The 72,089-nt window shown below is 44.3% G+C and overlaps 3 protein-coding genes across 3 annotated transcripts in view; all 3 read left to right on the top strand.

Moving 5' to 3' along the window:
- Nucleotides 1–14,741: 14,741 nt before the first annotated feature.
- On the top strand, nt 14,742–38,319 carry LMAN1 (lectin, mannose binding 1; the record flags this gene model as incomplete). The annotated part of the gene is made up of 13 exons (XM_084252066.1): nt 14,742–14,979; nt 18,101–18,255; nt 18,335–18,442; nt 19,661–19,722; nt 20,701–20,800; nt 25,193–25,316; nt 26,656–26,714; nt 27,120–27,252; nt 29,186–29,379; nt 29,506–29,576; nt 33,749–33,902; nt 37,888–38,009; nt 38,283–38,319. 13 exons carry the CDS (start codon nt 14,742–14,744, stop codon nt 38,317–38,319), a joined length of 1,557 nt encoding a protein of 518 aa, XP_084108192.1.
- A 5,563-nt stretch (nt 38,320–43,882) lies between these two features.
- Nucleotides 43,883–60,173, top strand: CPLX4 (complexin 4; the record flags this gene model as incomplete). Its single annotated transcript, XM_084252902.1, has 3 exons — nt 43,883–44,046; nt 51,083–51,170; nt 59,946–60,173. 3 exons carry the CDS (start codon nt 43,883–43,885, stop codon nt 60,171–60,173), a joined length of 480 nt encoding a protein of 159 aa, XP_084109028.1.
- Nucleotides 60,174–69,634: 9,461 nt separating this feature from the next.
- Nucleotides 69,635–72,089, top strand: part of RAX (retina and anterior neural fold homeobox) — a gene marked incomplete at both ends in the record, with an annotated part of 4,389 nt that continues 1,934 nt past the window's right edge. Inside the window, 2 exons of the mRNA XM_084251775.1 lie at nt 69,635–69,923; nt 70,211–70,476. Coding sequence (XP_084107901.1) covers nt 69,635–69,923; nt 70,211–70,476 — 555 coding nt within the window. The remainder of the gene's footprint in view (nt 69,924–70,210; nt 70,477–72,089) is intronic.

Raw genomic sequence — 72,089 nt, 5'->3', positions numbered from 1 at the left:
TGATCCTACAGTTTTGTCTTCTACTCCACCTTAAGTCTTCAAGGGCTGAGTTACCTTTTATATAGTGCCTTAATGTAAAATACAGCCACATCCAGCTGGCTTTAGCCCGTCAGTCAGAGAAATACAAAATTGAAATGACACGGGTTGATCTGTAAGTGTGAGCACAGGATGTGTGCAAAAACCTAGAGGTACTGCATTTTATCCTTGTTGAGAAATCGTTGACACATGTCAAGTGCTTGGAACAGAGCCTGGCACACAGTTACAGGACCAGTCATTTAAAGCAGACCCCAGGAGACTGAGAGTAAGAGGCAAATCAGGGAGAGCAGAGACCTAAAAGGCAAAAATTGAGTGTGCAAGCACAGAGATGCAGTGTTTGGTTTTGAAAACTATGAATCCCAGGAAGAGGTGGGGGGGCATATTTAGAATTTATGACTTTTGTGCCTGAGAAGGTAGCCTGCCAGTATCTTGGCCCAAAGTGGGTTAGATAGTACTCCCCACATGGACAACCTTAGCATCATCGTGCTAGAAAGACTCCTATAGGTGCCACTGAAACAGGGGCAATGAACACAGTCACCCAGGTCCCCAGGAGTGACCGACTAGATCTCTAGATCTCACCTTCCTGGTCCCTCTCTCCACAAATAACATGCAGTCTCACAGGATCAGGAACTGGTCCTCTTCCTCTGAAGGTCCCGATCTGAGATGAGAGCAGGAGACCTGTGCTGTACACATACATACCATTTACACACGTGCACAGACACCTAACCTGCATGTCGGCCCCAACTGGGGGAACTTTCTTTAATCTCCCTGTAGGATCAGGAATGACCACTGAGCAGGTTTTCTGATCCCATGCAGACCGGCTAAAGGAGGAATCGGAGTCCTCAGTGGTTTTGCAGGTTTTCATTGGGATTACCAGGTATATGGCAGGCAAGGGTGCTGGGGGGCCGGTTGGCTAGCAGGCCTCCCAGCCCCCAGCAGGTCTTCACTCTGGGCTCTCCGGCCTTCTCTCAGCTTCTGCTGTTCTTGCTTCTCTCTTGGCTTCTGCTACTTCTTTCTCAGCTTCTCTTTCGGCTTCTGCTGGCGTCCTCGTGACGCCGCCCTTAAAAGCCCAGTCTCAGCCCAGGTGAATCCCATCTACCTATGCCCACACCCTACTCCAGGTGCCCGCCATCAGGCATGCATTCAGGACCACAGGGATCCATCATCTATCCTGATGGCAGGAGGGCAGAAAAGCCTGACATTTTTCCTTACCCTACACTCCCTCAGACAATTTGTGTCTCTAAACTAAAATCACCAATTAAAGGAGAACCCCTCTCCCTGGGGGATAACTAGGGGGTGCAAGCCAAACACCCAAAGCCTTGCAAAGAAGCTGCATCAACAAGAAAATAGCTGTCTCCATGCAAATCAGTAACTACAAAGAAAACCCAGACTTAAAGGTTGAGGGCAGTTCCCAGGAGATAAGGCTCTCCAGAGGGTCGATTTCAACAAGCCTCGTTTTCCTCAATGCACACATAACATTATATAAATACATTAACTGGACACCTGCCCAGACTTTCTCTGTGAAAATCCTTGAAAATGTAAACTGTTTTCTTTGCAGACTGTATAAAATTCTCTTAGGGAGACAGAATTCGAACAGCTTTCCTGAGCACCTGGAAGCTCTTCCCAGGCTCAAGCCCTCACTCTTGATTGTTTCATAAACTTGCATGTTTTTGTTTGCCACAGTCTATTTAAGCCACATACCTCAAGGGGGCATCTCCGTGGGTTCAGGTGGCTCTCCACCAAATGGATTTGTTTGCTCACTCCTGCTCTCATGCATTTAGCATCCAGCAAATACTGAGGTGGCTGCACAGCACCCTACCCAGTGCTGCCAGGGCTGGGGGGTAAGCAAACCCCAACAGCCTTCCCCCCTGGAGTTTTCATGCAGTGCGGAGGCATTACACGGTCACAGAATGTGCTGAGCCTGGTGCTGTGAGGAAAACAGTTTGTGAAACCAGTGGACATGAAAGGACACAGTTTGCCAATGTCCAGGTGATACTGAGGCAGGTGCTTAGCAACCCTGAGTGCAGTCTGCAGCCAGTGGAATCTCCAGCTGCTACTGAGTCACCCTCTAATGAATTAATGAGCAGCCCGAAGATGGAAGGGGCCTGGGTTGGGCAGCAGGGAAAGCAGCAATCTGCAGAGGCTTAGCAGATGCTTGGGTGGCGGGGAGGCTATTTGCTAGTTGGCTGAAGCTTCTGAAAGCAAGCAGGAGGGTCCATTGGTGCAGCCTCTATCATCAGTTCAGTGAGCATATTTTTAATACAATTTGAAAACACAGAACGTATAATCTAACACATTTTTTGTTTTACAAATTAATTTGATAAAGTAATTTGCACAGACACAAATTAAATTGAAATTAGTTATGTAATTATTCAATTGACAGCATTAAAAAAATACCTTTATGTGAGGTCTAGGGCATATAGGAGCCAGAAATTAAGATCCCAGCATTATTAGCTGGAGAGGAGAATTTGAAGATTGTAGAGGCACACCCCCTAATTTAATAAAGTATCAATGAAGATCCAGAAAGATCAGTGACTTCTTTATAGGTCATGACAATGGCAAGATTAGAGAACAGGGTCTTGGTTTACAATTCAATGTTCTCTTGAATATTCCCTGCCACATGCAAGTATGCATTGATCTGCTGCAAATTTAAAGATATCTAGTGAAATATGTGAAAAATTTTTGCACATTATTACTAGTAAAAGAAATGCAGATTAAGACTCCATGACATACCACTTTCACCTATCTGATTGGAAAATTCAAAAATTTCATCTGAAAGCAAGAAAACAAAGATTACTGGGATGGCTTGAACAGGACTCAGAAGTTCCCAGTGGAAAATAATTACAATGGATTAAAATCCATCAAATATGTCAAAAGTGGGCCATCTCTGGTGGTGCAGTGGTTGAGCGCTGGGCTGCGAAGCTGCCCGCAGCCTCTGCAGCGACAGTTCGATCCCCTGCCACTGGCAAAGGTCCCACATGGCACACAGACCTCTCCTGCCACGCCTGCTGCTCCCCTCAGCAGTGTATTTCATCAGTCTGCCTGTTCCGTTCTCCCCTCTGGCTCTGGTGAATCCTCTCACCCTCCCGTGCTTCTGACTGTGCCCAGTGCTTGTATAAATAAATAAATAAATAAATAAATAAATAAATAAATAAATCTTTTAAAAAAAAGTCAAAAGTCATGAATTCACAATGTTACCAAACCAATAACATAGCTCTAGATAACAATAACAAAAATGCAAAGGTCATTTTTGAAGGATGCCTGGAAAATGACTCTTTAATTTGAAAGAAAGTGGTTTAAAAAGAACCAAGCATTCTTTTCTTGCCCTGTAAGAACAGTTGATCAAAGTAAACAAGTAGTTGATTGGAGCAAGTTTCTTTTTATAGAAAAGAATCCATTTATATGGATTTGAATACCATATTTTATTGAATGTAATGAGATAATGAATCTAGGAAATGATCATCAGTGGCTGCTAACAGCCAGATTCTACATGTCTTCTAATGGAGTTACACACTCCACATCCTGCCAAAAATTCCAACTGGGTTGACCAGTGCTTGTGATTGCTCAGCATTCTCAGACACGGCCTCCATCCAGGCCTGAGCAGTTCTCACTGTTTTGCAATGAACTCCAAACAGAACCCTCCAGTGCCTCATGGTTCTCCAGTGTCCCCACCTCAAACCTCCAGTGATCCAAGTAAAATCTTTAGTGCCTGTCCAGTTCTCTTGTGTGACCTTTCTTTTTTCCTTTCTTTTTAAAGATTTATTTTTATTTATGTATGCATACAAGATGAGGGGTGTAGGCCAGAGGTGGGAGAGGGTGAGAGGGTTCACAGAGACAGAGCGAAGAGCAGAACAGGCAGACTGACTGAAATACACAGCCGAAGGGAGCAGCGGGTGAGACAGGAGAGGTCTGCTGCACCATGTGGGTCACCTCCCTGCCCAGGGATCGAACTCAAGCCATAGTGGTGATAGCACTGAGCTTAACCCCTAGGCCACCAGGGAGGTCCTCTTGTATGACCTTTCTAGACTGCATTCCATTTGATTCTGACCTAATTTAGACAAGCCCATTTTAGTTTTAGCTTTTAACATGGTACTTGGAGTTTTCTTAAAGCAATGCATGTATATTTTAAGGTTTTAGTATTAATGGTTATTAATGAAATGTTACCAATAGCAACCACCCACTAAGCCCACAAAAAACCCTTGGAGAAATACTATTGGATATGTTTTCCACTCTGGTTATTTAGAGTGTTTATCAAAAACAATCATGGTACAATACACGAGGCAGACGATTGATTGATGGTGACACGCAGCACATTCACAGTGTTCAACCACCACCGGTGACATCCCTGGCCGTTCTCATCACCCCTAAAGGAAACCTTGCACCCACTAAAGAGCCTCTCTCCATTCTCCCTGAGCCCTCTCCCCAAAACACCAACCTGCTCTGTGTTTCTATGGATTTCCTACTGGGGGTACTTCTCTGAATGGAATCATACATTATTGGTATTTTGTGCCTGACTTCCTTCACTTAGCAAGATGTGCTCAGGGTTCTCTGTTGGAGAGCACATCGGTACTTCATCCCTTTGATGGCCGAATAAAATCCCTTTATATGGCTGGACCACGCTTTGTGGTGGGGAGAAAAGAGAAGGGAAGACAGTGTAGGGTAAGGTAAAGGTATCAGGCTTTTCTGCCCTCCCGCCATCAGGATAGATGAGGGAACCCTGTGGTACTGAATGCATGCCTGATGGGGGCACCTGAAGTGGGTCACCTGGGCTGAGATAATGCATTCTTAAGGGCGGCGTCACGGGGACACCAGCAGAAGCCAAGAACGAACAGAAGCCGAGAGAAGAAGAAGAGAAGCAGAGAGAACACCAGAGAGCCCAAACAGAGTGAGGATTTGCTGGGGGCTGGGAGGCCTGCCAGCCTGTTGGCCCCCCAGCACCCCTGCCTGCCCTATGCCTGGTAAATCTAAATAAAAGACCTGCACAAGCCACCGAGGGCTCCAGGACTCTCTCCTCCTTGACCCCGGTCTGCATGGGATCATAGAAAACTTGCACTGAGCCCATTCCTGCCCCTACAGACAGGAAGGGGAGGGGAGGGAAGAAGAGAGGAGGGAAGCATGAGAGAGAGAAGAGAGAGACCGGGAAGAGGGCAGAAGCTGAGGAACCAGCAGGAACACTGGACTCTCCTCGCCCACCCTGCCTCAGGTTTCCCTAGGGGCTGCCTTTGTTTCCCGGCTCATCTTTTGCAACCCCCCCCTTCTCTGGTTGTCCTTCTTCCCTTCACCTTTACTCACCTGGCCTACAATCCGCTCACAGTGCTGAGCTCTGCAAGCTCATCTTACTTTTCTTAGCCCAGCGTGAGATAGCAACGGCCCTGAATGGACAATCCCACTTTTGTCTGCTTCTCCAGAGGTCCTCTGGGCCACTCTCCCAGCCTGATGTGGCCACTCTGGCGGCCCCTCTGGAGAAGCTGCGGGGTAATTAGGTCATAGGAAGCACTGAGACCAGGATTCAGCTGGAGACAAGAGTAAAATTCATCGATAAAGAGGGGCATGGCTTGAATTCAAGATAAGCTAATTTTAGAACTGCAGGCCTCGTCTAGCAGAGCAGAGACAATTATATCCTGTTCTAAATGCTTTACCTCTGCTGGCTTTGGAAGTATTTTCTATCATCAAATCATTCAATAGTAATATAATTGTTATTTCCATTTCCCTGGCTTGATGGGTCTGGGAGCCAGTTACCACTCCCAGTTCATTAGCAGACTGGCCACCGTATTAACAGCCCTCCATTGGGGGTTGCCTTGGAGACAAAGCTTCCTGTGGGTAATCCAAGATTATCTAGCTCTTTATCCTGCATGTGACCCTTAATTACTTGCTAAATTAGAATGGTTTTCTGAAAATCACAAGCAGAGGTTAATATGTTCTTCCAGAGCTGGTCGAGCTAAGATGACACTGAATTCATGGGGAATTCAAGTTACATGATCCCTGAAGGCGTCTCTTTGAGTAAGAAGATGAACTCTCCCCTGGGAGGCATTGCCCCCCCATAGAGCCCCTGTCACTCACTGTTCCTCCGATTGCTTTTCCAGTTGTGGTTTAATCTTCTCAGGACAACTCACTATGTCAATATTGAGCAGATTCATTCTAGTGCAAGACCTATATCCTTTTGTCTGATGACTGTTTTAAATTTAAGGACATATTTTTACCATAATTGCAGGGTTTTTACTCTATGAATTTACACAATTACAGGGGCGTGTGTGCCAATTTGGGACTCACCGAGCCACTGAAGAAAGTATTTAAAAAAACAGAAAGTAACCACTTTTGGGGGGGGGGAAATGTTGGAACACTGGAGTATCCCCTCTAACACAGGCCTCAAAGGGAGATTAGTGGAATGGAGGGACTTTTAGAATGCATTTAATGAGATGCCTCTTCAAATGGTTCTTTAAAATACATAAAATATGAATAAATGCTCAAGTGAGCATTGCTACTAGAGCTTACATTTAGCATTATTAGGTGATCATTCATCTAGACTATAATGAAACTATGGTATAGAATTTCAGAAGTGAAAAATAAAGCCTGTCTTAAAATGTAAAATATGAATACTTCTCAACATCAAGGTATCTGGTGAAAAATAGTAAAGAGCTTGTGATCTCACAGGGATCTACCAGCGTGTTTAGGAAACTCAGCTGAATTGAATCATCTTAGAAATAAGCATCACTGGTGATTTGACACTGCAAGTCATTCATTCTGATTTCTGAAAGTTGTTAGTGGATTGCTAAAATCCTACTCAATCAGAATGCTTGACTAATGGCATGTGAAGCTGTGCATGTTTGTGATTGTATTCCTCAGCTGTGCGCCTCCTTTAAATATATTTAAGCATCTGTTCTGTGTAAGGCATCCTGCAGCCTTCCCTTTGTTCCACTGTATCATCAAAGTGGGAATTAGCAGATAAGCCATATGAAAACAGATGGATTACATTTGTTCAGAGCTCAACCATGGTATGGTTTAAACACAGGAAACTGACCATACTTGGGTGCACTCAGATGCCCCACCAGAGTAAATTGCTTTTAGAGAGAAGTTTGGTACATCTTGGAGAGATCACCAAAGGAAACTGAGATGTCTTTGACATGTTTTAAAGTAATTTTGTTCAACATTTCCTGAAGTGTGCCCCACAAGATGGAAATCCTGATGAGTATTAATAAGGATTGTGCAAAAAGGATCAAATCACCTTGGGATATGTCACGTTAAAACAAAATTAATTGGGCTTCACCACTATAGAACTTCTACGGGCTCTGGAAATTTCAATGTTCATGTGAAAATTCATCTCCCAAACTTATTTGCTTACAGAATTCTTGTTTTCATACAACCTTGCAGCATCTCTTGGAACCAGTGTCTTAAAGACCATCTTTGGGAAACACCTTTTTATTTTTCTTACCCTGTTTTGGCTGATAGGTACAGATACCGATTAAACAATGAGTGGACCAAACATTTCATCATCACACCCTGTTATAAAAGGCACTCTAGTTAAAAACATATCGAGAATAACCACTGTTGTTAACCAAACCTGGAAATTCTGTTTCTTTTTACCAGTAATTAAAAGCAACCCTACCATCATCCATGAGATCCTCTGCACCCTTGCTCTCACCCCCTACCCATTCTGTTGTCAAAGTCCACTTGCATATTTTCATTTTGTTTATTCATCTGCTCTGTTTCCTTATATTATACATATAGGTAAAATCATCCAATATACATCTGTCCTTGAATTCTGGGATAATATGCATGACTTAAAAAATGATTCCCCTGACTTAATTCACTTCCTCTAATCCCCACTGAGTTCATTGCATTTTATTGCAAATGGCAAAATCTCATTTTTTTAATAGTTGACTATTATTCTATTGTCTCTCTATAGTGCATCTTCTTTATTCAATCATCTACCAATGGGCACTTGAGGTATGGTTGTTCCATCAATGCACACGCGGCCTGCCTTTAGCTCCAGCTTTCATTCCCAGTTGAAATGTTTTGCTTAACCTCCCTTGGTCTGTCCTTTGGCATTTGGCATTGGGAAATCAATAGCTACAAATATTTATTCTGTGGTCAAAATGCTGCAGGATATCATAGTTCAGATGGTCTTCCCTTCTCCAAACATTTCTTTCTCTCTCTTGCTTTCTGTTCTCCTGTCTATTTTTTTCTGTTCACTCCACTGCGCTTTCAATGTGTGAAAGGAACAAAAGACAATGCTTATCCCAAAGGAGGTAGAAAGGATAATATCATTGCTGAGTTTTTCATATGTATATGAAAAAAAGAGTTTTTTAAAATATCATACCTAACACAAACATTTTGGTAAAATTCCAAATTAAAAAAAAAAAAGTAAAGGTTGAAATGGACTCATTCTATCTAAACATAACAGGACCCAGAAAAGCGTCTTCACGTATACTGTATAAATATACAAATACTATTCAAAAGCTAATGGATCCCTAACCCCTATGTGACATGTTACTAAATAGATAACTGATCTCAATGCATATTGTATCAATTATGACACCTTTTCCTTTTCTTTCCTAACCTAAACTGCATCCAAAGCAAGTCTTTTTTTTTTTTTTAAGACTTATTTATTTAAGCATACAAGTACTGAGGTGTAGGCCAGAGGTGTGTGTGGGGGCTGGGGAGGGGTGAGAGGATTCACCAGAGACAGAGTGGCAGCAGAACAAGCAGACTGACTGAAACACATTGCTGAGTGGAGCAGCAGGTGAGACAGGAGAGGTCTGCTGTGCCATGTGGGTCAGCTCCTTGGCTGGGGATCGAACTCATGCTGCAATGGCTGCCAATAGCTTCATAGTTCTGAGACTTAACCCCTTGTGCCACCGGAGAGATCCCAAAGCAATTCTTATATTTTATTCATTGACCAAAAGGTAAATGGGAAGAAATCAAACTGCAAATTTTATTATAATTAACAATTTGTTTTGCATTATCATTACATATCACACAATAAAACAGAGCAAATTAATCATATTAGCTCTGTTCTTTCCAAATCTGTGGAAAGAGTGAAAGGTCTGCCACTCATCTAAAATGTCTGCTATTACCTAAAAGAAGTTAGGTAACTTACGTTAATGTAAACCCCACAAATGCTTCAGTGTTCACTGTCCAAATCTGACTGTACTGGGTATGTTTTCTTAAGGAGAAAATAAGAGCTGGGGAGAACAAATGGAGCGTGTGTTCTGATGAAGGCAAGCGTGATGAGATTGATTTAATGGGTCTGAGTTAGACTTCGTGGCTGGCAGTGAAAAAGGGGAGAATTGTCATTAGCATAATTAACGTTTACTGGGAACTTATTAGGTGGTAGGCACTGAGTGCTTTCTGAAGTGGAATGATGTGGGTACAGTCATTAATGTCCCTTTCCTAGGTGAGGAAACCAATCTTTAACAGAGTTCTTACCCAAAACTACACATTGGTAAAACTAGGATTAACTTCTACTAACTGCAATTGACTCCAAAAATCATACTTATTTACTGATTTATAATTGGCAAAAACTTGGAGAAAAGCTTTAAAGATGGAGAGGTTATTTTAAGAAAGGTGGACATGTGGTTTGAGAAAGAGGCTTTTTTAAAAAAAAGATTTATTAAACCATATGATAATATCAATAGATGCTGAGAAAGCTTTCGACAAAGTGCAACACCCATTCATGATAAAAGCCCTTGAAATTCTTGGGATACAAGGAACATACCTCAACATCATAAAGGCCATCTATGACAAGCCAACAGCCAGTATCATTCTCAATGGTGAAAAGCTGAAAGCAATTCCATTAAGATCTGGAACAAGACAAGGATGTCCACTCTCACCATTGCTTTTCAATATAATACTGGAAGTCCTAGCCAGGGCAATAAGACAAGAGAAAGACATCCAAGGAATCCAAATAGGAAAAGAAGAAGTCAAACTATCACTATTTGCAGACGATATGATATTATACATAGAGAACCCCAAAAACTCCACAGAAAAGCTAATTCAACTCATCAATCAGTTCAGTAAAGTGGCAGGATACAAAATCAACACGCAAAAGTCAGTAGCCTTCCTATACACAAACAATAAATCTGAAGAAGAAGAAATCAAAAAGACCATCCCTTTTGTTATTGAAACAAAAAAAATCAAATATTTGGGAATAAATCTAACAAAAGAGGTAAAGGACCTATACAAAGAAAACTATAAAACACTGTTAAAAGAAATAGAAGAAGACACAAAGAAATGGAGAGACATCCCCTGCTCATGGATTGGAAGAATAAACATTATTAAAATGGCCATCCTTCCAAAAGCAATATACAGATTCAATGCTATTCCAATCAAAATTTCCATGTCATTCTTCAAAGAAATAGAACAATTATTGATGAAATTCATATGGAATCACAAAAAACCCCGAATAGCCAAAGCTCTCCTGAAAAAAAAAGAAGGGAATGGAGGCATCACACTCCCGGACTTCAAACTATACTACAAAGCCATAATCATCAAAACCGCATGGTATTGGAACAAGAACAGACATACAGACCAATGGAATCGAATAGAAAATCCAGAAAAAAACCCACAGGTTTATGGTCAACTAATCTTTGACAAAGGAGCAAAGACTATGCATTGGAGCAAAGAAAGTTTGTTCAATAAATGGTGCTGGGAAAACTGGGTCGCTACATGCAAAAGAATGAAGCTTGACCACCACCTCACACCATACACAAAAATCAACTCAAAATGGATTAAAGAACTAGACATAAGACCTGAAACCATAAAATATATAGAAGGAAATATAGGCGAAACACTACGTGATTTGCACATCAAAGACATCTTTACAGACACATCACCCAAAGCAGTGATAGTGAAGGCAAAGATAAACAGCTGGGACTATATCAAATTAAAGAGCTTTTGCACAGCAAAAGAGACAATAACAAAAACAAAGAGAAACCCCACCAACTGGGAGAACATTTTTGCACCCAACACTAATGATAAAGGACTGATCACAAAAATCTGCAAAGAGCTGATGAGTCTCAACAACAACAAAGAAAATAATCCAGTCAAAAAATGGGCAGAAGAGCTTAAAAGAAACTTCTCTGAAGAGGAAATGCAAATGGCCAACAGGCATATGAAAAAATGTTCAACATCACTTGTCATCAGGGAAATGCAAATCAAAACTACCATGAGATACCATCTTACACCAGTGAGAATGGCACATATTAAAAAAACTAGCAACAACAAATGTTGGCGAGGGTGTGGAGAAAAAGGAACTCTTCTGCACTGTTGGTGGGAGTGCAAACTGGTCCAACCACTGTGGAAAGCTGTGTGGAGATTTCTGGACCTACTAAACATAGAGCTTCCATATGACCCAGCAATTCCACTCCTAGGTATTTACCCAAAGGACACAGAAACATCAATTCCAAAGAACACCTGCACCCCTATGTTTATAGCAGCACTGTTTACAATAGCTAAGCTTTGGAAACAACCCAAATGCCCAAAAATAGATGACTGGATCAAGAAGATGTGGTACATATATACCATGGAATATTACTCAGCATTCAAAAAAGATAAACACATGCAATTTGCTGCAACATGGATGGCGCTGGAAGGGATCATGCTCAGCGAAATAAGCCAAAAAGAAAAAGAAAAATACCGGATGGTCTCACTCATAGCAGGAATCTAGAAAACTTAAATAAGGGACCAGGAAAATGAATAACTATAAGAAAGTGAAAATCAAAATCAACAAAAAACTATGAACCAGAGACACTTTTAGGGGGACGGGGGCGGGAGGGGAGGGATTGGGGTCAGAATGGGGGGCTGCAATTGTATGGGGAATATAACAATAAAATTTATAAAAAAAAATAAAATAAAATAAAATTAAATTAAAAAATAAATAAATAAATAAATAATTTAGGACATTAAAAGTGCTATGCACCAGAAATATTTAGTCTGTAAGAAATGCAAGCATATACTATCAAGAGAAAATCAGTCTTTAAATTTGTATATGGAATATGATTGCTTTATAAATTATAATACATCTGTATATAAAATTATTGAGGAGAAATGTAAGAACGCAAAAAAATAAAAGTATCCATTGCTTTAAGACATAAAAAAAAAAAATGACAAAAAAATAAAAAAAAATAAAAAAAATAAAAAATAAATAAATAAAAAAAAGATTTATTTATTTATGCATACAAGAACTGGGGTACAGGCCAGAGGTGTGGGGGGTGAGAAGATTCACCAGAGACAGAGTGGGGAACAGAACAGGCAGAATGACTGAAAAGCACTGCTGAGGGGAGCAGCAGGCGAGTCAGGAGAGGTCTGCTGCCCCATGTGGGTAGCTCCCTGGCCAGGAATCGATCTCATGCTGCAGTGGCTGCAGATAGTTTCATAGGTTGCCTCTTAACCCCTTGCACCACCAGGGAGGGCCGAGAAGAGGACTTTTTAAAAATGAATGAAATAGCTAGAGCAGGGCCTTGATGCTACATGGAAACACTGAGTAAATTTCCTCTTCAATGGGTGAATGTAGGTTTATCACCCAGAATAGTCCCAGATACACTCAACACACGTGCACTTTGGTATCAGAATGCTGGTAGCAAAACCTGAAAACAATGAAGCGGGATCTCACCTCAGAAAATAAAGGTCTGGAGATAGGAAGACCTGACCCGTCAGAGGGGCTCAAGGAACTCCTGAAAGACGGGGCTCCTCTGTCTTCCTTTGACATCATTGTGGCCACAAGGTGGCTGCTGCTCTCTAGGCACTGCGTGCACATTTCAGACAATAAGAAGGACAAGCAGGGAGAAGCAGAGCCTTCATTGAATGAGATTTTTGTTTTGATTTGGTAAAAGACTCCCTGATGAGATATTTCACTTACCTCTCATTAGATACCCAGTAAGCCAGAGAAACATATTTCAGTAGGACACATTGCCACCCTGAACAAAATGGGGTTCTGTTCATTAGGACAGAAGGAGGAATGGATATTGGAGATGGGAAGGTGGAAAGTCCATGAAAAAATAAGTTTAAAATAATAAGAGTAGGGCCTCCCTGGTTGCGCAGGGGTTTAAGACATAGCACTATCGAGCTGTCATCAGCCACCATAGCACGAGTTCGATCCCTGGCTGGCCAGGGAGCAACCCACATGGCGCAGCAGACCCCTCCTGTCTCGCCTGCTGCTTCCCTCGGCAGTGTATTTCAGTCAGTCTGCCTGCTCTGCTCCCCGCTCTGTCTCTGGTGATTTCTCTCACCCCCTGCATCTCTGGCCTGCACCCAGCTCTTACATGCATAAATACATAAATCTTTGAAAAAAAAATAATGAGTATGAACAGGGCTAATGAAATAAGCAATTTAAATCATACTGATTGTTCTCAGATTTTACAAAAAATCATCAAGACATCTATGAAAGACAAAACTCAGGCTGATCATTAATATTTTAACAATGTATTTTCTAAGTAAGGGAAATAAGATTCCTCCTTAAATTACAGCGCTTTCATGTGGAGTCAAAACCAATACTATTTCAAATGGTCAGGTACTTTGACGCTCCCTCCAGGGCGCATAGCCCTCCCACCAAAAGTAAACGCAGATTCCTTTGAATGCACTATTGCTATGATTTCAAAAAGTGGAAAACTCTTGGGATTAAATTTTGGAGGTAAAATCTGAAGTGACAAAGTCATAGTAATTCCTGATTCAACACCAAGAAATACATCCCAGTGCTCTGCAGTCTTGTAGACTGGTTCCCAGTTTCAAATGCCTTAACACAGGTCAGGTGGGTGGAGATCAGCAGGCTTGAGACTGTTAGTATTGTACTTTGTTTCAGGAAAGACTTGTTCCTGCAAAGCACACCTAATGAAAACCCGATACTGGCTTTAGGACACATCCAAGAGCACCTTTCTTCCAACGAACAGGTGTAGAGTAAGGTAAAAGTATCAGGCTTTTCTGCCCTCCCGCCATTAGCATAGATGACTGAACCCTGCGGTCCTGAATGCATGCCTGGTGGCAGGCACCTGGAGTGGGGTGTGGGCATAGGTAGATGGGATTCACCTGGGCTGAGACTGGGCTTTTCAGGGCGGCGTCATGGGGATGCCAGCAGAAGCTGAGAGAGAAGCAGAGAGAAGGCCGGAGAGCCCAGATAGAGTGAAGACTTGCTCGGGGCTGGGAGGCCTGCCAGCCTCCCAACACCCCCCCAGCACCTCTGCCTGCCGTGTGCCTGGTAAATCCCAACAAAAGCCTGCAAAAAGCCACCGAGGGCTCCAGGACTCTCTTCTCCTTTACCAGGTCTGCTGGATCAGAAAACCTGCACTGCGTCCTTGCTGCGGCTACACAGTGTAAAAATTCCTGCTAGCCAGGAAAGACTGATGTGCCGGGGGTCACCAACTCCACCTTGAAGGTAGTTAAAATGCAGGAGAAAAAGTGTCCTGCAGCAGGTATGGATGGGGTCAACAGCGTCAACACACCCTGCCACGTGGGAAGAGAAAACCGGAGTCTCTTTCCCGCGCTGGTAGAAGATGGGCGGGGCGTACAGGCCACACCCCTCGCCCCGCCCCTCGCGAGTGGCCCCGCCCACAGAGGCTCCGGAGACCGCGGCCTCCGGGGGAGCGCGGGCCGGGGGCGGGGCTCAACCTTGCCCCCGGGTCCCGCGGGCTCCGCCAATCAGCGAGCGCCCTGTTGGCTGTCCGCGGCTCCGCGCCCCTCCCCCTCCCGCCGGCCTCCGCGTCCCAGAATCCAAGATGGCGGGGTCCAGGCGGTGGGGTTCCCGGGCCGGAGCGCGGCCTCTCCTCTGCGCCCTGCTGCTGTCGCTCAGTCGGTTCGTCGGCGGCGACGGCACGGGAGGCGACCCCGCGGCCGCCGGCGGCGCCAGCACCCCGGCCGCGGCGCCCCATCGCCGCTTCGAGTATAAATACAGCTTCAAGGGGCCGCACCTGGTGCAGAGCGACGGGACCGTGCCCTTCTGGGCCCACGCCGGGAGTGAGCGGGGCCGGGGGCGGGGGGCCGGGGTCCCCTCCCGCCGTGCGCCCACCCCTCTCCACGCCCCCCCCCCCCGCACACCCCTGCGCTGTGGAGGGGGCCCTGCTCAGCAGCCCTTCTGCAGGCCGGCTCTGGTCCTCCAAATCCCCACCGCTTGCCAGCCCCTCTGACCCCCCTATCCTGGCCGCCCCCCTTCCTCGTGCCCCCCGTTCTTTGATCTCTTGGGTTCTTTCCGTTTGATCTAGAGGTGTTTTGTTACTTGCTGCACTTGCCTTAAACCCGCTTGTAGGCATCGTGTTTCACCCTAACTCCACGTCTCCAGGGGAGACATCCCACACCCCCTTCCGTCCCAGCCTCATACCTGCTCCAGCAGACCCCCCCCCCCCCGACTCCTTGTCTGCTTTCTCGGGGCCCTCCCCCGCTTTCTTTTCTCGGATATTAGCAGTGGGTAATGCTCAGGTTGTTGTGCATGCTCCCTGAAGACCCCAGAGATGGCATATGGTGCTTACATAGTAATTTAAGTCTTTATGTCAGAGGACATTCTTGTCCTGTTTGAACTGCACCTTACATTTGCCTCTCTTGGTGACTTGGTGTAGGTCTTTGAGCTTTTCTCCTGTGTTAACACGTTATGTAACTTATAGTCACATTCCCTTGAGTTAATAGAAGGAAAATATTTGCTGGTAGTGGTTTCTGAATCTTGAGAAGAAGAATAGCATATCTACAACCTTTGGGGGGGGATTAAGGGGTTGAAATAACCTATGCCCCATATTTTTATTCATTCTGTGTGTTTATCACGGTTAGTAAGTAATAGAGCTTTGCTAGACATTTACATATGTGAAACTAAACACATCTACTTTTTAGTGCTGATGTGTCACTGCTGACTAAGGAATCAGCCTTACACTTGGCATGCTATAAGTTCTGCTCAGTGACCATCGGGTACACTCTTAGAAACAAGCATAGAATGCCTTTCTGTAGGGTGGCAATTGGAACTCCATTTTTATGTGTAATTAAGCAATCATTTATTTAAGATTTGTATACAAAAGATTCCATGCCTGGAAAGTAATTACTGAATAGGAGGCACATTTTTAGGAAGGACCATTTCACTGAAATTAATGTGTAATTAAAAGGTGCAAATTTCAATTTGACTTAATGACCAAGTCATTAAGTATTTGAAGTACAGTGCAATTATTTTGTTACTCAGCAGACATGCATTATATGCCCTCTGAGAAGGGAATATTATTGGGCTTTTTTTTTTTTTTTTTATAATCAAGGCAACATTGTTTTTACAAGATGATGTGGGTGTACCAGACACAAGTTTGGGGACTTTCTGTTTTTCTTTTAGTAACTATGATGCATTTTTCAGCAGTGGTGATGAATTATTTCACTTCTGCACCTCCTTGCCTGCTCGCTCTTCTCTTTCTCTCTCTCACTTATATGAGCCAATTAGGAATGTTATTCAGTTACTCAAATTAGTTACCATAAATTTCTTTACAGAGCTTGCTACCAGTTAAGCCATCTCCTGGGGGAAATGCCAGATAATATACCTGATGATTTAAAGTTGTATGGCTAGACTGGGTTTAAAATAAGGAAGTTAGTATTCTAGCTACTACCTACTGGCTCTGGGAATCGCTGCTGTGGCTCTTCCTTCCCTTTGATGGGACTGGGATTTTTACAGTCTCACTCTTCTTAATTGATCATTTTTTTCCCTTTTCATTTTTTCCTGAACTCCATTACTTAAAACAATTCTTAAAGTAGAGAGATTTAAAATTACAAATAGTACTTTATATTCATCCCCAAATGAAGAAATATGGTGTTTCTTTTTCTTAACTCTAATGACCTTTTAGTACTGTCAGTACACATCCTTGGGTCCATAAGGGCAAAAATGATAACAGCCATTAGTAATCCTTTATAGGCCTCAGAGTTCTTTCACCTTCCTTCTCTGATTTGAGCCTTACTAGTAAGGCAGGTATCACCTGTCTTTAGATGACAATGTTCAGAAAGATGACATAGCTAGTGTAGAACAGAACTCAAATCCAGGTATTCTGAGTCTGTGTCCCGCACTCTTTCCAGATGTCTGCCTCCCAGCCTTTATGCATTGAAAGTGATGGTGACAAATAGTGATCTTACCAAAGTATCTCAGAGTGTCTTTTCATCCATTTTTTTTTCCTACCTGTGAAAAGAAAATTCAGTCATATCCCAGCATGAATGTTAGAACAGGTTAATATCTGAGAGGGCATGCCAGAACTGTTCAAATTTAGGCCTGATAAGTACCTTAGTAATTATCTAGTTCAATATTAGGAATGCTAACATTTATTCAGGTATTTATATGCACTTATGTAAGAACTTGTATGCTTATGAGGTTGTTAGAACTAGAGTAACTTGTCTATGATCAAAGAGTCAGTAAATGGTATATTTGGGACTTGAACCTATCTTGGAGGAGGTGATGTGAACCATTTGGAGGAGCATTATTTTCTGAGAACCTGCTCACACTGAAATTGACTTGAAATTCAGTTGACCCTGGAAGAATATATATACACAAGGCTCTGCATATAACTTTTAGCATGTATGTGGAAGTGATTGAGCCTAGCTCCTTTGTTTTACGGTGAACATATGGTGAACCCCCATAAGAGAATTATTTGCTCAAAACCACACAACTGAACTGAAACTAGAAATAAATCTTTTTTTTTTTTTATGGTATGTTCTTTTCACAATCTGAACTTTCCTAACATTTGTAAACAGAAAAAACATTGCAGTTTTTAAAAAATAATATGCAACTCTTTTATGTCTTTGAAAGAGAATATTTTGACAATCAAATGGTTGGTTTGCTCTTTAAGCTATAATTTCCTTCCTTCTGTCCCTTGAATTTTTAGTGTATGGTTGTAGCTTTATTTATTTATTTTTTACAGAGATGTTTTACTTTTCAGAAGATAAGGAGGTGATCAAAAGCCCTAAAATTTTCAGTGATGAAACTGTAACTGTAATATTTTTTCATAACACAATTATTTTACAGATTACTAAGTTAAAATTAGGTATCTATAGGTATGTGTAACAGTTTGGCAATGGTTCATTGAATTTTACCTAATTATAACTTAAAGTTTTTCTTCCCTGATTTGTGTTATAGATGCTATTCCAAGTTCAGATCAAATTCGAATAGCACCATCTTTAAAAAGCCAAAGAGGATCAGTGTGGACAAAGACAAAAGCAGCCTTCGAGAACTGGGAAATCGAGGTCACTTTTCGAGTGACAGGAAGAGGTCGAATTGGAGCAGATGGCCTGGTATGATCATTTCTTTAACTTGAAAGAATGTACATAAGTGCACAAAAGCCTCTAAATGTTTCCTTTTATATATTTACAGGCAGTTTGGTATACAGAAAATCAAGGCTTGGACGGTCCTGTGTTTGGATCAGCTGATATGTGGAATGGTGTTGGAATATTTTTTGATTCTTTTGACAATGATGGAAAGGTATATTTGTTGTTACCTACTTTAATGTATCTGCTAACAAAGTTAATTTGTAAAAAATATAGCTGACTTAACACTTCTGTCAGTTTAATTGTAGAGTACCTCTCAGGCTGTAGTTTCATTTAGAAGGTTAGTCTTTATATAGTTGGGATTTTTATAGATTTAAAGGTTGACAGCATGATTTGTCATGCACCAACTTGAGGTGATAATGAAACTGTAACTCAGAACTTTGCACCACCTTGTGTGTGCTTAGGAATTTGACAGATAAACATGATTCTTTTTTTTTTTTTAAAGATTTATTTATTGATTTATACAAGCACTGGGTACAGTCAGAAGTATGGGAGGGTGAGAGAATTCACCAGAGCCAGAGGGGAGAGCAGAGCAGGCAGATCGATGAAGTACACTGTTGAGGGGAGCAGCGGGTGGCAGGAGAGGTCTGCATGCCATGTGGGACCCTTGCCCTGGCGGCTGGGGATTGAACTGGCGCTGCAGAGGCTGTGGGCAGCTTCGCAACCCAGCACTCAACTGCTGCGCCACCGGGGAGGCCCCAAACATGATTCTTTTAGGTTTAGGCAATGAAACTAGTAGTGTTTAGAAGACTCTTACAGTTTGTTTTCAAGAAAATAACCATGTGCATTACTACTGTTAGCTGGCATATTAATATCTTTTTATATGTTAATAATTTGTTTTGATCAGTCATTTTCTCTGAGGGTCCCTCCTAAATGAGTTAAGAACAAAATACGCTTTTTATTGGGAACATTACCTGTGCTTTGGCAGCTGTATGATTAATGATCTTTGTTGCAGCTCAGTGTTTAGATAATGATTTTTCAGAGGTCATTATTAGCAATTTAAAGGAGAACTTTAATGATCCTGGATGCTGAGGCCATGTTAGTCCTCCTGTAACTAAGCTGCTATTAAGTCCACTCTTGTGCATGCTCACTGTGTTCTCAAATATATGTTCAGGTTGATTATTCAAGGATAGAGCACAACATCAGACTTTAATGAGATATTAAGTGACTATTTTTGAATGATTCTAATTTACTAAATTTCTTCTAAATAAGTAGAAATCTCTTGTAAATAAGTAGAAATCTCTTGTATTGTTTTAAAATTTTGAGTCCTGGAAACTTAGAGATGTAAGCGACCTGACAGCACATCTAAAATGATTAAATTTTTTTTTTGATTTAAGGACTTTAAAACATTTAAATACATTTTATTTTTTAGAAAAATAATCCTGCTATAGTAATTATAGGCAACAATGGACAAATCCATTACGACCATCAAAAGTAAGTGTGTGTTTCTTAAATTATTACTGATGTCAGCTTCTCTTTGAAAGCTTTAGAAAATGTTTCAAGTCTGAATCTCTTCCTAATGAAATAAGATTTTTTTATTTAAAGATGTATTTTGTAACTTAGTAGAAATGTATTATTTTAATTTGGGTCTGCTTTAATGTTCTTTCTGTGGGGCATCTGAAAGTTCAGGCATGAAAATGTTATTTAGCTTAAAATGACTTAATTCTTTTAAAGGTTTATAAAATGTTCTTGGCTCTCAATGAATGATGCCATTAGCCATGTTTTTTCATCTTTATTAAAAAAAAAATCTTTAAAAATAAGTTTCAGAGCCTTCACCAAACTAATGACTAAGCAGTTGATACTACCTCATCTTTCCTTAAAGATTCTCAAAGCCCCAAGTATTCAGTATAATGTTTATAAATTAGATGTGTATATTTTTTATTTTTACATGTTTGTTATGAAAGGAGTTACTTTTTTAGCCAGTGAGTGAGCTAAAAAAATTTTCCTATCTGTGCTGCTGTTTGCTGTTTCTGAGCTCTGTAACTTTCAGCCCCGGTCGTGATAGTTCACCACAGCTACTTGTTGTGGAGCTATTTAAAATAGAGATGTCTGGGCCTCCTCCTTGAGATTTTGCTTTAGTTGATTTAGGGCAGATCTAGGAATCTACAAGTTTTAAAAGCTCCCTGTGGAGTTCTGATTCTGCCCTGGGTCGAGAGCTACTGCCCTAGTCTCATGGAGGACAGAACTTTCCCGGTGCCACCAGCACTCAGTGATGTCAGGCTCCATGCATCCAGAGTCCTGACAGGAGTCACAGGAAAAACTTGTGCATCAGTGTTTTGTCCTCTGAATAAATGGCTTCAAATATCCCTTCAAACAATAAGTTCATAGTATTTTCATCTTCTTAGACATTAATCATTTTAAATAGTGAGGCTCTTAAGTTTCCTGTTTGTTTTCCTTTCCCTTGGGCTATAGTGATGGTGCTAATCAAGCCTTAGCAAGCTGCCAGAGGGACTTTCGAAATAAACCTTATCCTGTCCGGGCAAAGATTACATATTACCAGAAAACACTGACAGTAAGTAACATGCTTTAGAGATAATTACATGAACAGTCATCTGGTGTGACTTTTCATTTTAAATCTTTGATGAAAATTACATGCATTAAATTTGTATATTGTTCATCATTGGTACTGTAAGTGAACAGAATTAGCTTTAGAGCTTAGTCTAAGTGGCCTCATGTTGTAAAACCTTGCCAGTAGGTCATTTAGTCAGTAAATGTTTAGGCTCTACATGATGTAAATATCCAAGTTTTCAAGATAGAAGTATGAGTAAGACAGGTCGTATTTTCCAGAGAGCTTATAGTCAGTAGTGGAGACACTATGTAGCATTACTATGCTACATGATAAATGTTTCAGCACAGACACTACTAAGGGATCAGGGGTTAGAATTCTATGACACTGGCAAGTGAGAGAGGGAAAAAGTTTCTTAGAGTTGAGCTGCACCTTGAGGGGGAAGAAGGAATTTCCTAGATGGGGGTGCCTATTCTGAACAGAGAAAACAGGCATCGGGACTTGAGAGAAGGTGAAAAATTGGGGAAAGGCAAGTGGCTTGGTATGACTGAAGGATAGAGGAGATCCAAGGGAAGTGGGCGTGAAAGGAGGCAGTGATATCTTGTATACCTCATGAAGTTTATCCATTAAGGAACTGTTTAAAGAGTTTAAAGCAGAAAAGTGAAATGATAATATTTGCAGTGAGGAAGATGACTTAGACATCAGGGTTCTCACAATGGTATTTATGAAAGGAACAAAGGATGCAGTGATTTAGACTCCTTGACTCTCAATGGTTCATACTTTACATGCAGTTTCACATTTATTCTTTCCACCAACCCTGTAGAGTAGGCATCTTCATTCTCTACACCATAGAGAAATTCAGTGTGGGAGATTTTGTAACTTGGGCAGTGTCAGACCCAGTGAGTAAAAGAACTATGATATAAGCCCAACACTTTCTTAATTTCAAGACCCTGCGTGTGGTCTGAATTCAGGGAAAGGAAAGATGGTGCAATGTTGATTAGGAGATAGAGACTTTATTGCGGCAGGCTGCACCTCTTATGCTGTCTCTTGACATGGTCGGGGCATTGGGGGAGACTCCCTAGAAGTGGGGAGTTTCTGTGCTCCCTGGAAGAGGGAAAGTTGTACTTCCCAGAAGAGGGGAGTTCTTGCACTTCCCAAAGAAGATCTGAACTAGGGAGTCTCCATGGCAACGCCTGCTAAAGCTCTCCTCTTTGTTCTTGGTTAATGCAGAAGTTAGTCATTAATTGGCATATGAAAACCCAATTGGGACCTAGACCTAGACGTTAATTGATTTGTTATTCTTACACCTGAATTAGTATCAAAGAAAGTAAATAATGCAAAAGGTATAGCTAGGAAAGAAATGTTCCCGCCCTGAGAACTATGGAGAACAAGCTGCCCTGAACCAACTGTGCTTGGAAGCCATAACCTGACACCTGGGGAGGGGGGGGTGGGGGTGCATGTTTGCACCAGCAGTACATTTCCTGGTGTTTGCAAGAGGTCAATAGTTCGCAGGCCCTGTGGAGGTTAGGAATTTCTAGTTAGGAGTTAGACTTCAGTAGAACTTACTTAGATATGATGAGTTATTTCAGACTACTTTGAAGTAATCAATTTATTAACCAAGTTAATTGAGCGCTAGGAGAGAGAATGATTTTAATAATTGAATATAGAATAGGAATTTTACACCCACTTTATAACTGAGAAAGTTTAATTGATGCCAAATGTTGTGCTGTCATGTATGATTGATCATGTTAGTAAATGAGCTGTACCTAGGAAACTAATTGTTCTTAAGGTTACCAGAGAATTGCCCTTTAGGTGTGAGACCTGGGGAGTCTTTGCATGTTCATGAGAAAATATGTATTGATTGTTTCTGTTCTGCCTCAATGCTTACACTGCTGTAATCCCACCGCTCGCCATAAGGTATAAATAAAGACCCGCTGAGACCCTCAGCAGGAGATACTTGCACCAAATAAGGTGTCTGTGTCTTCCTCACTCCTACCTTGCTCCACTTCCCCTCAGCCCACTGAGAAAAAGAGAAAAAGGTTTTTCACCGACTCCGTCCTCTCCTTTCTGAGATCCCTGACACGACTTCTATCTGGAGCTGGTCTCCAGCACTATAGGACTTATCACTAGTTTGCTTGGGCCTGGGGGTGAATACAGTTGTGGAGTGAGAGATCCTGAATTTCAGGACAAGTGTAGCAACTAAGTGATTCAGCTAATTGGCCAAGAAGCACGTATTTGTGCTCGTTTGAGGGAGGGATGGGAAGACAGAGGGCTTGTAATGAGTTTAGTCGTAAACAATTTGAGCTTAAGGTAATATTTAGGTGGATCTATTCAGCTGGCAGTTATAATAACTAAGATCACAGTGCAGTGCCAACTTTGCTTTTTTTTGTTTTTTGTTTTTTGTGGGACCCTCGCCGGCGGCCAGGGAACGAACCGGCGCTGCAGAGGCTGCGGGCAGCCTTGCAGCCCAGCGCTCAACCACTGTGCCACCAGAGGAGGCCCGCCAACTTTGCTTTTTAAAGATTACACAATACTTAGACTTGATTACATAATACTTAGAAGTAAAGAATATCTTGTTTGATTTTTATCTTTTCCCTAAATTACAAGCTAACCTCATACTCCTCCATATAACACTCTGAAAAAGGAAATTCTTTGAAAAAACCTTATATTAGCTCAGTCTTAAATTCCAAATTTATACATTTCAAAATAAAGAGTCCAGCCTATTATGATTGACTTGGCTTTGAGTTCCTCTGTACTTGTTGCACATCTGTACATTTTCATTAGGATCATCATTGAGTCACACTTACCTTCATAGGACAGAGCGCAGACACTGGTGTGGCAGATGCAGGCGCACGGTGCTCATGGTTGCAGACTGTGAGCCCTATCCCAGTTTCCAGAAATAGTTGGATGATTGTATCCTTCCAGTGCAGACCTTATTATACCTGTGTTCCTCATAGTCTCCAATCTTGTACTCAAGAAATGTTTATGAAGATAGTACTTAAAAATATATATAATATTTAGCTTGTCCCAGTTGTTTCACCATTGGAAGTATCTTGTTCCTGCCAGTTACTGTGTATGACCAGGAAGACATGCTGGCAAAAAGGTAGTCAAAACAAGAGACTTTGTATCTTGCAAGTGCAATGTTTAACAATAGGTTGAAACTAGAGGATGAATAAGAATGTCACTGATGATCTCAAACGAATGTTACTGGCATTAATCAGTGGCTGTTTTGTACCTGTGTAGTCACAGTCCTGATGTTCCTCCACACTTAAAGTATGATGACTACACTGTGTCCCTTCTTTAATTTAGAGTTAGAACTTGACAATAAGAAAATTTAAGGAAAAAACACTGAACAGTCGAAAGTGTTTAATTTTGTAATTCGCTTGTGATTAACTTGTTTGTTTTTTAGCTCAGAGACAGATGTCTTACTGGTTGTTGATTTTGATTTGAAAGACTTCAGAGGTGTGCCAGTGGTGAATGATAAAACTGAAATAGGAACATCACTGATCAGAGGAAACAGTTGATGAATATTAGTCAACTGAACAGCAGGTGATTTTAGAAAATTGGTAGCACTTCACATGTTTTCATTATGGAGAGATTAACGCTTCATAATGAAAGGTGTTTTATTATCTTACTCTCTTGCTAAAAAATGTTACAGTAGGGCATTTCCCCTGTGTGACTCCAGTATCACACTCAAAACTTTACGTCTGGAAGTAATGATGGAATTGCCCTTACCCTGGTGCAGAGTAGAAACTCACATGTTAGTTTTTTCACTTTCTGCCTTTTTATCAGTATGACTTCTGTCACTTTTGCTATCTCTGCTAATTTATGGCAGTTCAGTGAGCTTACTAGTTAAAGGAAGAGAAGCAAACGACCTGTAAAGCACTCCATTATCAGTTTGAAAGAGGTCACTGTTTATTGACTGAGCAGACAGGAATGATCATGGTAGATATCCTGGTTCATTCTTCTAATTAGGGACTCTAATTCTCAACCAATGAAAATTGTAAATTCAGCCTATTTTAATTCTGTCACTGGGTCTCAGAAAAAGGCTTCTTCCTCTTATGGATGAACCATTAGCGAAGGCAATCGTGTCTCCCTAAAGTGAACCATATTCTGTTTTCATACAGATTTTCATGTAACACGATCAGCGCTTTCTCTGTAAGCCTTTGCTGCGTAGTAGGACAAAAACCATCTTCTTAACTGACGGTTCTTGTTTTAATGATACTAAGTGAGGAACAAGGGATTACCTTTATGATATTCAGAGAAAGCGGCTACCTTTTTGATAGTTGGTTATTATATCCAATATAAAGATTAGATAGTTTTAGTCCTAAACTGGGTACTTGAAATTCATCTTACTGTGTCTATTGTGAAAGCTGTAACTTCAGTCTGTCTTTCTAGGTAATGATCAACAATGGCTTCACACCAGATAAAAATGATTATGAATTTTGTGCCAAAGTGGAAAATATGGTTGTCCCAGCCCAAGGGCATTTTGCAGTATCTGCTGCAACAGGAGGGCTTGCAGGTAAATCTTGATCTCTTTTAATATTAAAAGGTTGTGATTGAGTTTTATGGGGAATGTTGTATTTTGGAGATGTGCAGACTTTTTTACTTAAACCTTTTAAGTCTAATTGTAAGCTCCCTGTAATCTCTAGTGCCAGTCTTTTGCTCTTAGGACTGCTGATTCTCTACTGACATTCTGTAGGTACACAGCCCTGGTCGTCTAGGGCTCCCTATAATCATGTCTGTTAGCGCTTCAGTTTGGCTGCTGTTTTATAGTGAAGAAGTTATATTTAAAGTTGAAGCTCTAAATGGTTAATTGCCAAAAGTTATGGGCACCTCAGAATTGTCATATTATATTTAAATGAGTTTGGTAGCCTGAGAAAATATTACTGGGACTAAACCTTAAGCTATATTTACCATTTTTTTCCTGCATGTGGTGATACATAAGCTTATCATTTGATATTCATGCCACCTTATGTTTATCTGGTGCTGTCTATGATATTATTTCCAGATATATGAATTGTTCTTTACAAAAACACAGGGAGGGAGAGAGTATACATTGTGCTTACAATTTTCTCTAATCTGGCTACATTTGTAGACCTGCAAAATATGACAGCTAGCATAGAGATTGCCACACAGCTTGAATTAAGTTCTCTGGCTTTATGGATGTGACTAGGCAGGATTGGCATTTTAATTCAGTGTTAAGTAGTTTGCTTTGTGATGCCCTGTTTTCAGTTTAAACAGTTTGAAATTAATTTGCTTTTTTAATACTATTTTAGATAAAATGAAACTGTTAATATGAGGAAATCAAATTGGGATGATGTACAGCTAGAGCAATCATTATCCAACTGAGGATGCTATGAGAAGAAAAGGGATGCTTTTAGTGCGAGGACAACGTGGATAAATCAGGACTGTCCCAGTAAGTCAGGACAGGATAGTATCAACTTTGTAGAAAGAAAGTGAGGCCAAAAATAGCAGGTGCTATAAGAAACCCTCAGAGACAGATAAGTTCAGGAAATACACGAAAGACAGAATTTCATGTTATCCAGCTAGGACATGAACGAGATTTGTGGGGAAATATAGTAGGATCTTGGTGCCACAATTAGGAGTTTGGACTTGTTTGACCATTGATTTATGTGTTCGTTGCCTTGTCAGACATTTAGTAAGCACCTGTCATATGTGAAGCCCTGCTAATTGTTCTAGTTTAGTATTTAAGAAAATGAATTTTAGCTTTTTTTAATGTAAATCTTTCAGATGAATGTTTGTCTCCAAGCTCACGAAGCACTATTGTCTCCACCAAATTAGCTACTTTTTTGCTATTTTCCTTATGTTTATTATATTTTTATTTTTTTAATTTGTAGATGATCATGATGTCCTTTCTTTTCTGACTTTCCAATTGACTGAGCCTGGAAAAGAACCAGTAAGTATACACATTTTTTTCAAAAAATGTATTTGCAGTTTGGTGATACTGCATTGGAGCTGAAAATTTGGGAAGACCGAAGTTCACATCTTGAAGTTCGCATCTTGTTTCTGCCGGTTGCGTGTTTCTGCCGGTTGTGTGTGGCCTGGCGCAGGCTGCTCTACCTGAGACACACTGTGCCGCAGATGCTTGTGCTGCCTGCCTCATGGCGTCCTAAGCATTAGATAACAATGCACTTGTAGCAAACAGTAAGTGGCCTGACTGTGATTTTGTGGTATTGTAATTATTCATAACAAGGCTAAATTTAAATAAGAGATAACATTTTAAAATTAACATTTCAACTAGTGATGTTGTTAAGAAAAAAAAGAACATATATTAAGATTTATCTTTTTTTCTCTTTTTAAGCCTACAGCAGACAAAGACATTTCAGAAAAAGAAAAGGAAAAGTATCAGGAGGAATTTGAGCACTTTCAACAAGAACTGGATAAAAAAAAAGAAGAATTCCAGAAGGACCACCCCGACCTGCAGGGACATCCAGGTGTGGCATAGTGAGGCTTTCTCAACTGCAGCAGGAGCCGTGGCACCTGCATCCTACTCTGCCCCCGCACACTTTATGTCATTGCTGGGAACAACTTATGAGCAAAGCTTCCATCTTTAAAGGACCTGGAGATAGAGGTTTTTACCAGTGAGCATGTGCTTTAGTGGGTTGTGCAGTGTGGAGTACCATGGTCCAGTGGAGCAGCTGTGAACTACGGGGTGTAAGCTCCAAGGACAGGGGCTGTATTTACTTCTGTGACCCTTAAACCTAGAAACAACATTGCTGATCTAATAGTTAAGACTTAGTGAAATCATCCAAGGTTTATTTCTTCCCTTCTGGTGGCACACAATTACCTTATTAAGGTAGAAATAACACTTGAAAACTACCAAAACTATTACAAGTAATGTTAGTGATTATCTGACTCCCCTTACCGTTCAGCAGAATTCTGAACTTTAAATATTTACTTTAGATATTTTAAAATATTAGTTTAAGCCAGTGTAATTAAGAACTTAAGTGTGCTTAAGTAGCACATCAAAAATGAAATATTTATTAAGACCAAATAGAGTGACTTCATTTTATTTGCTAGCTTTTCTTACTGGATTATTCTCCAGCAGTTCAGATGATCAAGGCTTATTAAATAAAGCCTGGGGCTAACTTTTGAACTCTCTGTAGTATATAATTCTTTTAATGATCAGCAAGTATGATTCAGACTTAATGAAGAAAAAAATGAAAGATATATTTCTTTTCTTGGATTTGTTGAAGCATTACATATGGGTATATCCTGAAGCATTGTAGTAAGCAGATGAAATTATCTGTTTTCCGTGTGTTCAGGTATAAAAGGAAAATCACTTGTTCTTGACTCCTTTATCCTTTACATGAGTAAAATGTACCAATTTTAAGTGGATAGTATGAAGAATTTTGACATGTGTATACGTGTTTAACCGTCACCCAGATCAGTGTACAAAATATTATCATTCCAGAAAGTTTCCTCAAGCTCTAATGTCAAACCTCACCCTTCCTGTCTCTCCCCAGAAGCAACTGCTGTCCTGGTTCTATTGGCATAAATTAGTTCTGCCTGTTCACATAAATAGAATTTGGAAGAGAAATGACTTTTAGGTTTTATTTATTTTTTAAAGATTTATTTATTTATGCATACAAGAACTGGGGTACAGGCCAGGGATTTGGGAGGTGAGAGGATTTACCAGAGAAAGTGGGGAACAGAACAGGCAGATTGACTGAAATATACTGCTGAGGGGAGCAGTGGGCGAGTCGGGAGAGGTCTGCTGCGCCATGTGGGTCACCTCCCTGCCCGGGGATCGAACTTGTGCTGCAGTGGCTGTGGGTAGCTTCATAGTGCTGCATCTTAACCCCTTGTGCAACAAGGGAGGCCCAACTTTTAGGTTTTTTGGTTTTTTTTTTAAGATTTATTTATTTATACAAGCACTGGGCACAGTCAGAAGCGTGGGAGGGTGAGAGAATTCACCAGAGCCAGAGCAGAAAGCAGAACAGGCAGACAGACAAAGTACACTGCTGAGGGGAGCAGCAGGTGGCAGGAGAGGTCTGCGCACCACGTGGGACCCTCGCTAGGTGGCCGGGGATCAAACCGGCGCTACAGAGGCTGAGGGCAGCTTCGCAACCCAGCGCTCAACCACTGTGCCACTGGGGAGGCCCACCAACTTTTAGGTTTAAAAAAAAAAATCAGACCTCTTAAAATAAATGTTCAGCCCCCAGAGATTGGGGGGAGGGGAGGGGAGAAGATCCAGTAATTTAATATGGTTGTGTTAATTATCTGCATGTTTATTGTTTGGGTGATCATACCACTATATAGGTGGTGTTCTAATTTTAGTATATGTTGGCACTTCAGTCACTTCATGTATTTTGAAAATTCCATATGTGTAGGTGATTCTAATTTTAATTTGCAATTTCTATTTAGCGGATGAAATATTTGAGACTGTAGGAGATCGTGAGCTGAGACAAATCTTTGAAGGACAGAATCGTATTCATCTGGAAATCAAGCAGCTGAACCGACAGTTAGATATGATTCTTGACGAACAGAGAAGATATGTCACCTCTTTGTCAGAGGAGCTCTCTAAAAGAGGAGCAGGAGTCACAGGGCAGCAGGGACAGGTGAGCTTTCCAAGTGTGTGAATGGGTCTTGGTCAGCCTCTGATGGAGAAGTAGGAAGGACTTACTACTATGTCCCTATAGGGTGTCGATTGTTGAACTGACTAATCACCTTTTTTTTCCCTGCAGATCTCACAACAAGAACTGAATACTGTTGTGAATACTCAGCATGAAATTCTGAGACAAGTAAATGAAATGAAGTAAGTTTATAAAAAAAAATCTGAGTGACATGTGATGTCATTATCCTAACTTCATGGATTCCCTATGTATGTAAGATTCCTCCATGAGGGTAGGAATCACAGTCTAGGCTCATTTTGTAAGGAGGGGAATGTGAAGTATAAGAACTTTGGGTATTTTGAAACTACAAATGTGAAAATTTTTAAATTGTTCTAAGCTAGAAAAGATGTCCTTTAGCACCTTTAAAAAAAAAAGAGATTTGTAGCAATTGCTTAACCATCAGATGTATTTGTGGAGTTCTAAAATATAAAAAGAATATGAAGTAATATGTAACAATCCTATGAAAAATTTTGTAAGGGAATAAGCTTACATGGAATTCAGTACTATAGTACAAGCATACCTAATGCAGGGAGAGCTTGGTGAGTGAAACCATTTCAAAGACTGTACCCTATGCGACCTCCACTCGGCCCATCCCCACAGAACCCTCCATGTCCTTGGACACTCAGCTCCGGGTGCCAGCTATGTCAGAGGTGTCTAGATGTGCCCCACCACGTTGCTCCCCTGCTAAGTTGGCTATCTCCGAAGGGCAGAAATTTGATTTTTATCAACATGCAAATGAATAAATGATTGAATAGCCATACATTAAGTGACAAATCCTTGTATATCAAAAATACACTTATAGGGCCTCCCCGGTGGCGCAGCGGTTGAGCGCTGGGTTGCGAAGCTGCCCGCGGTCTCTGCATCGCTGGTTCGATCCCCAGCAGCTCCCAGGCCACCGGAGGAGGGTCCCACATGGCGCGCAGACCTCTCCTGCCGCCCGCTGCTCCCCTCAGCAGTGTACTTCGGTCCTTCTGCCTGCTCTGCTCCCCGCTCTGGCTCTGGTGAATTCTCTCACCCTCCCGCACTTCTGACTGTACCCAGTGCTTGTATAAACAACAAATAAATAAATAAAAGATGCCTCTATTAAAAAATAAAATTTAAAAAAAAAATACACTTATACATAAGCAAATTCCTGCTTCTAGGAAGCAATATTCCTAAATGCTAATATGTGAGAAAATTATGTTCTGAGATGTCTATGGTCTTGGTAAGTATTTTAGGAGTATTAAAATGTAATCCTTAATTTGGGTTTTAGTGGAAAAGGTAAGACTCACATGAATTTTCTTCAGTATGAATGCCATTAGAAGAAATTGTAATCAACACATGCTTTTTTTAATTTTCCAGAAAGCATTTGAGATATTTTGTAGCAGATTTTAAAGTCTTCATTACTCATATGTTGCAAATACAATTTTAAAAAACTTTTGTTATACTTCTTCACCCTGATGTTATTTCTTTCTAAGTAATTCTGAAATTTAAGTTACTCTTTTTGTTTTCTTCTGGTAAACCTTTTACCTTTTTAAACTAAATTTTACTCCAGGGAAATGTTAGATAACTTACTCATCCATCCAAATTGAACTGTCAAAGGCACTTCAGGAAATCAAGAGATAGGATTAGGAGTCTGTGCTATGTGAGGGAGAACTTCCACATACACAGATAGATAGGAGGTAGGAGAGAGTGTGTGTGCGTGTTTTAATTCAAGGAGTAGTGGTTGCATTTGTCAGGGAAGACTCAGGGGAAGGAAAATGTAGAAGAAATGGAGATACTTGAACAAGGCTTTCCATTTTAGACTTCACTCTTGAAGGAAAGGGGTCAGAACTAGAAGGAGCATCACAGACAAAGGCTTAAAGTGAAGTAGGAGACAGAACTGTGAGCTGCGCAGGGCTTACGGAGACCCTTAAGGATTTTTTTTTTTTAAGATTTATTTATTTATAAAAGCACTGGGTATAGTCAGAAGCACGGGAGGGTGAGAGAATTCACCAGAGCCAGAGTGGGGAATAGAACAGGCAGACCAACGAAATACACTGCTGAGGGGAGCAGTGGGCGCGGCAGGAGAGGTCTGCGCGCCATATGGGACCCTCGCCCGTGGCCAGGGATTGAACCAGTGCTGCAGAGGCTGCAGGCAGCTTGGGCATCTTCGCAGCCAGCGCTCAACCACAGCGCCACCAGAGGAGGCCCCCTTAAGGATTTTTAAAGACTTAATGCCGGTCTCACACATACTCAGAGGTATATGGGCTAATAGTACAGTGAACCTCTGTAGCCATCAATGAGCTTCAGTAGTTGTAAGCATTTTTCCAGTCCAGTCTTATCTACAAATCCAGAAAGTTCTCAGACTTGAAGATACTTCATAATATAAATATTAATGGCATAAATTACTTGCCATTTATAGAGCTTTATGAGAACACCCAGGTAAAGCAATGATAGTTTTGAGAAGTAGAAATTCACATGTATTTCTTCCTTCTTACTAAATAGCCCAGTTATGTTTCTGTCATTACTTAGAGATCCACAATAGTCTCTACTGTGCTGCTTACAGACTCATATCCCAAGGGCATATGCAGTGGCTGCGCTCTTTATCTTACCTCTGTATATTGTAATACACTGTGCGTGGAGATACATGCCGAAATCAGTGAGTGAGGTAAGATGTTGAGTAAGGTCAGAATTACTCTTCAAGTAATACTGTGTTGGCTACTACCGCACCATCATTCGGTATCCCCAAAAACCAGTTTTTTCCTTCATATTTCAACAGATAGATACTTCCATCTAGTCGAATAACTAATTAGGTTTGTAAGTAGGGGCTATCTGAAGGAACTGCAGGGACAAATCACATTTGTCCCCAGGACCCAGCTATAGGGTCTGTGGTTTGCTTCAAGTACTCACAGAACCCAGAAAATCTGCCATATTCACACTTGTGTGTTACAAACACTACATACTCCCAATTACATCTCTTAATTTCGGGAAGTGTCTTTGACAGTTCAATTTGGATGGATGAGTAAGTAAGTTATCTAACATTTCCCTGGAGTAAAATTTAGATTAAAAAAGTAAAAGATTTATCAGAAGAAAACAATTCTCTCCTCCCAGTGGAGTGGCAGACAGTGACGTATGACAACATGGGCACAGAGTTGCCAACCAGGCAGTTTGCCCAGGCCTGGCATTCAGGAGTTTATTAAGTCAGTCACATAGGCATGGAACCCTCCAGTGGCTCACCTGAACTTCAGTCTGTGGCCCCCCTTTAAGGTGCCAGGCAAACAGAAAATGCAAATCACACTGTCACAAATTACTTGATGTGACCCAAAACGTTCCCAGATAGACAACAACCCAGCTATTCTCTCATTGACTAGGAAGGTGTCCAGGGGCTGATCAAGGCCCGTCCTGAAGACCTTTGCAGGGTTCAAGAGCTTAAGGCTGGTGTATTCACTTTTCACTGCACACCTAGAGAGACTCAACACTTAGAAAGATTTCAGGTCATTAAGAGTACAGTCCCTTACGTTATTCAGTATCCATTTATAATATTGGTTTTAACATATTATTTAGTGTTAACTCTTATGGGTTTTTTTCCCAATGACTTTTTTTTTTTTAAAGGTTATTTATGCAGGACCTCCCTGGTGTCACAAGAGGTAAGGCAATGCACTGTGAGGCAATCCGCAGCCTCTGCAGCACGAGTTCAGTCCCCGGCTGGCCAGGGAGTGGCCCACGTGGCGAAGCAGACCTCTCCTGCCTTCCCCGCTGCTCCCCTCAGCAGTGTATTTCAGTCAGTCCGTCTGTTCTGTTCCCTGCTCTGTCTCTGGTGAATCCTCTCACCCCCTGCATCTCTGGCCTATGCCCCAGCTCTTGTATGCATAAATAAATAAATCTTTAAGAAAAAAAAAGATTATGCATATAAGAACTGGGGTACAGGTCAGAGATGCGGGGGTGAGAGGATTCACCAGAGACAGAGTGGGGTACAGAACAGGCAGACTGACAGAAATACACTGCTGAGGGGAGCAGCAGGCAAGACAGGAGATGTCTGCTGCGCCGTGTAGGTAGCTCCCTAGCTGGCCGGGATTCGAACTCATGCTACAGAGGCTGCGGATGGTTTCATAGGTTGCATCTTAACGCCTTTGCTACCAGGGAGGCCCTCCAATGACTAATAATAAAAGATAAAACATAATGTTAAGTTGTAGTTTCATAAATTATTTTTCAGTCTTGAAAACAATTCAGTTTTTGAAATACTGATTTTCTTTACTTTTTTTTTTTTTTTAATCAAATATATTGGACTTAGAAATAGATCTCAACCATTGGAAACATTGGCATTTCCTTCATCTAAAGAATTTTTTTCTCTCAGGAACTCCATGAGTGAAACCGTCCGGCTGGTCAGCGGCATCCAGCATCCGGGCTCCGCCGGGGGCGTCTATGAGACCACGCAACACTTCAACGACATCAAGGAGCACCTGCATGTGGTGAAACGGGACATAGACCACTTGGTGCAGCGGAGTGTGGTGAGCCCTGCCCCCAGCCTCCTGCTCTCAGTCTTCTTCAGGAAGGGAAGAACAGACGCCACTGAAAATTCTACCTTTTATTTATTCTACCCTTTTAGTTAGTGCTGATTCTCATTTTTTCTTTTAAGATTTATTTATTTATGCATACAAGAGCTGGGGTACAGACCAGAGGTGTTGGGAGTGAGAGGATTCACCAGAGACAGAGTGGGGAACAGAACAGGCAGATTGACCGAAGAAACACTGCTAAGGGGAGCAGTGGGTGAGTCAGGAGAGGTCTGCTGTGCCATGTGGGTAGCTCCCTGGCCGGGGATGGAACTCGTGCTGTAGTGGCTGCGGATAGCTTCATAGGTTGTGTCTTAACCCCTTGTGCCACCAGGGAGGCCCTGATTCTCATTTTTAATAGCAAGGTAGTATTTATTCCATAGGATCTGTATGTCAGTATGGTCTACCTCATTGCTTCTATAGCCTGTTGAATAGAATGAAAAAAATAAATTGCTCTTCCAATTAATGGAGCTATCACCATCCCAGACTTTTTTTCCTAAATTGTTTCCTAAAAGCAAACACACGTAACTCTTGTTATTGGTAATGCTATTTTTAAACAACTTTGAAAGGGAGTCTCTTGACAAATCCGTTTTTAGATAAACAGGTGCTGAGAACTCTTGTTTCTCTCTGTACTATTAAAGAAATGTATATTTTAAGGGACTTTGTCTTTTGTTTTTTTTTCCATTATTAAAAAGAGGTAACATATTTCCAAAGTTAAACATATGTATGAGACAATACTAGAAGACAGACCTTTGATACGTTCTAAGTTTTTCAAGTTTTAAGTTTTTTGTTATTTATTGGTTTTATGTTTTTTGATCATTCTAAGATTTCCTTCTTTATTTTTTATTTTTTTGGTTTTAAAGACCCTTAAAAAATTCACAAGTGTTGGTAGCATTTACTTCTGCCCTTGGCCATCTAATCTTCTTGAAATAACCAATACTAAGAGTTGCATATGGAATAACCCTATAAAAAATGGCTGGAGAAATTAATAACCTGTACATGGAAAAAGCTCTCACCATAAAATGACTTGCCACATGTGAAAAGATGCCCAGGTTACTCACAGAAAAGAACTGTAAAATAAAACTACTGTGATACCATTTTTTTACCTGTCTAACAAAAAGCTGAGGTCTAACGGTATCTAGTCTGTTGCCAAGACTAGAGGAAGCCAACAGCCTGTTCGGTTGCCATAGGATGTGCGCGATGGAATAACTTGGGAAAGGAGATGTTAGCAATAGCTGGTCAAAATACCTACCGTCTGCCTTTTAACCAGCCTTTCCACTGATACATTGACCTAACCGAAAACGGATACCTAGTATGTGGAAGGCTGTTCTTTGCAGGACTGTTTCTGCACAAGACTGGAGATAGACTGAATAGAAGCAGATCATGGATGGCAGTTAGAAACCCAGCCATGCAGGTAATTAATTACACTAGATGTAAATTTCACCAGACTAAAGTTGAGGTAGTTCCTCATATATGCATACGAGATAGAGTCAGAGAAGTCCAGCTTCTAGACTTGTACTTTTATTTCTTGATTGAACATTTTGGCTTCTATGTTATAAATTGTTGAATTTTGTTGTGTGTCTTTGGATAGTGTCCAACTTTGTTCTGGTCTGCAGTTAAGTCTTTGGGATTAGTTTGACCCTTTCAGGGTACTCATTTTGAGCTTTGTTTGGGTGAGTCTAGTTCAGTGATTCGGGCAGGGATCCTCAGACAGCTCTGCTGCTGTTCTGCACCAGACCCTACCTTCCGTGGAGGCTGTCCTGCGTGAGGAGTGGTGTGCAGCGGCGTGCTCAGCCCCTGCTCTCTAGATGCAGTAGCACTTCCCAGTCAAAAATGCCTTCAGACATTGCCAAATGTTCTGTGGCAAGATAAACTGCCCTGATTGAGACCACTAGCTTAGAATTCAAGTGTCGCCACTACTAATGCGCACCCACCCGAGGATGCTGGTGGAAGGCAGACCGCTCGCAGCCCTTCATGTGAGCTCTGAGAGTCTGTTCATCTGTTGCCTTCGGGTGGCTTATTGCGCAGCTCGGGGAGCCGCAGCCCCGCACGTGCAGGTCAAGTTCAGCCAAAAATGTGATGGACTTTCTGCACAGCTCCAGAACTTTCTCTGCACAGCTGCCTGATCTTGTAATCTGTCACTCCTGTGCTAGCCACGTCAGTGTCCCAAGCTTACACCCCTGTCTTTTCCACCTAGCAAGATCACTTGCTTCTAACTGGGGCTCCTGCCTGTACTGCAGCCCAGAATCTGCCCCCAGGTAGCAGGCTGGGGCTGTCCCTGGTCTCACCTTGTCTGACTCCTCGTGACTATCATGGCAGCAGCCTTTAAAATGGTTTTGTTTATTTTTTCTTGCTTTCTAGTTGTCTAGAGTGGGAGGGCACCTCCCACAGTGGTTAGCCCCTTCCTGGGTGGAAGCAGAAGTTGCTCCTCCCATCCCATGATTGTTTTCTATGGAGTATTTATATTACCATTCAGTGAGCTTTTTCTAATTTCTACTTTAATTTCTTCTCTGATTCAAGGTTGGTTTAAAGTTGTTTCTCTGACCTATGTGTTTTCCAAAACTGTGTCTAATAATTTCTTGCTAGCTAATCTTGTTAGCTGACTTTCCCTTCCGTCAGGAAAAGTTCACTTACCAAGTGGTGGTGAGTTTGTCTCCAGTTCTGCTAGTTTTCTTCTCCAGGGCCCTCAGTCCACACTACCAGTCTACCTTACCAGAGCAGAAGTCCCAATCCCTTGTATTTTCTGTGGAATTTTAGCTCTTTCAGAACCTTTTTTTTTTTTTTTTAAAGATTATTTATTTATACAATCACTGGGTACCGTCAGAAGCACGGGAGGGTGAGAGGATTCACCAGAGCCAGAGTGGGGAACAGAACAGGCAGACTGACGAAATAAACTGCTGAGGGGAGCAGTGGACGCAGCAGGAGAGGTCTGTCGCGCCATGTGGGACCTTCACTGGTGGCTGGGGATCGAACCGGTGCTGCAGAGGCTGCTGGCAGCTTCGCAGCCCAGTGCTCAACTGCTGCGCCAGCAGGGGAGGCCCTCTTTCAAAACCTTTTTTAAAATCTGTTGTCCTTTAGGGAAAAAAGTTACTTTCCCAAGATCATAAGCTTATGAGTGGTAGAGGGGGAGCATTTAGGTCTTCAACGGCTAATCTTGTCCCTTTGGTGTTTTTGGATAATTCCCTTCTTAACTGTTACAGCCTATGTCTTTCAAGTATGGCTTAGTAGTTTTCTTTACTAATCATAAGTTCTTATTCAAAGCATATTGTCTATTCTCTTAGTTGTACTTGAGGTTATTTTACTCCAACTTTAGCTTCCCTTATAATGGCCAAGTTGATGCGTTGGGATATATATTTGTACTGAAGAACTTCACCCCGTGGATGTAGGCATATTGAGAACTACTAATCTTTTAGCCATTCTGTCTCAATATCTTGGTGAAATCTTTATGCCTGGTATTTAATTACCTGCTTAAATTAGGAGAAATAAGAAACTAGGGAGAAAAATAAACTAGGAGGATGAGGGTGAGAGAAGACCATTGTGTTTGCCAGGCTGTTTATTGGGAGGGCAGCTGTGTCATTGTGCAGGAGCACTTCAGAGAGTGAGGGGGGCACTATTAATCATTACTCCAGTAAAGGCAGTGTAACTGGGAGTGTGTGGAGAATTCTGTGACCTAATTTCCATGACCTTCAAGGACGTTAAAATCATCATCACTGATGAAGATGGAGCCAGGTGGCAACGAGTTAGTGGCTGGCCAGTACAGAGGGGAGGCCTTCTGGGGTCAGCTACCCTTTAAACAGCGTGGTAATAAAAGTTAAACATGAGTTGAATGTATGAAAGACTTGCCCTGATGTAGTAAACCATAAATTTTATGAAGATTTTACATTTATTTCTTTTCTATCCTAAGAATGTGACTAAGTGTAATACAAAGTTCTTTGCCTTATAGCCATCAAATGAAAGACCGAAATGCCCAGAACTACCACCATTTCCATCATGTTTATCTACGATGCACTTCATTATCTTTGTAGTGGTACAAACGCTGTTGTTCATTGGCTATATTATGTACAAGTAAGTCTCTTAATGAAATTTAACCCAACATTTGTCTGTTATTTAATTTCAAGTGCTCAGTAGTCTGTGTCCATAGCAGAACTTGCAACACCTGTGAAGTCAGGTTCACACTGAGCAAGTGTTCCATGGAGCTTACACGGTTGCACGTGTTTGGGGTGCATCTTGTCTGAATGTAGTCTATACTGTAGACAACACTGGATTTTTAAATTTAAGACAAGTATTTTTTCCAAAATATATAGAACTATATTCAGCTTTTTTCTTCTTTTTCCTTAGGACTCAGCAAGAAGCAGCTGCCAAAAAATTCTTTTGACCTCCGTTTTCTTAAGTGTGCATCATGTATGTATATACAAAACGTTGTCTTTTTTTTGAGGGAATTTAAGTATTTAAATTGCTTCTGAGTCTAAATTATTAAATTTTGTATAAAATTACTGTTTAAACATTGATTTGCAGTCAGAATAAACCTTAAAACAAAGACAACCACATGTAAATTTGTGCATAGTACGTGAATCTATTTAAATTACAGTGAATTTCTGGCCAGTAGAATACAGCCACTGACAAGAATATTGATAGACAAGACGGTAAATAATTCAAAGTGGGGGCTACCTTTCCGATCTGAAAGTTACACCTAAATCTCAGATGTTGGCGGTTTCTTCATCTAATAGAAGCATACTTGGTCTCCTACCCCTCCTCCCCAAATACAAGTCTAGCTACAAGCTCCCATCATGTTTATGTTGTAACCAGTTTTTTTAGAGGTCAGAATTTCCTACTCTAACACCCACTCCTGCAATCCTTTAATGCAGTTCCCTTTGAAATCAAAGAGTATTTTGTCTGAGAGCTTTAGGAGCGGGATAAAAAAGCTTCAGAATGTTTATTAAAGTATTTTTTCCTTCTGGTTATCAATGATATATATCACTTTCAAAGGAAATTTGGGGAGGAAAGAAGCGCTTCAAAAAACAATTTAGGTGAAAACATTCCTTTCATAGTGGTTTTTATGAGTATTTGCTTGTTAATCTGTTCATTTTTACAGTTGCTTATATTCTCAAATGTTTTTTCATTCCAATGGGGTCAGTTCAACATTATGAAAATAATTTTTGCATTTATATTCATCACTGAAGGAATTTATTTCTCTTATTTGGGACAAGCGTGTTATTTCAGCTCGGAGCGCCGCTCTGACCAAATCTCATGTTCACCAGTCCTGCTGTGCGCTGCAGCCTGGTTCCACTGCCCCACCCTCCCTGGCCCTGTATCTCTGCATACTCTTGTGAATCAAGGAAGCTGTAGAAGCAGTGTTAAGATTTAAGACAAAATTTGAAAAATGGAATGAATACTTCTGATTTCCTTTTTGTAATGCTTTTAAAGATTTTGTGAAGAACTTGCTTGTAAGTTTAACTGGAAATGTCTCGCTGGATGGGGTCTTTGTAGTTCAAAGCATTATAGAGACAGTCTGCAAAAAGACATTTTGAAGGGCCATTTTAATTTTGTATTTGAAGCTGATGTAGACTTATTTTGGCTGGCTTCAAGATACTCTTTTACCTAAAGTGCTTATTTTTTGTCATGGAATCCAAAATAATACTGTTTTATAAAATAGTTCTATTTCTTTCTTTTAAGCCTTCATAAATTTCTCTCAAATGTCATTTACAGGTTGGGTTTACTGCCTAGAATCTATGCCAAGACTGTGAAGAGTCTAGAGCACCTGACTAGTTCGTGTGTGAGAACAGTTAGCCTCTGTGTCAGCACTTACCCTAGGGCGCTGAGTGAGAAGGTCCCAGGGAGTCCTCACTCTGCTTCATTCACTTCAGCATAGCAAATATTTCTCCAGTGTTTTCCCTTTGTAGTATTAACATTTTGAAATTCATGTTTCAGAGACACCATCATCACAGAATTTACTCTTATCCGTGAAAAAAAATGAATACCTCCTGAAGAATATTTAAGTTGTAGAGTATGAAATTTGGGAAATCCTCTTGAGATAAAAGACTGCAAAATACCCAGTGTTACAAAAATCCCTGGTCACATGTGCCTGAACTTACTAGAGGAATGCCCCATCTATGCAGTGTCTTTTCAGGCTAAATTCAAGAGGAACTGTGGTCATTCCTGTCACAGTGGAGACAGCTGTTAGGAGAGAGCATGAGCAGAGATCTCTTTTCCTTTTTTACTTAGTAATTTAATTTGCTTGAAAATCACTCAGTAAAGCAGTTCACACAGGGCATTTATCATATTATTTGAAATTTTGTTCATTTTCCTCAAAACCATTGACTTTAGTTCATTTCTAAAGAGAAATGTTTCTGTAGAAAAACCAATCACTGCCAGGATTCTTTCATTTCTGTACTATTTTGTATAATTGAATTTGTTAACTTCTCACACCAGCAAGTATTTTACAGGTGCCTTGGATTAATACAAAATTGATTTTAAATTTTAGTGTACGTCATTGTGCTTATGATGCCACTTTTAAAAAGAAATGCAATTACATCATGGATAATGCCCACAGTTAATGTACCAATTTGTGCTCTGTTTGAATGTTTTGCTCATCTTAAACTTTAGGAAGCCACAAACAGTAAATGCTGTGTTGTTATGTGGTAAAGGGATGTCACTGTTTCTCACAGTGTGGCCCGTGGATCGTCTGGATCATGGAGTGCTTATTCAGAATGCAGATTCCAGGGCTCCAATTCAAACTACCTGAATCAAAAGTCAGGGGCGGGGCTTCAGAATAGCCCCTTTTCAACAGGCACCTCAGATGATTCTGAGCACACCACAGTTTGAGAACCACTAAGATGAGGAGTGAAAAAAAATAAGTTTTGTTTTGCTGGTTCAAAGCTGAGCTGAGTGCATAGTAGAACATTTTCATTGTCAATGACGTTAGCAAACGTGCACTGATTCTTTTATACTTACACTACTAAATGTTCTTTTTACTAAAACTCCTGGTTTATTAGTAGTGACAAACTAAATCCAGATTGTGGCCTGTAGCTCTTGGTACTTTGGGCTGATGGTTTTTAAGCTACGAAATCATCTTCACATCATGGTCAAGAAGTGAAAATCCCACCTTCAGGTCGGCCCACAGAAGCCTTTTTGCTTTCCCAATTGTCATTTTTGTGACATTTTTATCTCAGACACTTGTACTTTTTGATAACTTGGGGAAAATAGAAATTACTTGAAAAAGGGATTGCCTGACCTGCTGCATTGCAGAGATACAATCTTTGTAAAGGACAGACATAGCCGTTGTGAATATTAAGATGTGATTATCTTTTCTGTCCACGTGCTTATCACAAGGAGACAGTGAACAAATGATTATATTGGGGATTTTTTTTATTTATAAGATCTAACAAAATCACCATTTGCAACTTTTTAGATCTGTTTGTTGCCTGCTTAATATATTTCTTTTAAAGTCTAAATGGTTTTCTATCTACTGTTAATTTTAATTAGGTAACATTTGTCAAGTGTTTTTTTCTGATTGTTATTTGATGCTAGCTGGAATTAAATGACATTGACCTTCAAATAAAGAAATATTTTAGTAAATTTACTTTTTCCTTCATTGACCTTGGTAATATGTAGTTATTTATTTCCCAAGTAGGCCCTGCTTTGTGATAGCATCTGTGTATCCTGTGCTGTGCCCGGGCCCTGTGGCACGCCACCTGCAGGGCCCACCGGGGAAGCACAAGAAGTCGGACTGACGGTGATGAGCAGTACAAACAAGTCAGAACAATATATTCAATATTTAAGCCATTACTGATGGCAGTTCAAAAAATCTTTTCATCTTTTGGCAAACACCATTTAACCAAGTCATTCCAATTCAGAGTCCCTGTGGCATGAAAGGGAAAGTAGGGCTTTGGTGTCCGACAAATCTAGGGGTGAGCCTTGACCCTGCTGCTCACCGAAAGGGGTGCTCAGTTTCCCTGTACTGCTCCTCACAGGGTGTAGGGGCAGGAAGGACACAGAGCAGGTTTTCTGATCCAGCAGACCGGGTAAAGGAGGAGTCCTGGAGCCCTCAGTGGGTTTTCAGGCTTTTATTGGGGTTTACCAGGTACACGGCAGGCAGGGGTACTGGGGGGCCAGGAGGCTGGCAGGCCTCCCAGCCCCCAGCAAGTCTTCACTATCTGGGTTCTTTGGCCTACTCTCTGCTTCTCTCTCAGTTTCTCTTTCAGCTTCTGCTGCGTCCCCGTGACGCCGCCCCTAAAAGCCCAGTCTCAGCCCAGGTGAATCCCATCTACCTACGCCCACACCCTACTCCAGGTGCCCGCCATCAGGCATGCATTCAGGACCTCAAGGATCCATCATCTATCCTGATGGCGGGAGGGCAGAAAAGCCTGACATTTTTCCTTACCCTACACCTAAACAGTGTTAGTAGCCTTGAGAAAGACTCAACAGACATTTTATAAAGTAGTTTCAGGAAATGGTAGACTCAGGGAGGCCCTCGTTTCTTCTCTTGACGGGGGAAAACCACAACCATTAAGAATCTGCTGCACTGGGGCCTCCCTGGTAGCACAAGGGATTAAGACTCAGCACTATGAGGCTATCCACACCACTGCAGCAGGAGTTCAATCCCAGGCCAGGGAGCTACCCACATGCCACAGCAGACCTCTCTGACTCACCCGCTGCTCGCCTTAGCAGTGTATTCAGTCAATCTGCCTGTTCTGTTCCCCACTCTGTCTCTGGTGAATCCTCTCACCCCCACACTGCTGTCCTATACCACAGTTCTTGTATGCATAAATAAATAAGTCTTTAAAAAAAAAAAAAGAAAATCTGCTTCATTAGGCCTCCCTGGTAGCACAGGGGTTGAAGACAGCGCTATCAGGCTATCAGTAGCCACTGCAGCAGGAGTTAGATCCCCTGCAGGCCAGGTTGTTAACCCACATGGCACAGCAGACCTCTCCTGTCTCACCCGCTGCTCCCCTCAGCAGTGTATTTCAGTAGATCTGTCTAGTTCTGCTCCCCAACCTGTCTGGTGAATCCTCTCACCACTACCACCCCCACACCTCTGGCCTGTACACTAGTTCTTGTACGTATAAATTAATCTGCTGCTTTACAAAGTGTCATCGAGTCATTCTCAAGTACACCAGTGAGCTGGAATAGAGCACCTAGGAGTGGTCTGCAGATTAGAGGAAAGGGGACCCATTATGTAGAAAGATGCTGCATGAAAGCATCAAGTCATTTCCATGCAGAAGTGTAACATGTCTGAGGAGGTGGCTGAGGAAATCTTCCAGATGTCAGTGAAGGAGCCGCTGGCTTGCCCTGTGGACTTGTCTCAGTTGGGTATAATTTATGTATGAACACAGTAACTACTGAGGCAGGACCGAGACAACCCAGCCAAAAGGCAGCTCCTGGCCTAAAACTTAAGAGTCCAGTGAGATAAAATGATGGATCAAAGGATTATTTTTTGCTTAATGAAGCATTTTGGGTTTGAGCTTCACTGGACTCTGTTTTCAACAGGATGTTTTGCTCAAAGCGTGGAATTTAGAAATTCCATTACAGGCCTGTAATCAGTCAGCTCTGATTAATTTCATTGAAACAGAACTCTAGATGAAGTCTTGCTGTGCTTACAATTTAAATTTTAGAAATGGGTAGGGAGGGGGGTTTGATAATGTGAGGGATTTTTTACCCTCTGAAATGAGCTTAGTGTTTTAATGCAGAAGGGGGCAAGCTGCATCTGCTGGGGTGATTTAGTAATCTGAACCATCTGCCTCCATGCTCAGGAGTTCTCCTGTAATCCAGCTCGGCCCCAAACCACTCTTCTCTGTCATCACACCCTTTAGTGGATGAAGCTGTGCGGGGCCCTTTGCTCAGAAATGTGTGGCTATCGCTGAGGATATTTAGAGATTTTGTATTTGGTTTTTCTTCGGGTTTTGTCTGAGTTTAGGTTTTATTTTTCTGGGGTAGAAACAATGGCTTTCTTTATGAAAAGTGTGATAAGTAACCAGATAAAGAATTTAGGATTTGGTGGCGGGTCTGAAGAAAAAAAAGAAGGAGGTGCTTCTGATCCTGCAGCGGCTCATGGAATGAATAGAGAGGAATACGAGGAGTATCAGAAGCAAGTGATTGAGGAGAAGTGAGTACATCGACTTCATTTCCCTTTCAAAGCAGCAAAGTAATCCTTGCCATACCCTCTTCATCACCCCAGTCTCTTTTCTTCTTGCTACATGTCTTTCCTTTTTCTATTTACATCTAGCCTTAGGAGAGTGTGTTCTGCTGAAAGGAACAATTTCTGAGCATCCGTAGTTATGACATCTTACTGACAGGAATGCTAATGAAAAGTCATAATGAGCCTAGATGCTGTTCATCAGGAGCTTAATATTTTCTGGCCAAGGTATATTTTAACTGCCTTAATTTCATTGTTCAGATGAAAAGTTGTAAGCCTGACTATAATCTTCCTGAAATTCACCCTCCTGACCAGTAGAAAGCTTTCAAATGATAAGAGTCCAGACTTAGCACCTGAAAGAGGGCTTCAAAGAACATTCAGGGCCACCTTCTTGAGTTTACACATGCAGAATAAACTTAGAAAATGAAGCCTGATAATTATGTCATAAGACTTGGCTTCTCAAAGAGTCTAAGTAAATTTTACTGTCTTTCATGAAAATTTTAAAGATAAAAGTAGAACAGTATAATGAATACCCATATATACCTATGACATAAAGTCAACATGATTGCTATTAAAGTAGATAGATGATAGCTAGGTAGGCAGACAGATAGATCCATTTTTACAGTAAATTATAGACATCATATTACTTCACCCCGAAATATTTCTGCATGTAACTCCAAAAGCTAAAGACATTCTCCTGACTATATAAAATAACTGAAGATGAAATAATAGTCACATTTTAGTTGGGTATGATGGAATGTAAATATCAACAATGTTTCCCCACTGAAGAGTGATTCAAATGTTTAAGTGTGACCTATGTAATTTTTTAAGGTAGAGAGTTAATTTAAGAACTTTTTAATAGTGAACTAAGAAGCATCAAGCTTGAGGTTAAATGTTCATATATTACAAAAGAAAAGTATTTTTTTGTCATGATGGTACTTTGCTAATGATCAATTAGGTAATCGTTGCTTAAGTCCCATAGCTAAGATGATTATAGGTGAAAAGGTTAATGACCTCAAGGAAACCAAGAAAGTTCAAAAGCCTACATTTAATGGAGACCTTGTCTATTGTATTTTTTCTAAAAGAAATTGTGGCTTATCAACTACCTAGAATTTATTATGCTTTGCTCAGCTGTAAATTAAAGTCATTTAAAAAAAAAAGAAAATGCAGCTGCAAAAATGATGCTGGTGTTAGGATAACACTGGGCAAAAGAAGCCACTTTTCCTGGTTATTGTCTTGTTTTGCTGATGGCATGTCAAAGGGACACAAGTATAATGAAGAAACAAAAGTAGAGACATAGAACCAAATGCTTGCAACTCAAGTGGGCCAATGCGAAGAAAATGATCAGAATTTAGACTATACATCTGATCACACAAAACTGTATTTAATATGTCCAAGCAATAAGTCCTATCACAGAGATAGCATCTGTTTAATTTGCTTAGCTGTGGCTAATGACAAAATTTTCCTTAATTTTATATCTAGACCCATCAGTGGATTGGGTAATTTGCCAACTGTTGGGTGTGTATGTTTGTGTCTAAATATTATAAATTTATATAAATTTATTTTATTTTTTTTTATAGAGGCATGCTTTATTTATTTGTTTGCTGGTTTGTTTGTTTGTTTGTTTGTTTTTGTTTATACATGCACTGGGTACAGTCAGAAGCGCGGGAGGGTGAGAGAATTCACCAGAGCCAGAGCGGGGAGCAGAGCAGGCAGAAGGACCGAAGTACACTGCTGAGGGGAGCAGCGGGCGGCAGGAGAGGTCTGCGCGCCATGTGGGACCCTCCTCTGGTGGCCAGGGAGCAGCCGGGGATCGAACCGGCACCGCAGAGGCCGCGCGCGCGCAGTTTCGCAACCCAGCGCTCAACCGCTGCGCCACCGGGGAGGCCCTTATATAAATTTATATTGATGATATGTATGTAGCAGCAAGATGATGGGATCAGCCTGCTTCCTCACACAAGGAGGGACTTGTGGCCTAATGCTTGAGTTTTTAAGAGCTTCATCAACTACAATGCCACATAAAGATATCAAAAATGGTTCATCCCAAGTTACATGTACAGAGTTATAGACATTCTTATATATATATATATAACAATTTAAGTGAATGTAGTAAATAAAAGCCTCCTAAATCTGTCCTCATCATTTTGGAAGAGTAGGCTGTTAACTAAAACATCTCAACAGTGTACTCTACAGCACATTTTTTTTTATTTTACTTGTTGTTGTTGTTTTTTTTTTTTTTTTTTTTTTTCTCCCAGTGCCAGTAATAGTACTGAAAGTGGTATGTACCTAAATAGGACACTTGGGAAGGTCTAAGTAAAATAATAGTTTGTTTACCCCTTCATTTCTCTCCATGCTATTAAAACTCCCCTTTACCTTACCCAATTTACTACATGTACTATTTAGTACTAATAGAAAAGTTACTATATTTGCTATGGTGTCATTTGTAACTTGAGCTTTGTTTGACTTGGTCACTTTTTGGAGCTGGCTGTAGGCTTGCACAGTGTGGGCTGCACTGAGATAGAGGACTTGGAGTTCCTTCTGCAGGAATTTATGCTCAATTCAGGAGACAAGCTACTGTGACAGTAAACAGAGTAATCTGGGTTTTTTTTTTAATTTTTTTTAGATTATTTATTTGTTTATTTATACAAGCACTGGGTACAGTCAGAAGCGTGGGAGGGTGAGAGAATTCACCAGAGCGGGAAGCAGAGCAGGCAGAAGGACGGAAGTACACTGCTGAGGGGAGCAGCGGGCGGCAGGAGAGGTCTGCGCGCCATATGGGACGCTCCTCTGGTGGCTGGGGAGCAGCCAGGGATCGAACCGGCGCCACAGAGGCTGCGGGCAGCTTCGCAACCCAGCGCTCAACCGCTGCGCCACCAGGGAGGCCCCAGAGCAATCTGGTTTTATGAGTGATTAGTAAACAGACCCTGGAGGACTGGAATCTGGGTCTGTATGGAGTGAGGGTGGGGGAAATGGAACTTGTACAGTCATTTGATTGTCACCAAATAATCAAACAGAGAAAAGAAGGTCTTTTCAATAAGTGGTGCTGAAACAAGGGGGAAAAACTGAACTTGGATCCCTACCTCACACTACACACACAAAATGAATTTGATAGACATTGCAGACCTACATATAGATGCTAAAATTATCAAGAATTTAGAAAAAGAATAGAATACCTTTGCAACTTTTCTAAGTCCTCTTAAACATGACCCTGAAAGAAATAACTATAATTTTTAAATGATCAAAATTTTTATTAAAATTAAAAACTTTTATGCATCAAAGACACATTAATAAGATAAATTAACAAGTTACAGATGGAGAGAAAGTATTTGTAAAACATGTATCTGACAAAGGATGTAACCCCAAAAACTAAAGACATTCTAAGCTATATGAACAATTGCAGTAAAAAAGCAAGAAAAAAAAAGGGTCAATGGAGATAGATTAATAGTCAATTTGAAACATGAAAATAGATGTCATTACAAAAATGAAAATCACACTGAAGTGCACCACCAAAATGTCTAAAATTAACACCATAATTGAATTATATAATGTCTATATAACTCATTAATACCATTATTGAGTTATATAATGTCTAGAACTCTAAAATTGATACCATAATACATAAATAAACACACACTAGAATGGTTCAAAGTTAAAAAAAACATAGTACCAGATGTTGACCAGAATGTGGAGCAAGTAGAACTAGTTATTCCAGTTGATGAGCTGAGCGATAGTGTGACCACTTGGAAAAAAGTCTGGCAGTTTCTAATACAAGTAAACTTACTCAACCCGGTCTTCCTTAACTTTAGCAATTCTCTGCCTTGATAGTGACCTAGTAGAAATTAATATACTTGTCCACAAAAAGCCATGTACCAAAATATTCTAGCAGCTTCCCTGGCAGCAAGCCAGCATGGGTAACAGTCCAAGTTTGCATCAGCAGAGAATGGATGAACCCAAGGTGATCTACTCACATAGTAGATCTACTCAAGGTGATCTACTCACATAGCCATGGGAAGGAACAGATACTGATAAATAAAACAACCTGGACAGATCTCAGAAGCTTTTATGCTGAGTGAAAGAATACATAGTGAAGAATACATAGTGCATGGCTCCATGAGTGTCAAGTTCTGGAACAAGTCAAGTCAGTCTGTGCTGGAAAAAAAAGATAATGATCTGGAAAAAAGATAAGAATCACCGATCAAGCTGGGGAGCAGGTGCTACCTAGGGATGAGAATGAGGGAATTTTCTCAGGCCACTGTAATGTTTTTTTTTTTTTAATTATTATTTTTAGATTTATTTTATTTATACAAGAACCAGGGTACAGGCCAGATGTGCGGGAGGGTGAGAAGATTCACCAGAGACAGAGTGGGGAACAGAACAGGCAGAATGACCAAAATCCACTGCTGAGGGGAGCAGCGGGTGAGACAGGAGAGGTCTGCCGCGCCATGTGGGTTGCTCCGCGGCCCGTGGGGACCGAAACAGCACTGCCGAGGCTGTGGACAGCTTCACAGCACTGAGCTCAACTGCCTGTGCCACCAGGGAGGCCCCTATTGTAATGTTTTTAGATTCTAATAGGGGTTCAAGTTACACTCAGAAATAGAACCAATTGGAGAAATATGTATATGTGTGTATGTACACATGTATGCATTAATATTAGATTTAATATAAAGAATTGATTCACATGATTATGCAAACTGAGAGGGCCCACAATCTGCTATCAGGAAGCTGAAGACTCCAGAAAGCCAGGGTGTAGTGCTGAGAACTGGGGGCTGATTGTATAAGTTGGTACTTTCGGGGGGAGTCAAGGGCAGGAGATGGTGGATGTCTAATCTCAGGCAGGTCAACAGAAAGCAGCGAATTCTCCCTTCTTCCACCCGTTTGTTCTGTGTAAGTTCTCAACATATTGGAATTGCCCTCCCACATACCCCCTCCCGATTGGGGTGGGCAATTGCTTTCCTTGGTCCACCGATTCAAATGCCAATCTCGTCTGGAAACATCCTCATAGATACACCCAGAAATAATGTTTAATCTGGCACCCTGTGTGCCAATGAAGTTAACATATAAAATTAACTATTTAAAGTCTATATATTTAATTGCACGCAAAATTTTCAAAGGAAAAGAGAAACTATAAACAAATGCAGAGTGGTGTGAGTGGTAGGCATGGTGAAGAGTCTGATGAAAAGTTTACTGAAGTCTGGAACCATGACATGCATCAAAACATAAGATGGGGCCTCCCTGGTGGCGCAAGGGGTTAAGCGCAGCACTGTGAAGCTGTCTGCAGGCTCTGCAGCACGAGTTCCATCCCCAGCTGGCCAGGGAGCTACACACATGGCACAGCAGACCTCTCCTGTGTCACCCACTGCTCCCCTCAGCAGTGTATTTCAGTCAGTCTGCCTATTCTGCTCCCTACTCTGTCTCTGGTGAATCCTCTCACCCCCACACCTCTGGCCTGTACCCCAGTTCTTGTATGCATAAATAAATCTTTTAAAAAAAACATAAGATGGATAAATGAATGGAGAGAAAGGGCTAGACAGGTGAGGAAACAAGCAAGGAAGATGCTACTGTACAATGTGATGTTGCGTATTTGGGCTTCACGGTGAAATCCTTTTATTTAAAACTTTTCATGGTAAAACACTGGGGAGAATGATGGCCTTCTGCCCAGGTCACTGGCCTCTTGGGAGTGTCACTATTTCCTTTTCCAAAACCATGACACTGCATGCAGGCTGTCTCATGCCTACGCCAGACCTGACCTTCTGCATGGGGAAATGAGTTCAGAGAGGGCCTCTGGGCCCGGGACCCCTAGTGTAACCTGATGGCTTCACACCAGCCCTCCCTCAGCCTTCTAGGTAATGGTTAAGATGGTTTCAAAGCCCAGAAATAGAAACAAGTTTATCCACCTGAGGAAAAAAAAAAAAAACAGGAAATGTGTTTTATTGAAAATAATGCTTTATGCAAAGATTCTTCACCAAACCCATGAGCAGAAATCCCACCAGTCTTCACACGAGCCTAAACCAGAACCAGAACATTCTTGGGAAACCACAAGCACCGTTCTTCCCTCTCTGGTGGTTGCTTCTGCTTCCTGCATCTGCCCTGTGCTTCTTTCTCAGCAGTCGCGGACTCTTCACTTGGTTACCCAGACTGCGTGGCTGGTGGAAAAGACAGCCACGGCCTCCAAGTTCACTTGGTACTTCCAGCCACACAGGATCGCTGTCCCTCTCAGCCTCAACCCCAAATTCCTAGGAAAGAGATTTCATGAAGTCGGTGTTGTTCTGCCCGGTACAGCCAGAGGGCAAGGCTGAGGGTGTAAGTGGAGCCTCCAGTGACACACTTCTTGGCAGCTGGGAGGGGCTGCGGTTACTGTGAACATTACAGGTGTCCCCAGAGGTGTCTGCTTTTGTCCACGGCACATGAGCAAGAGAGTCCAATTAGTCGCCCCAGGGCATTGGAAAGCTGCCCTCAAGTGTGTGTGGTTGCCACCTCCAGATCCGGGAGGGGAACACTGTCCTGAAACTGGGGTCCAGAGGAGGTGACATTAGATCCCCAAGGACCATGTGCCTCCAAAGGACCTGTCCTGAAGACGACAGTCCTGTTCCAGCATAAGAATTGCTCAGGGAGCTTGTTTAAAGCGTAGCCCCCTCCTGTCCCCAGGGGTTCTGGGACGGGAGGCCTGGGGTCAGGCCCAATAGCTGCTCTTCACCAAACGCTCCTGTGAGGCTGCTGCTGGGGCTCTCGGGTCACATGGTGAGCTCAGCTCTGCGTGAAGATCACCACCCTGCCCCTCTCCCCCGCGGCCATCAAGAGATGCCCAGAACCAAGCGACTCCAGGACTTGGGGTCTGTACTCAGTTACCACAGCAGGAGAGACAGGCAGATGTTTGGGGGGAAAGGAACAGCTCCCGCTTTCCCAGGGAATTCACAAGGGTGTTTCGAGTCTGGCTCCTCCGAGAAGGGGCTGGGATGTCCTGAGTCCTCTTTATCCTCTGACCCCTTATTCTGTTCTTTCCTCGAAGGATGGCGCGAGACGCTGCCTTTAAACACAGAAAGGCAGAGAGGGCTTGCCTCAGAGTTCACGTCCGGGCAAAGCACAGGCTCCCAAAGGTAAGACGCTGGACATGGTAAGCCTTTATTATAGGCCATAAAAAATGAAGTTATGACCAGCAAAGACTCATGCCCATGAGTGCCTGGGTGTGTGTTCACAGGCATGCAGGCAAACACACGTGTGTGTGATCCCTCAGTACAGCTACCTTGTCTCCATCTTCATCTTCATGGAGTGACAAGAGCATTGGACTGAAGGTCACAAAGATTCGATTGCAGGCATGCAGCTCCAGCAGCTGTCCTTTCCTCTCAGCACAACGGAGTCGAGCCCGTCGATGCGGTTTCTCACGTAAACATTGTAAAAATGATCGAACTCTCTAAATACACAGAGAACAACAGTTGGGGTTGGCTGAGCTCTTTCTAAGCCAGGCACGGGATCAGCTCCTTGACGCTTCCCGGCTGGATTTTCTAACACCACCTCCTCTTCCAGTAGAGGAAATGAGCCGAAGGCTACCCCCGCCCCCAGGAAGGCAGACCCCAGGTCGACCTCCATGACATTCTGCCTCTGTCTCAAAGGAGCCATCGGGTCCCCCTTTTTGGAGATGAGGTTGCAGTGACGGCCATTGCTGGCTCCATCTGATGTGTCTCATGCCTACTGAGGGCAGACGCCCGCGGGCTCTGGTGACGGGAAGAGGAGAGGGGACAGGCCATGCAGGGCTCTTATGCACTGTTCCGGGCTTGTATTGGGGTGACAGTGACCCCAGTGCTGGGCTCCTCTCGCTCTTCCACTCCCCCGCCATCTGAGGTTTCCCCAGCCCCACTAAATGACTCCACCTGCACCTTCTGGGTTGAGCGTTCATCTTCACAGGCAGGGGTGCACGCACCCTTAGAAAGCCTCTTCCACCTGGAGAAGCCGAAGTAGATCCCTCCACAGCACGAGCACCACCTCCAAGTCGGCGGGGTCCCCTGCACATCCCAGGGAAGGCTGACTTCAGAAGCCACCAGCACTCAACAAGGGAAGGCACCCCTGTCCAGGCAAGGGCACTGTTAAAGTCACCCATGAGTCAAATCACCCCCTCCTGTGGGAGAGATCCACCCCTAAATGCTCCCTGTCTCATCCAGGGAGCAAAACTCATGCTTGCATTTGGATGAGGGGAACACTTCTAAATACTGTGCCTTCCACTCCGTGTCTGGTGAACTTCCTGAAACTCCCCCAGAGGCCAAGCTCTCTTCTGCAACATGCCCCGGTGGAACCCGCGGGCTCACTGCAGCACTGAAGCCCCTGCCTCCAGCCTGGGGTGCAAGAAAAACAGCCACTTACAAAAGACTTTGCATGCAGTTCTCCTACCCCAAGTCTCCTCTTTCTACTTTTATATTCAAGGTGCCCATCCCTCCACCAAAAAAAATTGGGGGTGCAAGATTGACTCTATGTGACTGAAAACTGCAGTAAGCTTTAGGGGACAATTTGTACAGTGAAGGGCCACAGAATCCCACCACCAACAGCCGGGGACGAGGTTTTCCTTCTCCTGCGTGGCCCAATGGTTTGAAGAGACCGACACATCTAGGACTAAATTCCAAACACAACCCTAGTATATAAATGCAAATGTCACCTGGAAGCATCTGCCCTTGCGCCTGCATGGAAGAGTTCACCTTCTGAAGGCGTCCCCTTGGGGCGCTAGTATAACATGGCTGCATTTCGTAAAAATGAATTCTGCACACACTGCCCATCTTGTGCATTCTGCACAATTCTGCACATATTCAACAATTTGCCTTCAGTGTGAAAAGTACTAAAAATGCTAATACAACTGCCTGCTTTTTCTTGAAGCACAGGGACATGTGAACACAACCCACAATCTCCATAACAGAGTGACTAATAGGAAGTGTCCCGCAGCAAGTCAAGCTAGCACCAGCTGCGGCTAGCACCCCGACCTCAAGGCTGCACCTGCCCCAGAAGTTCCGCACCACCACTGGGCCCCCATGACTAGAAGGGGGGTTGGGGAACAGACACATCTCCCACGCCAAGATCAGCCGGACTTGCTGTCTGTGCAGAAAGGCCCCTCCAGCCCTAGCCAGACGGCCGCTTCCGTGGAGGGGCCGCGGGGGCCGCCCACGCGGGACCAGATCCGGCTGGCTTGAGCCCCCTGGTGTCCCCGCGCGGAGGGTGGGGCAGCAGCTGGGACATGCACCCTCCAGGCCCCGAGAACCGCCTGCCCGGCGGGTGTTCTCAGCTCTTCCCGGGAACTGTGGGCTGCTGATGGAGGGGAACAAAAATTAATATCTGGAGGTGACTTTTATTTTTGTGAAGTCCTTTATTTTGCTACTTAGTTCCAGCCCGTGGGCCCTCCAGGGAGCAGCTGTCCCAGGAGGCGGCAGTGCAGTGAGGGGCAGGGGTGAGGACAGGCTGGGAGGAGTCAGGTCATTTATGACTATGGAGCCAAGAGTATAATACATGCAAAGGAATGAACTTAGGCCACTATCTCACACCCTACCCAAAAATTAATTCAAGATGGGTTAAAGACCTGCATGTAAGACCTGCAGCCCTGCTGCTTCCATGGTAATGCTGAATCAGGCCAGTGCCCTCCAGGTTTGCTACTGCCGCTGGCCTGGACTGGAGGCAACTCTTAGGTCTGTCTTTGGTTTCGCAGAACTCTTATGCAGACCCTTGAGAATGCCACCTGGAAGCCCAATGGGAATTGAAGTGGTAGATGGTCTAATAAGGAGCAAGGCCCAGGAGGGGAGGCAGTGCCCACGGGCATCACTGTGATTGGAAAAGGCCAGGACCATGGCACTGTCTCCACAGTGCACTGGCAGGAAAGGGATGAGGGCCAGTCAGCGCTAGATCATAGAGCAGCGGGTGGGGGGTGGTAGATGGAGGACAGGGCTGGTGAGGAGCTGCCCAGCTGGGGATGGGCCACAGATTCCCGAGTCATTATGTCCCTTCCTGGGGTTGCCATCTTGCTTACTGTGCTTATTGATTACTCCTATGATTACCGCAATTAAAAAGGTCATCTTGATAATTGTCTGTGCAATGAAATATTATTCGGCTAGATAAAAGGTCATTCTGAAGTCGGTGAAAACATGGATGAAACTTGAAGACATTGTGCTGAGTAAAATAAACCAGATGGAGAAAGGCAAATACTACACGACTTCAGTTATATGTGGAATCTGAAATAACCAAACTCATGGATAGAGATCAGATTGGAAAATGGCAGGAGCAGTGGGTAAGAAGAGTGGATGAAATGGATGAAGCTCGTTAAAGGTACAGATTTCCAGTTAAACCCTGGAGACGTCATATATAACATGGTGACTCTTAAAAAAGTTTTCAAAGACATATGGACAAATAGTAATGTCATTAACTCTAGCCAGAACCGCAGGAGAGGCAGGGCCAGCTGGGGACCCCCCCAGCCCTCTCTCAGCTCTCTCCCGAGAGCAGGTGTGGCTCCCAGCGGCCCCCAGGCATTGGCTCCTTGGCCAGCTGCTGAGTGGTATTTCTTTTCATTGAACGTCTATTTTATACACAGAAAAGCACATGTCTTAAGTCCTAAAACTCACTGTGTGGTCCTAAAACTCTTGTAAATTGAGGAACTTGGCTGAGGTCACAAGTCCTACCGTGACAAACGGGACGGAGCCTCCTCATGGCTCATCCAGTACTTTTTCATGCCTCTTTTCCTCCACCCCCACCCCCAAGATGGTAGCCATGATTACATCGCCTAAGCGTCTAACGAAGCTGGCAGTGCCGCGCAGAAAGCAAGACTCACATCCTCACTGGCTCCAACAACAAACAACCTTCCCTCCCCTCGCTGATGGCCCAGTTCTCAGCCCTGTGCCAGCTCATAATGTCCACCCCAGGCCAGCAGCTGTGGGGACAGTATTAACCGTCTGCAGGGAACTGGACACATTCAACCTGTCCTCTGCTGAGGAGGACTGCCCGGGACCTCGCCACGTTCCCTGCCGCCCCCAGCCAGTGACATAACCAGCAGGAGGCAGTTCTGGGCCCTGTGCTTTCCCCAGGCCTGACGGAGAGCAGATTTGAGGAAAATGTCTTCCCAGGAGCTGTCAGGTGCAATGAAGATAACTGCATCACGTTTGGGTTCAGAACTGTGTTTTCTGAAGAAATGATGTGGCGGGTGTTTCCTGTGACAAAGAGCTCCCCTGGGTCGCTGACTGAGGGAAGGACATTGGGCTCTCAGGAAAGGGTGACGCAGCCCGAGCCCTCAAGCCCAAGAGGCAAAGGCCCCTCCCGTGTGGGAGAAGCCCCACATGTGGGCTTCTCCATGCCTCAGCCCTATTACTAGGACAGCTCTTGCATCGTTTTTCCCTCTGTTCCCCTCAAAAGTGAGATTTCCAAAATGTAAACCTGGTCTTGTTCCTCCCTTGTTTATTTGAAAAAATAAACTTTGGAGACCAGTGTTCTAACTCCCCAGCCAGGACGCCATGATAAGCCTCCTGTCTCTCCAGCCTTTCCTCCTTCTACTCGCTGCCTAGACTGAACATTCCTTCTGGTTTGTCCCCTAACCCCTGCTTCCTGTGTGCCTTTCCTTCCTGGAAGACTCTGGTCTAGTGTCACTTGTTCTAGAATCTTCTGTGGCTCGCTCACCCCACCTAAGACTGGCTTGGGCCACCCTCTTCACGCTCCTATAAAGTCCAAATGGCGGCTTCTTCTTATATTGTCTCGGTCCTGAACGTTCTCACCCACCACCCTGTGCACATCTCAACGAGGATGGCTGACTTTCTCGTCTTTGTCCTCAGCCTTGTGTGGTGCCTGATACGTGGGAATTGAGCAAATGCACACATACACACACTCACGTTCAAAAGCTTTGCCAAATGATTGACATTATTGGGAAAATCCTACATCTCGAAAACAAAGGATCCGAAACAACAGAAGGCATTTATCTGTCACAGAATTATATTAAAATAAAATTTCATGAAAAAAGCAAGTCTGGATTTAACATTATAATTTTGTATAAAATACATAGGTTTCTTCACCTCATCACTGAGATGTCTACTTCTTCAACTAGAGGAAATCATGTCTTAAATAAAGCCATAAAATTACATCAAAAAACAAACATGCCTCTCTCCCTAGCCAATTCGAAATGTATATGTAAGTCAAGCCAAATTAATAAGAGAAAACAGTTCCACAGTGAGCACTAATCCTATTAACAGAGTTGTCAATCTGGGTTAGTCGCTGAAGAATAATGCAGAGCCTCCTGCTGAGCTATATGATTTAGTTACACCTGGTGTTTGTCTGCTCTATTTAGGGCATGGTTTGCTTTGAATAAACATGAAGACAGAAGAAAATCTATCCAAAGAATAGACTTTAAACACCTTACGTGGAAAGCCCCATTGGAGTTGAATTTAAAATTTTCCTCTTAAAAAAACAGATACAATTCCGTGCCCCTTTCTTGGCCAGCCTCCATCAGATTGGGAGTTCTGGGGCTGCCCAGCAGGGTCCGAGACACTGAACCCCCTTCCTCCAAGCAACTGTTTCTGGTGGCAGGGCCAGGAGGCCCCAGAGGCCCCATGGGGCCTGCTCTTCCTTCTCCTCTCCAGGCCGCACCAGCCCAGTTTGCTCCTTCTCCCCACACCCTTGAACTGTGGCTACTTCCGTGTCTTACATCGTCGCGCACTGTCCCCCTGGAAGGTAGGAAGATGAGGCCCCTTCCCAAACAGGCAGCTCCGCTCCGAGAAGCAAAGGGACTTCCCAAGGTCACATGGCCTGAAAATGAGGAGGCAAGATTTAACGCCTTTCGGATGAGGCCACACTCAAGCTATCCAGGGCCCTGAATTCCCTGCTTAAATGTATTCCAGAGACTAAGCAGGTCCCTGTGCCAGGTTGGTCCTTCTAAGGCTGCCCTGAGCCACCAGCCTGCGTTCCACAGGAAATGGAGGCGGGCAGGAGCTCGGGCACTGGGCACCGCACACCGGGGCTCCTGCTGAAGGCTGCAGCCAGGGTCGAAGAGTGCCATGAGCCGGGACCTCCGTCGTGGCTCACGCTTTAGGTCCCACAAATATAAGGGTGGGCCTGACAGGGGTCAGGAATGTTGGGTCCACTGAGAAGAGCCCAGAACTGAGGGCCTAGGACCAGAAGGAAAAGAATAGGCCCCGCTTGCTGGAAAAGTAAGGGTGTTTTATCAGGTGCGGGATCTCTAGAAGACTAACTTCCATGAAGTGGGAAGGTTTCACCTACCACCCAGGCTGCAAGCCCAAGGCAATAACCACAACATGGATTTATTGGCGGGCAGCCACGTTCCAGAACCCAGCACACAATTCAAACAGCAGAAAAGGGAAGACTGGCCAGGGTCGGGCGGCTGACCGCGCGGAGTGGGTGGAACCCAGGCTGGAGGGTCCCAGAATCTGTCATCTGCAGGAGAAGAGTTGCCACTTCTCAGGGCGAGAGTTCCCCGTGGCTCCCCAAACCTGGGAGAGGCTTCAGGACCGCGGGCATGGAGTCCACAAGCCTCGCGAATTGCCTGAGACATGGTGCCGTTGTTTCGACCACTCCTCACGGGATCACCCGTTCATGTTGATTTGGGCGGGGCCTCTCTGCACGGCTTTCATCTGTCCTTGCCTTTTGCAGTCTTTTGTTTGCAGAGTGTCCTTATCAATAAACAGTTGCTTCTTAATTGATAACGTGAGACATTCTGTCTCTATGCCTCCTCCTTTCCGTGCATCGCTTCATCCCTCTCCAGTGCTAGCACAGAGAACAGCCCCATCAGGATCAGTACACGGTCTGTGTATGTGTCAAGGAGCCATTCTGAGGTCCGAGAGTGCAAAGAGAGAAGTTCTTCTGATGGGGCTGACTTCCTGTGCAGGAGACGCAGTTATCCAGTACAAATCCTCCACCCACATCTGAGGGTTACGCCATTTTTGAATCGCTGGGACATGCTTCATAAACTCCAAATAATTCAGTTGTCTAACTAATCCTAAACTATAAGACAAATGATATAACCTCAATTTATAGATAATAAAGCTCAGAGAGGCTGTGTAATGTGTTCAAACTCACACAGCCTGTAAGTGGTGGGGGTAACTTTCATGCTCAGGCAATCTGATTCTCAAGCCAGCACTTGACCTCTAGAATGTACTGTCCTTATGAAAAGACAGATAAATCTTGAAAATAGAGCTCTTTATAGCAACAAGGACCTGCACTTTTAGGTATTAAGTTTGAGGTGGTCCCTGACAATGGCTCACTGCAGCATTCACTGAGCATCTATTGTCTGTTCAGGCCAGACACTCCCCTGGACTCTGAGGCTCGTTGATAAGTAAGTTACAGCCCCTGTCTTCTAGAAAGGTGGAGCGGAAGCTCTTACACTTTAGCAAGCAATAGAGTCACCTGTAAGACTTGTTAAATCACAGATTCCTAGTCCCACCCCCAGGGCTTCTGAATCAGCAGGACTGGGTGAAGCCCCAAGATGTGTTTCTTACAAATTCTGGGGAGAAGTCTAGTCTGCAGACCCAAGGAACCCCAATTTGAGAAAAACCTTTGGTAGCCATTGCGATGATCATGAGTCCCTCTGTGAGATGTGAGACAAGGTGGAGCTCCATGGCCCTCCCTTCTCTAGACAAGAAGAATAAGGATGAAATACTCCTCACTGAGGTCCTCCCTGAAGGAGGAAGTCACCCCAAAGCAACTCCATCTCCAGAGGCAGCTGGCTGAGGTGGCAGGCAGAGGGGAGGAGGGCGCCGTGAGCAGTCTGCAGTGCACAAGGCCTCTGCAGCCCCACCCAGCAGGCTGGCTCACATCATCTGTCCACCCCACTACCTGTCCCTCCAGCCCCCGTGACTGCTCTGTCCAGGTTCAAGCCTGGTGACATCCATGGAGCTCTTATTACCAACTAGAGGGGTGGGGGCAGTGCCAGAACTCCCAGGAATGCCTTTTCAAATCACCTATATTTTATTCGGGGTACGTCAGTGAGGGTAGATGTCCTACACTGACATGAGCCGACGATCACCAGGCTGCAGCCACGCTTGTCCTCCCTCCCTGCAGTGCCCAGAGGAGGACGGATCCCGAGGGCAGGCAAGTAAAAAATAAATAGAAATAGAAGGTTGGCTGGGAGCCCCTGGGGATTAACTAACTAATTAATCCCACAACAATTTGATGAGGAACTAATTAATCCGTTAAGCACTTTGAGGGGCCAAGAAGCAACCAAGTGCGAGCGAGGCGCCCCTCACCTGGGCAGCTGACGCAGAGGGCGCCCCCTTGGAGGTCTTCAGGTGAGGACCCTGCCTCCCGAATTATTCATTCCTTGTGCATCTTGTCCCTCATGCTATTTCCAGAGCCACTCTGCCCAGAGAGCCAACTAAAAGAAGGGAGCCCAGGGCCAAGGCTGTGGTCTCTTGAAGCATCAGCTGGAAAAGCAAGGAGACTTGGAGCCTCAGAGCTAGATGAGCACCAGGAAATCCACTTGGAGATGGAAAGCAGTTTACACATTGCCCTGGCGAGCATTCCTGCCGAGACCCACCCACGCTTTTCTAAGTTCAAAACAAAGAACAATTCCCTAAGTAACCTCTGGAGGGTCTCCCTCTCCACCCTCAGGAGTGGGGTGGGCGAGGGAAACAGCATCGCCTCCAGAGGGAGATGCAAGTTTGCTAATTTGCCCCCATGGTTTGCCCCCATAGTTTGCTAATTTGCGCATGTGTGGGCCTCCAAGCTCAGTTAAATATCAGCATCCTCACACCTCCAGCTTCTGCCTCTGGCCCTGGTCTGCAGCGAGAAAGCCAAGCACACCAGCCAATTCCTTCCTTCTCAACAGACCTGTGTTTTCCTGCTACTTTTAATATGGCTGTTTGTGTGTCTTGGAATGGTTCATTGATCTCTGTCTACACGTGTTTTCCCACCAGAGTGAAATGGACGAGAACCAGATCCAGATGGCTGGAGATGATGTGGATTTGCCAGAAGATCTCCGGAAAATGGTGGCTGAAGATCAAGAAGAGGAAGAAGACAAGGCTTCCATTCTTGGGCAGTTACAGAATCTTCAGAACATGGACTTAGACACCATCAAAGAAAAGGCCCAGGCCACCTTCACAGAAATCAAGCAGTCAGCGGAGCAGAAGTGCTCTGTGATGTGAGGGCAGGCGCGTGGATGGGGCAGAGACCCGGTCACGGCGGAGGTGACCGATCTCCTCACTGGTGACCGATCTCCTGTGGCCATCCTCGGCGGGACAGACTTTAACACAGCGAACGCAGTTAGGAAAACCACGATGACCAAGCTCTCTACCGTCAGGTAGACAGAAGCCTGATTATTCTAGATGTTCCTGGTAGCGACATGACTAGCCCCTGGCAGCAGGAAACATACTTTGCTTTGGTTAGAAGTGTAGTGAGTGAACGATCAGCTCTGCGTGGTGCAGAGCACAAATCTGCTTGAAGAGGTTCTGGACAGCAAAGGACAATGAAAGGCAAATGGCATTTCCCCTCTGACTTCCTTCCTTGGAGGACAAGGTCTCCCGTCTCCAACCATCATACCAAGCCAGGTCCCTTCATCAATGTGACTATCAGGGTGCCCACCCCGAGCTCAGGCTGCAGCTCAAGGGCAAATAATAACACACCACCTCTCACAGCCAAGCTCCAGGGCATGGCTGATGCTTCTCATCGAGTTTGGCACTTGAACAGCCGGAAGCCAAGGACAGCAGCAGGGATGTGGCAAAAGATGCGAAATGGAGGCAGAGAACAGACCCCACCAGTCCTTTGAGGCCCATCATTGTTCATACAATGAATGGATTGGGGGCGGGGGGGGGGGGGTGGTGAAACTAGAAGCAGGGAGGGGGGCAGTTGGGGGAGTGATCGCTGTTTCTCATTCAGCATTATCTCCTTTCGCTGATGATAGCAGGCCCTTAGTGAACAATGAAAAGGAGGGCTTGGGGTAAAAATAAAGAGGTTGTAATTGTATGGGGAATGTAAAAATTAAAATTAAAATTAAAAAAAAAAAAGAAGTTCTCTCTCTTCCTGCCCTTCTCTCTTTTCCCTCTCATTGTCTGTCCTCAAATACATGTTTGAATGCCTGATTTCAATTTCTTTGAGTGGAATTCCACCTGGAAGTAGAATTGCTGGATCATCCTTAGGTTTTTTATCTATATTACAAGCAGCAGTCTGGGAAGCTACAAAAAGTACCCTTAGAAAAATGTGACAGAATTTGGTATCATACAAATTTAATTCAGATTCAGAAAACTTGAATATTTTTGGAAAAAAACCCTTATTTGGAAAAATTTCAAAGCTAACCAGAAGTAGAAAACCATGTGTAACAAATTCTCATGTACACAAGTTTAGCCTCCTTATCTTTACGTGTTGCTGTCCTCGAATGACTACGTATTGTCACTATTTCATCCTCAAACAGAAGATCTCATTCTAAACTCCCGGAGCTCTGGCAACAGCAGAAATGGACGCAGTGCTGCTTGCTTGTGAAGTCATTTCAGAAACCCCAAAGGATTTCCAGGTTGTATAGCTTTAAAGTTCATCCCTTGAATTCATGATGTGGTAAGCCCCTGACACTTGAATGAGGACACTTCTGGGGAGCATCTTGAAAACCCTATTCAAAGCATCTGGAGTTTAAAAGGGGCTAATTAGATTGGGCAGCATATATAAGATCAGCATTTTTAGGGCTTAAAGGGTCAAAGGAGAAAGTACAATAAAAATTGACACACAAATGTGCATAAAACTGCAGTCAACTGTAAAAGTAAACTAAAGCTAACGGTCTGCAGCAGAGTGGCTGGAGCCACTTTGGGGAAACAGTGCATTCCCTAAGAGGGCGCACCACTAGGGGAGAACTCACTGTGGCTCTGAACCCCGTGGTAGTGCCAGTGCCAGTGCAGGGGAGCCCTGTCTCTTCCTTTAACTGAACACTCACATCAAAGATGGTGGAGGAAACCCCGCCAGGGCTGATGCTAACAAGACTGGCATGGACTGAGTCTCCTTTTGAAAGTGATCAAATGACTTTTGTGAGCTATTTGGGAAGAAGAGCAAAGAAGTTTGACATTTTCCAAATATCTGGGAAATAATACTTAAGAAAAACTCCAGTGATACATTATAAGGATGTGAAAAAATATACAATCACACTAATTAATAACAGTGTGAAATTAAACAAGTTACTTAATCTGTTTGCTCATTTGTAAAGGAGAGTCCCTCACAGTTATTCATTATATCCACCACCACCTGGTGCAGCATATGTTGTGGGTGCTAGGGATCCGGGGGTAAGGTGCCTTTCTAGTGCAGCTTAGATTTGAATGAGGAGAGATGGTAACAAGCAAGCAAACAAATAATAGATATGATCATTTTGGGGGCGGGGAGTGGAAGGGGCTATGAAAAAATAAGATGCCAAGAAGGATAATGGGACCACTTGAGGGAGGGCATTTCAGGCAGTGAGAATAGTCCATGCAAAGGTCCTGCGGTAGGAAGGGGCTTGGAGGATTTCAAGAAGAGTAAAAGGGCCAACGTGGCTGTAGCTTACTGAGCAAGTTAGGACAGGTGCAAGGGTGGCCAGAAGTATTAAATGAGGCTGCTGAAGAAGTTGGAGGGATTATGTCTTACAGAACAGCATACGGACTTGGGATCTTGCCCTACATAGCAGTAAGTCTTTGGCGGGTTCTATTTAGGAGGGGCATGATCTGATTTACATTTTTGAATGCTTCTCTGACTGCTGAGTGGGAACTGGAGGGCAGAAAGCTAAGAGTAGTGGGAAAGAGGGCAGTGAAAAGGCTAATTCAGTCCAAGCAAGAAAAAAGAGTGGCCTACACTGTGATGTCGACGGAGACGAGCGTCCACATGAGAAATATTCCAGAAATAGAGCCAACTGGCTTGATTTAGAAAGAATAGATGGACTTCATAGAGTGCTGTGAAAATGAAATGCGGATCGAGAATTGTTACATGTCCTTTCAAAAAGAAGAGGGGAGAAGAATCCCAGAGTGGCCAAACTCACGAGGGTGCTGCAGGAGGAGGGGTCAAGGCTGCTGCAAACGGGCATCCCTGGATTTGCCTTCTTAGCTCTCTAAGAGGATTGATGGGCTTCAGGACCATCATCCCCTTGAGATAAATGTCTCTGTGCTCCCCCTAGACACTCTGAATTCAATTAGTTTAATTAGAAAACAAGTAAAGAGGAATTATCTTAATATAGCTTTGCTCCCAACAACTCAACAAAGCCCATTTCTTTGGCAGGCGTCCAAGTTTCCCTCTTTTATTTACACATTCTGAGATAATGCTGTGAATGTTCCATTTGGGGGTGGGTGGGAAGGTGGGACCTCTCTTCCCCAAAAGGTCATACTTTCGTTTTATTAGTAGTACTTGCTGATTTAATGAAGTAAGAGCCGTAGAAGTGCTGGTCAATTTCTTTTCTTTCTAATCAAATTTATTGTTTGCCAATTTCCATGGTGAAAATACCATCACAATGGCTGATTTCAGACGACCGTGTGAGGTCACTGAGCACACAAGTGGGAAGAGATGCCCCCCATTCGCTCTCCCAAGGCAATGAGAGCTGGTTCCAGCATGCCAGTGGGTAGGAATAGCTGTTGTTTGCCAAAATGCTTTACAAATCAATTGCCAGCGGGAATTTTTTCTCTTCCACAGAAGCTACTTGCTTTGGCATCAAGCTCATCAGCAAGCTCAGAGGCCTGGTCATTGTTTTGGGAAATGATTGGGGAGTAGTATGAGCAGTAGCTTCGCTGTGTTTGTACAATAAACACACTCCTCTGGGACCATCCCAGGGCAGGTCCTGAGCGCCCAGGGGTGCTAGAGTTGCAGCAGCCCAGCGGGGTCTGGAAGCGGGGAGTCTGGGCTCTCGTCTAAGCCCGGTCACCGAGGTTGTGTCTCATCTCATCTCAGGCAAATCATTGAGTTTCTGTGGGCCCACGCTTCTGCATCTAAAAAGGAAAAATAGGGGCTAGAAGTGAGAGAGCAGACAAGATAATCACCAAGATTTCCCTTCTAACCCTTATACATTCGATCTTATGAAAGAGCAGAGAAGTGAATTAGAGACTAGTTTTAAGTAATGGTATTCCCAAAAATATTGTATAATTTCAAAATTTAACCTGTCTCTGTAGTTCAACACCTGCTCCTCTTTTATTAAATATTGCCAATATAGGGCCTCCCCGGTGGTGCAGCGGTTGAGCGCTGGGTTGCGAGGATGCCCGCAGCCTCTGCAGCATCGGTTCTATCCCCAGCTGCTCCCCGGCCACCAGAGGAGGGTCCCACATGGCGCGCAGACCTCTCCTGCCGCCCGCTGCTCCCCTCAGCAGTGTACTTCGGTCCTTCTGCCTGCTCTGCTCCCTGCTCTGGCTCTGCTGAATTCTCTCGCCCTCTCGCGCTTCTGACTGTACCCAGTGCTTGTATAAATAACTAAATAAATAAATCTTTAAAAATAAAAAAATAAAAGTTACAGACTTCTTTAAAAAAAATATCGCCAATATTTATACACACATATACATTTTGCACATAAACCTCTGAGAATGCATTAGAAATCAGGGAACGGGGAGAATTCCCTAAACTTTATACGGCAGCCTTGGGAAATTGAATTGCCATTCAATAGTTACTTTATTATTTTGTCCAAAGACAAATGAAAAATATTAAACAAATTATAACTTCTTTTAGTCTGTAATTTTTAAAGACAGTTTTGCTATTTATAGATTTTGATATTGAGTATTTTTTAAAAATTTTATTGAGATGATAATTTATATCACCATATATGATTTAGAGATATAGGTTCATACCTCTTCAGATGTGCTACCACACTACACCCACTTTATTTTTTAGCATATCTGTTATCATTATATTTGACCAAATATTGTATACACTAACCATCTCAACTTTTTCAATCCCATGTCATCAAACACTGACTCATATTATTCTTGTATTATATTTTTCCTTTGATTCTCAAAGGAAACTTTATTCCTGGTTCTCTTACAGCCATGGAGGAGTTAACAGTGCATGTGCCTATGCCAGTGCCCTATTGGGGGGTAGTGCACATAGTCATTAGATTCTGGGGGGGAAAAACCTGGGTGAGAGTCCTAGCCCCATCTGAAACTCACTGTGCACCCCAGGGGAAGTGACTTAACCTCTCTGTGTCTCAGATCATCTGTAAAGTGAAAATAACAGTATTTAGGGTGATTGTGAGGATTAAATTAGGTAATCCATGTACAGTATATACTTGATAGACTATTGGCTGGCATAGAGTTAGTATTCAACAAATAATAAATTCTGGTCTATTGTTTATAACTGGGCAATTGAATTTTTTGAACTTCAGTCTGTGTGCATGTGTGTTCAGTGATTATACGAGTTGTGATGTCTTTAATTAAAAGTAAAGTTGCCAGTCCCAGATGTGTATCAGGGGGAGAAGGAGGCCCCCCAGTGTGGTATGACTGGCACAGTTATTCTAGGATTCAAAAACCTCTACGAATGGGGAGAGTTACATGCAGACAATCTATTGGACTTGCACACTTCATGAAATAATATCCTGCAGACCTTTAGACATTTTCCACTCAAACCAAACAGTACATTTCAAAGTGAGTAACTGGAGTTACTCATGATGGACATGAGTAACTCGACTCGACTCATGATGGACACTCATCCCTGTCCGTCCAGTGCACAGGGGAAACTCGCCCTACAGATGCCCATTTCTCTTTAGCGTGTCGTAGGTGAAGCTGTCTACATAGAATCTTCCATAGATGGGACCTCCTGCATACACCAAGATAAAAGAGACATTTTATATTGGTCCCTATCCCCTTTCTTCTCAAATCTCCCTCCCAACTTCAATTGTCCTTCTGCCTCGTCCTTTCCACTCTTAAGACACCCCCCATATCCCAATCACCCCCACTCTCCTTGCATCTGGAAATGTTTCTCCAAGTTTAAAGGGGCTTTAGCTGTGATTAAGGTCAGCTCGCATGTGGGGGCTGGGCGGAGGAGTTTGCTTTGATCTAACTAATGAATTAATGAATGAAACAGAGGTGGAGTTCAGAAGCCAGGCTCCTACTTTTGCTGAAACCTGGCTGATCATGAGCTGGAGTAACTATTGGAAAAATGCAGCTTCGTGCTAGAAGAATTAGGGACATGGCGGAGTCCATTCATCTTCCCTAATCGAGTTCTTGGGAAATACACATGTAGATTAGCCCCTAACAATGACCCCCGGCTGATTGCTTGGAGTACCCTCCACTGCGCCCACAATGGTTTTGACTAGCTCTTTATGTCCTGCACAAAGGAAGCTCCAACCTCTCCTTGTCCGGCTCTGCCCTGTTTCCCTGGCGTTCCTCGCCAGCGGCTGTTGAAGCCTTTTCTGCTTTTCTCCCGAGACTCTGAAATAAACAGTAAATAAAAGCTCACCTCACCTGGGCCTATTAGGGAGAGCTGGGCAGTTCCAGAGGGAATTAACTTTGGAAAACAAGGCCATAAGCCCCTTAGCCGTGTGGGCAGGATCTTAAAACGCTGCCAATCTTTGTTTAGCGGTGATTCTAGAGATCAATTTAATATTGGGGAAGTTTGCATAAAAAGCATGTCAGTCAAAAGGGAAGGCCCAAATAGCAATTAATTATCTCTAGGGCTGCTCTCTGGTCACCAAGCATCAGCACCCAGCCACTTGGTCTCTGTAACTGGCCCATGGGACCAGGCAGTAGGAAGGGACTATTCCTGGTCCTGAGGAAGGCCCTGGGGCGGGCTTGAACTATGGCAGGAGGCTCCGGAGGCTTTGCCAGTCCTTCTGGATGCCCGTGTCCACAGGCCACTGTCCAGGGTCTCTGACTTCATTTCCTTAGGAAGCTAAGCTCTTTCTACCTCAGCCTCTTAGATGCAGGTTCAGTCTCTGCGAAGGATTAAAGCCAACTGCAGACTAAGACATACTCTGATTTGTTTCAAGAATATCACACTCAGGGGCCCCCCTAGTGGCTCAGGGGTTAAGTCTCTGCATTATGAGGCTATCTGCAGCCACTGCAGCACGAGTTCGATCCACATGACGCAGCAGACCTCTCCTGCCTCGCCCTCTGCTCCCCGCAGCAGTGTATTTCAGTCAGTCTGCCTGTTCTGATCCCCACTCTGTCTCTGGTGAATCCTCTCACACACACCCCACCTCTGGTCTACACCCCAGCTCTTCTATGCATAAATAAATAAAATAAATCTTTAAAAAAGAATATCACACTCAGCAATAATAATTACAAATGAACTGCAGCAAATAAACCCTGGACAAGGAGTCCAGGAGCCCAGCAGTCTGAGTTCTAGTCCTGACCCCTCCACTCAAAACTCTATCACTTTAAGCCTCTGTTTCCCCTTCTGTAAAATAGAGCTTTCTGCTCACCCCACAGGCTTGTGAGGATCAGATCACATGGCAAATATGGAAGGATTCTGAAAACTACAAGATGATAAATGCAAGAACTATAAAATGCATATCTACCCTCTTTAACTTCCCTATCCCTCAAAATTAGTTTTTTTGACAAGTCAGGAACTGAATTTCCTTCTACTGCAAACTCACATGCTTGCTCTCTCAACTTCCATTGTTTATTGGTTTTATTAAAAACAGAGGCATTTGTGGGATGACCCTACTGCCTTGCCCATCGCAGAGAATTAACCACTTAACCCTCCTCCGCTCGGGCACATGCCCTTGTGAATGTCCTTCCAACACGGTTGGGAAGGCGGTGAGGGGCAAGGCCTACTTTCCTTTTGTTTGGCTCTTTGTCTAGTCTCCACGCTGGACGTGAAACTCCTCAAGGCCAGCCGCCCTGGCCTCCCCAACGTTTGTGATGGCGGGTGTCCCCCGCGGGGCTGGCTCCTCGGCAGGGACTGCGCGCAGTCGGGAGCAAACGAGGCGCAGGGGAAAGACACCGGTGCGTGGAGAGCCGCGCACAGCAGCAAAGAAGATTTTAAGAACGTTGCTTCTGTCAGTTCCTAGGCTTCTAGAAGGCGCTCTGGTGCACCAGCGGGGCTGACAGTGCTTCGAAGGGCGGGCGCCCCCGATTTCAGAAGTGCCAGGGTTCCCAGGGCCAGGCACCAGCAGCAGGGGCGAGAACGCTCGCCAGCAAAACCATCTTCCCATTTAGCCTGTGAGTCACTCTGGGCCACAGAAGCCTCGAGGGGTCCCCAAAGGAGAAAGAAATGCAAGTGGATAATGCCTTGAACCCTCAGAGCAGCGCAGGCCCTTCTCCCCAGAGGCAGATGGGTTCCCAGTCGGCCTGGAGTTGGGTTATCTCAGAGGCCAGGGGAATTGTTGTGGGGGGTGGGGGGGTAGAGAGACCGAGGAAGAAACAACAGTGATTCCCGCTGTTGAGAGTGAAGAACCTCCACCCAGGGGCCTCCCCGGTGGGGCAGCGGGTTGAGCGCAGCGCTGTGAAGTTGTCCGCAGCCTCTGCAGCGCCGGTTCGATTCCCGGCCAGCCAGGGAGATACCCACATGGCGCGGCAGACCTCTCCTGTCTCTCCCGCTGCTCCCAGCAGTGTACTTCGGTCCTTCTGCCTGTTCTGCTCCCGGCTCTGTCTCTGGTGAATCCTCTCACCCTCCCGCGCTTCTGACCTGTACCCCAGTTCCTGATACATAAATAAAATCTTTAAAAAACAACAAAAAACAAAAGCAACCTCTACCCAGCCTCCTGTGAGGCCTGAGCCCGGCTGTCCCCGGGCCTCCTGGATCCTGCTGGGCCGAGGAGCACTTGAGGTCGTCGGGCCTGCGGGCACAGATGGTCCCACCGCCTCCTGGGGCGGCGCTGGAGTCGTTAAAGTATCTAGACAAAGTAACCGCGAGGCCCAGGGCTTCAGGCTAAGGGGCAGAAAGACGAGCGCCTGCGGGGTGAAAAGGAGGGAAGGAGAGAGAGGGGGAAATGCAAACTTTGGGGGTGCGTGGACTGACCTCCCCGGCGGTGGAGCCGGGAAGCCTTCTGCTGGGTGCTTGGGGGGCTCGTCCTGCGCGCCCGGCCGAGTGGAAGACGCCAGCCTGGGCCAGACGCCAGTCGGGGAGGGGAAGACTCTGGGAGTGTCCTGAGCTCTAGGGGAGTCGCTAAGCCCGAGAGGAAGTTGCGACCTAGGGCGTCGGTACCTGAGAAGCATGACAGCGGGGAGCCGGCCCCCACCCCGACCCGGGTCCCCAAGTCTGTCAAACACCCACCTCCGGACCCCGGAGCGTGCTTGGGGTGCCGGGGACGGATGGAGAGGCGGGCGCTGCGGGGCTCCGAGCGCTGGCGAGCGCGGGGCGGCGGGTCGAGGCCCCCGGGGCCCGGCGAGGGGAAGGCCCGCCCCGCGCGGGGGGAGGGGCCGCGGGGAGAGGCGAGGTCCGGGGCGGGAGGGGAGGAGCCGGGGCCGGCGGGCTCGCAGCCTTTAGCGCCCCGAGTCGCCGCGAGCGGGCCTCCCACCGTCCGACTCCCGCAGGGGCCAGGCGGCCTCGGGGCCTGCGCTCGCCACCTCTGAGCGCGCGCGGCCGGGGCCGGCGTCCCCCGCCGAGCTTGACCTTGAGTTCGGACCCTCGGGGTTGGGGTTGGACGGCGGTGCCCGGGAAGAACCGGCCCGGCACCTCTCGGTCTCCCTAGGAGGCGGCGCTGCCGAGAGCTCGGGCCGCGCCCTCCGGCTTCCCCGCGCGCCCCATGCACCTGCCGGGCTGCGCCCCCTCGATGGCCGACGGCAGCTTCTCGCTCGCCAGCCACCTGCTCCGCAGCCCCGGCGGAGGCGCCTCGCGGCTGCACAGCATCGAGGCCATCCTGGGGTTTACCAAGGACGACGGGATCCTCGACTCCTTCCCGGCGGAGCGGGACGCCCGAGGCGCCAAGGAGCGGGGCCGGAGGCCGGGCGCGGGGGCCGCCTGCCCCAAGGCGCCTGGCGAAGGCGCAGAACCCTCCCCCGCGCCCGCCTTGGCTCCGGTCCCGGAGTACGAAGGTAAGTGAGCGCCCCCAGGGCCTGCGGGGTCCTCAGGGAGCCCGATCGCAGTAGCCCCGCCGGAGGAGAAGGCCCGGTCTTCATTTTATTGACTTTGGGGCGTGGGGCTGACGGTGTGTGTTTATCAGGCGCTTCCAACGCGCATTCGGAGAACCCCTGGGGTCCCTCGCAGTGCTCTCCCCCACCCCCCTCGACCCATCTCAGAGCGCTCGTCGGGCTGGCCAGGGCCCCTGGGTGGGCGCGGCAGGCCCAGGGACAGTCCTGGGGACGGCCTCTGCTCCTCCCAGGTCTCGTCGCCCCGGCCCCGCGCCCCTACTGCCCAGAGGCGCCCGGGGAGGCGCGGCCCAGCCCGGGGCTGCCTGTCGGGCCGGCCGCCGGTTCGAAGCCGTCGGAGGAAGATCAGCCGAAGAAGAAGCACCGTCGGAACCGCACGACCTTCACCACCTTCCAGCTGCACGAGCTGGAGCGCGCCTTCGAGAAGTCCCACTACCCTGACGTGTACAGCCGGGAGGAGCTGGCCGGCAAGGTCAACCTACCCGAAGTCCGGGTGCAGGTAAAGCGCCCAGATGCGTCCCTGGGAGAACCCTAGTCCCAAGCTGCATCCCATACGCCCGTGATTCCCGGCGTGGCCTGAATTTATTACCTTTCCATTGGCCTTCCCCACTTGGCTCACCCAAGGCCCGCAGGAGCTTGGCGAATCTTCACTGTGACAGTGCATCGCCTCTGACAGTCTGTTCCAGTTTGTAGCACGGTCTCCCCTTTGGTGGAGTGGTGGTGGGGTCTCCCTCCTCTAAGCTAAGAAGAGGAATTGGGGCTGGCAAGATGGGGAGGCGGACAGCTCCTCACTGGAAGTCAGGATTGGGAGGGTGCAGCACTAAGTAGAGAGGAAATGTAGACAGTAGCTGGAGGAGGGGGGCCCCCAATGCCACCTGAGTCACTAGCTGAGCCACACCACCTTGAAAGCGAGGGCCTGGCGCTTCACCATTGAAACTTTCATGGATTTACTGAAGAAACTGACTTTTGCTTCTGGGGGCACTTGCAAACAAACTTCCCGCGGCTGCAGAGGCCTTTTCTTTTTATTGTAAAGGGCTTTTCGCTTTAATTAAAGCTGAATTATCTTTAATCCTTGATCATTAAAATATTTGAAAGCTTTAAATATTTGCTAGTCATCTGTGAAAAATCTGGGAGGATTTCCAAATTGGGAGAGTTTACAGAGGCCTGAAAGGGAGACACTGGGAACAAATTGCATCTGAAAGGCGGTGGGACTAAGATGGGATTTTGTGTGTGTCTAATGAATTAGATTTCCAGGAACTGGGGATCCTCAGATGTTTGGGGCCTTTTAGCCCTGTCTTAAAAGTAACAGGGCGCACACTCTTGCCTTTGTCTCTTCTCCTTAGTTAAGGGGTTTAAAGTAATGAGTAAAATGTCATGGTTTGAAAAAAAAGTGGTTCCCTAAGGTGATACAGGACTAACTGCCAAGGATGGGTCCAATTTTTTTTTTTTTTTTTTTTGTAACTGGGGGCAGAGGATCTGCAATGATTTCATTGGAGGGGTGGACATTTTAGCACCTGCTTTTCAGGCAAGACAAGGGAGGATGACTAGAGAGAGGGAAAAAATACGAGAGAATGAAGAAAAAAGAGCGGCAAAGCCTTCCAGAATACAGGCGCGGCCGGGTCAGGGGCTGCCTTCAGACTTGAACCTCCTCTGTCCCCCGTTCTTTCTTGCCTCCTTTATTAGTTCAGAGATTTTGGCTTTTCCTGTAAGTTGTGAGCTTCTTGAGAACTGTGTCTGTGACTTCTGGTGGCCACGGGGCCAGCACAGCATAGGGTGGCTTCTTAACCCAGGGCCGTGATGCCAGCAGATGGGCATGAAGAATGCTACGCAGGTCTCCAGCCATGTCGGGGCGGCAGGAGTGCAGTGTAAGAGCTGACTATCCCAGTCTTTAGGCCTCTGTCTTTGGAAACTGGATACTAAACCCCAAGATTCTAGCTTGCTGGGGGGGGGGGGTGGAGGATGGAGTGGGACACACAGGCAGGGAGGAAGCAGGGGGCTGGGAATCCTCACCCCTGCCAGTTTTTCACTTTTCTCTAAGATTGGCAAATATCTAAGATTTCTGGGGGAAATCAGCGGTCACATATGTAGATGAACATTTTGGAAGGAAGATTT

The sequence above is a fragment of the Talpa europaea genome, assembly GCF_964194135.1.
Source record: "Talpa europaea genome assembly, chromosome: 13".
NCBI lineage: Eukaryota > Metazoa > Chordata > Mammalia > Eulipotyphla > Talpidae > Talpa > Talpa europaea.
Note: the sequence above shows the minus strand (reverse complement) of the source record. Positions and strands in the feature narration are given on the sequence as shown.